A 54,072-nucleotide genomic window follows, 5' to 3' on the forward strand; every position below is an offset into this window, starting at 1 on the left:
CAGCAGGACTTCTGAGGGGAGACGGCAGTTGAGAGAGGGTGGGAAGACAGTGAGTCTGGGACTGACTCTCAGGCAGGTTTTCATGGTCCTTTCCAATGGTCATCCCGGTGCTAGCTAAGTAGAGCTGCTTTGGTGTGAAGCTTGGCTGCTTACAGCTAGTGGGCTGTGTCTCCCTTATCTGAGGCATGATGCCTGCCATTCTGGCCACTTCCTTGCGGTTCGCTCCTGACACTCTTAGGCACACATTATTTATCGATTTGTACATTCTGATTAAGTCACAGGGCTAGTAGTTAGTTTTTGCTAAAGTTCACGGAATGGAGGATATAATCATTACTGCTGTGATTTCTTCAAATCCATATGCATACTAACAACAACCAGATTCCCCTTTGTACACAGGCACTTCTAGAAGTTCAGGGACAGACATTGCAGCACAGTGGGTTTAGCCACAGCTTGGGACACACATCCCATTTTGGAGTTCCAGTTCAAGTCCTGGCTCCCCTGCCTTTTTTTTTTTTTTTTTTTTTTAATTTATTTATTTGAAAGGCAGAGAGTTACAGAGAGGCAGGGAGAGAGAGATAGAGAGAGAGATCTTCCATCCACTGGGTCACTGTCCAAATGGCCACAACAGCTGGAGCTGGGCTGATCAGAAGCCAGGAGCCAGGAGTTTTGGAGTGCAAGGGCTCAAGCACTTGGGCCATCTTTTGCTGCTTTTTCCAGGCCATTAACAGGGAGCTGGTCCCCACCCAAACAGCATCTTAAGACTGTTGTGTGAAACATCTGCCCTGACTCATCAACTTAAACCAGGTTTCCCCACTTTTCTGTCTCATAGCGTCTTGTAATTTTCCTTCAGTTACCACAATTGGCAAATTACTTGCGTGATTTTTTTTTTTTTTTTTTTGACAGGCAGAGTGGACAGTGAGAGAGAGAGACAGAGAGAGAAAGGTCTTCCTTTTGCCGTTGGTTCACCCTCCAATGGCCGCCGCTGCAGCCGGCGCACCGCGCTGATCCTGGCAGGAGCCAGGAGCCAGGTGCTTTTCCTGGTCTCCCATGGGGTGCAGGGCCCAAGCACCTGGGCCATCCTCCACTGCACTCCCTGGCCATAGCAGAGAGCTGGCCTGGAAGAGGGGCAACCGGGACAGAATCCGGCGCCCCAACCGGGACTAGAACCCGGTGTGCCGGCGCCGCAAGGTGGAGGATTAGCCTATTGAGCCACGGCGCCGGCTACTTGCGTGATTTTTTAAAAAAATATTTACTCTCCGTTTCCTAGAATATAAACTCCATGAAGGTAGAGCCAAGGTCAGTCTTGTAATTTGTTCTCGCTCACCCCGACCCACCCTCTTAGAGTGAGTGCTCTGTGAATATTTATTGAATGAAATGAGTACAAGTACTAAATGACTGACAACTCTGCCCGGTCTATTAGGAACAGCTGTGGATCTTTAAAATATGGGTAAGTGCTATTTAAGTCGGACAGGCAGGTAGGTGCCTCAGGCACCTAAGCACACAGGCACAGGTGGCCGCCATCTTCAGCCTTACCTGTTACTCCGCACCCTGTAGTGCGCAGTTCTCATATAAATAATCTCCGCTCCTGACAGCATCCCCAGCCATGACAGACTAAATAAAGAGGATTATGACACTGACTCTAAACGCGGCCACGTTTGCGTCCCCAGGCTGGAATATGACGCCGGCGGCTCATTAGCTCCAATCAGGTACGCGAAGTGCGGCTCACTATCTGGCCGCCGGCCTCCGCTCGGTCTTTCCGTACAGCATGGCAGCCCCCAGAGCGGCGGCCTCCGACAGGGCCTTCCGTACAACAGGGCCACCTCCGGAACGCGAGCCGCGCCCCTTCCCTCCCAGCTACCGGAAGTTGCCCTTTGAAACCGAGGCGGCGGGCTCAGCCGGCGGCGCGGCGGTTGCTGCTGAGCGTCTTTTGAACCAGAGCAACAAGGACTGCGGGCGGGAGCGGCGGGCGCCTGGGTTCGACTTTTCCGGGACGAGGGAGAGGGCTGGATGTGAGGGCGGGCGGGCAGGGCTGCGAGTGGAGGGTTTGCTCTTCCCCGACGCCGGGCCCGCGACCATTCGGTCGCCGTGGCCGAGCGCTGGGTAACGTTCGTCTTGCTCCTTCCAGGGCCCAGCCGTGCAGCCTGCTTACGATGACCAGCGTGGTTAAGACGGTGTACAGCCTGCAGCCCCCCTTGCTGAGCGGCGGCTTGCCCGCAGGTGGGTGTCGCCCTGCGGACCCGCCGTGGGTGTGGCGGGGAACGAGATGCGGGCATCCCGTGGGCTCTGAAGACCTGCTGGGCCCCCTAGAACCAGGCTGTCCAGGTTTTTGATGGCAGTTAGGATTTTTTAGTCCTGGCCGGAACCCTTCCTGTCTGCACCACGCCGACCGTTCCGTTCTCGCTGTGGGTTGTATAATACGATGACCGTTAAGCTAGGGACCCCTTTTTAGACGGTGGTCCGTTTTATTTCCAGACTCGGCTACCTGGCGGAACCTTGTGGTCAGGCAGGAATGTAGGGGCAGTGAGATGCTGGGGAGGGGAGTCGTGGGATTGCTGGTTCACCTTGTGTCTGCACAGGGGCTCTCTCATAAGCACGATCAATAACCTTTGAGTGAAGGCGGGGGTGTGTGTGTCAAGCCTAGCCAGAGGGTTTGAGACCTGGGAGGAGAGAGAATGGCTGTTAGCTGCTTTGCCATCTTGCTTTGCTTGTGCTTGGAAGTCATCTCCGGGGGTTAGCGGTCCTGGGACAGCCTCATGGGGAGATGATGGCATGGAGTTAGCTCTCGACAGGAGAAAACTGTCGTGTGCGTGCCGTTATGGCGCATCTGTTTATGGCCCCTTCCAAGAATTCTCTGCAGCTGGCTGATGTGCTAGGGGACAGTTAATCTTCAAGGTAAATAGGCTTTTCTCTGGAGGCTGAAAGGGTTTTTTTGTGTGTGTTACCTCAGAACACCTGAGGAGTGGCATTCTTGGCATTGGCAGGGACTGGGCGTGGCGGGAGGAACTGGCCCCAGGTCTCCACAGCGCCTCTGTTCCCTGCAGGTGCAGTGCCCCTGGCTCAGCACCAGTGACTGCCTCTCCCTGCCTCCTTGCAAGCTTTCTGCAACTGCGGTAGATGAACAGTTTTAGGCTGTCACTAGGTTTTCTGTCTTGACTTAGAGCATAAGTTGGTTGTTTTTTAAGGTGGTTTTTTTTTTTTTTTTTTTTTTTTTGACAGGCAGAGTTAGAGAGAGACAGAGAAAGGTCTTCCTTTTTCCGTTGGTTCACCCCCCAAATGGCTGCTACAGCCAGCGCACTGCGCCCATCCGAAGCCAGAAGCCAGGTGCTTCCTCCTGGTCTCCCATGCGGGTGCAGGGCCCAAGCACTTGGGCCATCCCCCACTGCCTTCCCGGGCCACAGCAGAGAGCTGGACTGGAAGAGGAACAACCAGGACAGAATCCGGCGCCCCAGCCGGAACTAGAACCCGGGGTGCTGGCGCCGCAGGCAGAGGATTAGCCTAGTGAGCCGCGGCTCCGGCCCAGTTTTTATGAATGATTTATTTATTTATTTGAAAGGCAGAGTAGCAGAGAGGCAGAGAGAGAGAAATCTTCCATCTGCTGGTTTGCTGGCCAGTCCGAAGCCAAGAGCCAGGAGCTTCTTCCAGGTCTCCCACACGAATGCAGGGTCCCAAGGACTTGGGGCATCTTCTACTACTTTCCCAGGCCATAGCAGAGAGCTGGGTTGGAAGTGGAGCAGTGGAGTCTCAAACCAGTGCCCATATGGGATGCCAGCACTACAGGCAGTGGCCACAGCGCCGGCCCCTGCTTTTTAAGTTTTTTTTAATAGGTAGTATATGCATATTAAAAAAAAAAAGTTAGGAAATGATAGTGAAAAGCAAGTTTCCTTCCCTCAATTGACAAGAGCTGGTTTTCCTCCCTGTCTCCCCTTTTAAGAGACAGTGTTTGTTACATCCTACCACATTGTTCCTACAAAGCAAACCATGGTTTCTGACAAATGTGGGTTAATAGAATCAATTCCAGTCAATGAAGTGTGAATTTTTATCAGTTTACCATTAACTCTGTTTTACATGAGGTCTATTTGTTATTATATATACCTTGATACTTATGGTAGAAGAAGATAAATATATTACCCCAGAGTTTCCTTTTACTTCAGACACCTTAAAAAAAAACATGTAATATTTGCTTTTGTTAAGAGTAATGAAAATAGAGAGGACAGGTGTCCAGTAAATGTACCTATAAAAGAAAATTGGCCTGAGGCGCCAGTGTTACAGCATAGCAGGTTAAGCTGCCACCTGCGTTGCCAGCGTCCCATATAGGTGCCAGTTCCTGTCCGGGCTGTTCCACTTCGGGTCCACCTCCCTGCTAATGTCCTGAGAAAGCAATAGAAGATGACCCAAGTGCTTGAGCCCCTGCACTCTGGAAGAAGCTCCTGGCTTCAGCCTGGCCCCATGTTGGCTCTTGTGGCCATCTGTGGGGGTAAACCAGCAGATGGAAGATCTCATTCTCAGTCTTTCAAAATAAATAAATAAATCTTATAAAAAAAAAAATGTTGGCCTCATTTATTTCAAGCTTGTACAGCTTGTTACCCAATTAAGATTTTATCAAGTCCGGTTATGAAATTTTCTAATCTCACAGTCGTATTTTTTGCTTTTCTTGTTAAGATTTGTTTGAAAGGCAGAGATACAGAGCGAGAGCGAGACACAGGCAGAGATCTTCCAGCCTCTGTTCACTCCTCAAATGGCCACAATGGTCAGGGCTAGGTCAGGCCAAGGCAAGGAGCCTAGAACTCCATCCAGGTCTCCCACGTGGGTGGTTGTGGCTTAACCCGCTGCACCACAATGCCAGCCCGTGTACCTAGTTTTTTCAGCTTGATAAGCCTCTGAAGTTGAGCTCAAAGGACCATTTTACATTTGTGTGAGTGTTGTGTGAGTGTGAAGCTTAACTCCAGAATCAGTCGCTTGGATTTGCTGTTACCGTGCCTGGTGGTCATAGCATGTGTAGTTGTAACGTGAGGCAAGGAGGTGCGGTCCTTGGCAAGGCCATTTCTCTGATCATCCAGCAAGGCCCAGAGAGCAGACCAGAAGGGTTGCCAAATAAAGGCCCTCCAGACTTAGTGAAGGATAAACACGCTGCAGGGGCCCGTGGGGGAGGCAGCCAGCCTGGAAGAGGGGACGAGGAGGGGTCCGACCCGAAGGTCAGTGGACCTCTACGCAGGCACCGGGGACACAGAGATGTCTCTGAGAGGGGTTGGGGAGACATTCTGGTGTAAAGGACTTGGCAGCCACCAAAAGCAAAACTCAGAGCAGCTTGGGCACTGCCTTAGGGAACTGCTAAGTGGCACGATTCCTCTGGTGCCTGAGTGAGCAGTGTTTGCTTTGCTCTGCTAACTTCCACGGTCGTGTTCGGGAAGTGCGTGGCTCAGATCAGCCTCTGCTCACAGCTCTATCTCTGTCCTCTCATTTGATGTGTCATCAGGCACACTGCTGTGACGGTCAGGTATTTTAATCTCTATTGCCATTTAGTGTAGAAGGCTTATTCTTTAGAGTTGACCTGAGCAGACTGAGCGTGGCTGGTGTGAAAATGCAGCGTTTGTTACAGGGTTGCACCTGTCTGGTCTTGATGCCTGAGGTTTCACCTGCCTGTTTTCCTTTGCAGACACACAAGCTCGAGCCACTTCTAAGAGTCTTTTACCTGTTAAGTCCAAAGACGTGGATGTTTCCAGACACGTTCATTCAGGAGGCTCAGAGAACGAAATCACGAAAATCACCAAACCGAGGCGAGAGAATGGGTGAGAGTCACCTGTTGGCATCCAGTGGGAACTTCTTGCTAGAAACTGTGCAGTACTGAGAATTAGGAAATAGGGCTCTGGGTGCACAGGGCTCCTGAACGACTGGCATAGTGTTGAGCTGTTTGTCAGGGCCTGTGCGTTGGCCCCTTCTGGAGAGACAGCAAGGGCTCAGGTGAGAGGTGTTCTCTCCTCTCGCCACCTGCTTTAAGCATACAAAGGGCAGTGCCATGGTCACATAGCAGCCCTGAGTGGTGGTCATGGGGGGCGAGACTTAGTTGTTAGCCGAGGTTGCCAGTCAGAGCAGACTCCACCTGCAGTGGAGCACGTGTGTGCCCCCTGCTCAGGTCTCGGTTCCCTGGTGAGCGAGGCTGACATGCTGACTTGGGCAGGGCCAGGAGCAGATTGTTGGTCCCGAGAGCCCTCTCCCTGACCATGAGCCTTTTGCGTAGTCCATGCTGAAGCAGTGTTGCTGGGGCCCCCAGAGCAGGCGAGCCGGTGCTGTTTGCCTCGCGTGTCATCTCTGTTCTGCCTTGTTCGCAGCACAGCACAGTGGTTCCACGGCTCTCTAATTAGCTGATCTGTGCTTGCTCCTCTAGGCAGCTGAGAGCTGCGGACACTGCCATCAGGAGGAATGTCAAGAAGAGGTGAGCACCCAGAAAAATGGGCCCGGCTGCCGTTTTGCAGTAGTGGATCTCAATCCTGGTTGAGATCACTCATGGGATTTGTGATCATCAAGCTCTGTGTACCACCCCAGAAACCTGAGTGGGTGTTTCAGCAGTGAGGCCCGGCCAGTTGTAATCACTGTTGAGGTGTAAAATCACTGGTGCTGCCATCTTTTGGGGCTTCCTGTCGAGACCGTTGCTAATCAGAATCAAGCCCAGCACAGACTATGCCACAGCAGTAGGATTGTGAAGCCTTCACGGGAGGAGGGCCGAGGGGAGCTGCTGATCTCAGCATGAATATTGTGGTGGTGGTGGAGGTGGAATTGGAATTCTGTAGAATGATCCATCTCTCCCTGTCAAAGCTGGCTTGGAAGTTTTACAGTCCTGAATTTTAAAATAATAAATTAAAAGTTCACAAAGATACGTTCTAATTCCAGATTTGTGTTTAACAAGTTTGGAGGGCCGGCATCTGGGGTGGTAGTTGAGACACTGCTCAGGAACCCGCACGCCATTGTGGGTCGCCTGGTTCAAGTCCCAGCTCTGCCTTCACTTCCGCCTTCTTGCTGATGCGCACCCTGGGAGGCAGCAGTGACGGCTTCAGTGTTTGGGTCTCTTCCAACCACACGGGAAACCTAAATTGAGTTCCAGCCTCCTGGTTTCAGCCTGGCCCAGCCCTGGCTGTTACTGGCATTTGGGGAGTTGACCCATGGATGGAAGGTCTCCTTAATGTTTTGAAGACAAAATTGTAGTGGGAAAGATTGAGGCACCATCCATATCTCCGCTTGAGAGGGACATGGGTGTCGAGCACAACTGTCCTGGCTTCCAGCGCTTGATGAAACCTGAGATCAGGGCCTCTGGCCAAACCTCTGCAGCTTGTGTCCTTGGAGTGTTCATTGTCTCCCTGCGGGCGGAGGTGCAGCTCTCTGTAAGTTTGCTGTGGCTGAACCAAGAAAGAAGGCATGTGCAGATGTTTACGGGAACTATGATCCTATGACAGCTGTTGAGATGCAGAAAGCTAGTATCCTGCATGGTGCAGAGAGATTTAGTGATGGAAAGAGTTCCTTTCTTTCTTTTTATTTTTTTAATTGACAGAGTTAGACAGTGAGAGAGACAAAGAGAAATGTCTTCCTTCCGTTGGTTCACCCCCCAAATGGCCACTATGGCCGACGCTGCGCCAATCTGAAGCCAGGAGCCAGGTGCTTCCTCCCGGTCTCCCATGCGGGTCCAGGGGCCCAAACACTTGGGCCATCCTTCACTGCCTTCCTGGGCCACAGCAGAGAGCTGGACTGGAAGAGGAGCAACTGGGACTAGAACCCGGTGCCCATATGGGATGCTGGCGCCACAGGCGGAGGATTAATCAAGTGAGCCATGGTGCCGGCCCTGGAAAGAGTTTAAGTTCTGTAGAAGTTTGTCACTGACCTGTGTTCCTGAACAGTGAAACATGATATTACATGCCTGAGGAATAGTTTCTTTTGATAAATAATTGACAAATATGGAGGGGGAAGGGAGACTGAGAATTTCAAAAAGAAGTTTTGAATATTGATGATGGTAATGGCTACTTATGAAATATTCATTGTGGACCAGTAGGCAGGTTCTGGATCATTCATGTTATCTCCCTTATTTTTTAAAGATTTATTTATTTGATAGTCAGAGTTACACAGAAGGAGAAGCAGAGAGAGAAAGAGAGGTCTTCCATCCGCTGGTTCACTCCCCAAATGACCACAACGGCAGGAGCTGGGCCGATCCGAAGCCAGGAGCTTCTTCCAGGTCTCCCACATGGGTGCAGGGGCCCAAGGACTTGGGCCGTCTTCCACTGCTTTCCCAGGCCATAGCAGAGAGCTGGATTGGAAGTGGAGCAGCCCAGACTCAAAAACATCACCCATATGGGATGCCGGCACTGCAGGTGGCAGTTTTACCCACTATGCCACAGCGCCAGTCCCTCTTATAATAATATGAACTGCGAATATTATCCTATTTTAGAAATGGGGAAACAGAGCCTTAGGGAGGTTGGGCAGCTCACTGTAGATCATCCACTATGATGTGGGGAACCCTGTTTGTGTAACTCCATAGCGTACATTCAGTCCCCCTCCATGTAAATACACCTGTTGCAGTTATAAACCACTGGGTAAGCAGAAATCAGAGGAAGAGCTCAAAGACAAGAACCAGCTCTTAGAGGCCGTCAACAAGCAGTTGCACCAGAAGTTGACAGAAACTCAGGTGAGAAGCCCACCACACCTCTGTCACTAGCTGCCACTGGGCACTGCGTGTGCGGTCTTGAGGGATGGCGCTCTGGGGAGGAGCAGGCTTGCAGTGCCTGACTGCCTGACCGCACAGAGAGAAGCAGCCAGGCTCGTGCTGGCGCTGTCCAGGAGCAAGGGGGAGGAAGGCTGTCTACTCGTGGAGTCTGGGAGGGTTCCCGACTGACTGTGCGCCACCACCACAGGGAGAGCTGAAGGACCTGACCCAGAAGGTAGAGCTTCTAGAGAAGTTTCAGGACAACTGTTTGGCAATTTTGGAGAGCAAGGGCCTTAACCCAGGTAAGAGAACACACACAGCTGCCTTCAAAGAGAACAGCACAGGTCCACCTTCCTGAGCTGACTAGCAGTGTGGCATCAGCTGGTCCAGGCAGGGCAAAGGTTGCATGACAAAGCACTAAAGTGCTTTGAGAGCTTCTGTTTGTTTCCATACAGTGTTCATTTGGCCTGCCCGACAGAATTTCAAATGACTGAAGACAGAAACATCTTTCTTTCTCTTCTTTCTTTTCTTTATTTGAAAGGCAGAGTTACGGGGGTTGGCGGGGGGGGGGGGGGGGGCGGGTTGGAGAGTCAGAGAGATAAGGTCTTCCATCTGCCAGTTCATTCCCCAAATGGCCACAATGGCTAGAGCTGACCATGAAGAAGCCAGGAGTTTCTTCCAGGTCTCCCACGTGGGTGCAGGGGCCCAAGGACTTGGGTCTTCTTCTACTACTGTCTCAGGCACATCATCAAGAAGCTGGATTGGAAGTGGACCAGCCAGGATTGAACCTGCACCCATATGGAATAGGTGCTGTGCCAAGTGCTGGCCCCTATCTCTTTCTTATCTAAACTCTTTATGCCATTCATTTGGTGCCAACAGGTTTAAAGTTGCAAACAGACCAGAAATATTTTGCTCCTTTCATGGGAGATAACAGCATGCTGGTGACTCCTTGATGGCAAGAGGTAAAGGAGAATACTTTTGCAAGGGGTCCTGAACCTAGCTAGTCACAGAATCCAGCAGATTCTGTGGTTGACATGGGACTCAAGTTCTGACCCTGTCCCTGGACAGCAGAGTTTAGCAAAGAAGAGACCGGAAAAAGGAGTTGCCCAAAGAGTGCAAGAGGAGCCACAGAATGGCCAGAAAAGGGCTGAGGCCTCGTGGAATTGAAGAATGCCAAGTCTGAGGCGAATGTTGAGCCCAACAGTTAAGATGCCTGCTGTAGGCCGGCGCCGCGGCTCACTAGGCTAATCCTCCGCCTAGCGGCGCCGGCACACCGGGTTCTAGTCCCGGTCGGGGAGCCGGATTCTGTCCCGGTTGCCCCTCTTCCAGGCCAGCCCTCTGCTGTGGCCAGGGAGTGCAGTGGAGGATGGCCCAGGTGCTTGGGCCCTGCACCCCATGGGAGACCAGGAAAAGCACCTGGATCCTGGCTCCTGCCATCGGATCAGCGCGGTGCGCCGGCCGCAGCGCGCCGGCCGCGGCGGCCATTGGAGGGTGAACCAACGGCAAAAGGAAGACCTTTCTCTCTGTCTCTCTCTCTCTCACTGTCCACTCTGCCTGTCAAAAAAAAAAAAAAAAAAAAAAAAAAAAAAAAAAAAAGAAAAAAAAGATGCCTGCTGTGGCCCAGGCTTCTGACTCCAGCTTCCTGCTAATGCAGACCCTGGGAAACAACAGTGATGGCTCATGTAGTTGGGTTCCTGTCACCTCATGGGAGACATGGAATGATTAGACCAATGATGGGAGCTCTGTCTGTCTCACTCTTTCTGCTTCTCAAATAAATGTATTTTTTTAATTTATAATAAAAAATGCTGACTGTGATTAACCTGTGGGTTACAGGTTTAGGATATTCTTTGCAGTAACTGTAAACATTTTGATGATTTAAGTTAACTGTGTGCACACACTGTTAACGAAAAACAACAATTTTTTAAGGCTTGAAAGGCTTTTAAAAACAGTTTTGTAGGGTAAGGGTTTAGCCCAGCAGTTAAGACACCTGTATCCCACATCGGAATGCCCAGGTTTGCTTAAGTAATTGGGTTCTTGCCAGTCACATGGGAGACCTGGATTGCTCCGGCCCAGCCCAGCCCATCTCTAGCCATCGCGGGCATTTCTGGAGCTCTGTCTGTGTGTTTCTCTGTCTCATTGCAAATAAATAGATCATAATATTTTTTAAAGGTAGTTTTTATACTGTAAACAAAAAACTACATTTTCTTTGTACAGATTTTCAGCTGGGATAAGGAGAGTAGAGTGATTTTTTTGGCATACTGAAATCTAGAGACACGGGGGAAGTGCAGCAGCTGTGAATGGCGTGGGTGACCCTACCAGGGTGAGAACGCGGGAGAGAACGTCTAGGACTGGACACTTAATTTCCCTCATGAATAAAAGCCCTTCTGTCCCTGGTGGGGCCTCTGCTTTCTTTTGTTTAAAGTAAGTGTGCTAAATGAGGCTGACTGTCATACCCATTGGTTTTAGGCGGTGAGACCCTGGTGCCACAGCAGACCCCCGCCACGGATCACACAGACTCTATGGTGAGGGTTGGGTGTGAATGGGTCAGGCCGAGGGATTCTGGGCCTCTGGGAGTCTCAAAGTCTCCCCCATGTGCACAGCAATCCTCAGAAGTAATCTTTGATTGTCCCCGATAGGAGAGAACGACCAGACATGTACTCAATATAGCATATTTTACTTTAGAGGTAGCTTTGTGCTTACCAGTGTGAGTGAGTCTAAACTGAAAATGTGCTACTGTGAAACCTAACAGGGTGGACCTGTATGGAGAGCTCTCTGGTTTGTCCGTTCTGCACTTTGCCACATCTCTTCCCTTATTCCCTTGCCAAGAACTATGTGATGCCAAGGTCAAGGTCAAACCTGTTAAGTTTTAATTCTGAGCTTCTTTTTGTAAGAAGTAAGAAGGTAATTGTTTGGGCTTCAAGTCTCTCAAACTCCTGTGATCTTTCTCAGAGATATTTATCACCTTAGAGATCGCAGAACACTAAGCAGGTCACCTCTTCTGTGACTGCTACGTTCTGTTCATAAAGTCTGAGGAGCACAGAGCGTGCTGTGGTGGGGTCATGACCGAGTTCCTCCCTGCGGGGAGCTCAGCAGGGAGCCCCGTAGGTGCCTCGATGCTCAGTGGGTGGCTGGATGAGCAGAAGGGCCTTCAGCGGTCATGACTGCTTTACATGGAGGTTTGTTTACTACATTGTACTTTCCTCTTAGTTGCTGTTAGAAACTTTGCAAGATGAACTGAAGCTTTTTAATGAAACAGCCAAAAAGCAGATGGAGGAATTACAGGTGAGAGGCTGGCATCACCCAGAATGGTTACCGTTGCCTACCACGATAAATGGGTTCAGGGAGGAGTCTGTGTTTCCTATTTTTCTGTTTATTTTTATGAACTATTTTGAAAGAATTTTAGATTTATAGAAATGCTGAAAAGGTAATAAAGCAAATGCAGTTTCCTTAATATTAACTTCTTACATTGTCTTCGTGCCAAGACTTCCTTTGGATTTCACTAGTGTTTCCTACTGAGTGTCTTTTTCTGTTCCTGAAGACTCTTAGAAATGTTCCGTCTCCAGGACATGAGGCAGAACAGTAGCTTGCTGCACACTGGGAGTTAAGACTTGTGTGGTCCATTATGTGGAAACTTGACATGGCCAGGAGACTTACTGAGAAGCCCAGGCTCTTGGGCTTGGATGGAATATTGCACTGACCAGACAGGATTTCATTGCTCCAGTTTAGGTATGAGAGTGTAGTGTAGAGGGATAGCTCCTCAGACCAGCCCAGATAAGCAAGCCCTAAGGAAACGTGATGTCTGCTGGTCTGTTGGGATGCCAGTGGACCTCTTTGGTGGATAGAAGCATGACGTTCTGTGAGGAGATTTTCTTTCCTCTGACTCGGGAGTTTCCTGTGTGCGTGTTTTTCTCTGGAATGTCTTTCCATGCAGGCCTTAAAGGTAAAGTTGAAGATGAAAGAAGAAGAAAGGGCTCGATTCTTGGAACAGCAAACCTTATGTAACAGTCAAGTAAATGATTTTACAGCAACCCTTGAGGAAATGGAGAAGCTACTAGAAATGTAATAGAAAGCAAGCGGTCAGGTGGCTTCCTCTTGGGGGTAAACTGAGAGGAAGCCTCCTCGGACATCTTCCTGGCCGTGATCTTCTAGGACTCACCATCCCCAGAGAGAAAACAGTTTCTGCAGTAGGACTAAGGACACTTGATGCTGGAGTGGCGGCTCCTCGAAGCTAGTTCTGCCAACTCTCAGACTGGACGGCTCTCCTGAGCCTTGTGGGTAAAGAATGGAGGCCACAAGAGGGGACCTGGAAGCGTGGATCGGTGTCCTAGGCAACAAAGCAGCCCACCATTGCAATCGGGAGATGAAACCAGCCACAGCCAGAAGATCTAAAAGGTCACGTGCAGATTTGCAGGGGGAAAATTTGAATCTCAGTGGAGCGCAGGTACTCCACGGAGACATCCGACAGGAGCCGAGCTGTCACCTGCTGATCTGGAACACATTCTGTCCCCTACCTCCTTGTAAATTTACAAACTTGAAGTTGCCTGAAGCTTTTTGGCTTAGTAAATGGGGTGAAAGGGTATAGATAGTAATAACGCCTACCTGAAACAATACACCTTGGAGCTTTTAATCTAAATTGCATTTGTTTTGTTTTGTTTTTTTAAGTGCTACTTTTGAAATAAATATTTCCCTAAGTGTTCTGACTATAACATTAAGGAATGAAAACAGCCTTTAACCTAAGTGTGTCAACTGGATGTGGTTGAACTAGGCTGGTTCCCAGGCACATGGTATTCTCATGTACCCAGAGTTGCCTGTCTTCCTGGAGCCTTGGGTGCTCCCCTGGGGGTGTTCTTGTTTGAGGCGGGAGGTGTCGTGCTGCATTCGCTGGCTGTGTGGCCGCTTACTGCCTCTGTTCTTCCTGTACTCTTACACGTGGTCCATACCTGCTGTTTGCTCTGCACAGCCAGTCCTGGGCCTGGTGCCCTAGGTAACTCCAGTCCCATGGCCTAAAGTCCAAGGTAGGTCTCCCCTCTGGCTTACGAAAGGCACAGTCAAGTTTTCCTTCTTAGTTTTGGTAATCTCCCATTCTTTCTACACCTTCCCCCATTCTTCACCAAACCTTCCCGCTCTACCCTTCAGCATCACTGGCTGCCCAGAGCCACCCAGTGAAGCCACATAGCACCCCATCCTCGTGTAAAGGCTGAAATGACGTGTCCCCTCACGCATTGTTAGCTGTGTCTCAATTTTTTAGACGTTATCTTTTAATTCCACTTTTCCATGATTTTTTTAAACTATTTATTTGAAAGGCAGAGTGACAGATACAGAGATCTTCCACTGGTTTACTCCTCAAATGGCTGCAATGGCCTGGGCTGGGCCAGGCTGAAGCCAGGAGCCTAGAACAGCATCTGAGTCTCCCACATGGGTGCGGGGGCCCACGTACCTGGAGCGTCTTCTGCTGCTTTCCCAGCTGGGTTAGCAGCAAGCTGGAGTGGAAATGGGGCAGCTGGGACTGGAGCAGGCACTCTGATACAGTGTAACAGGCAGCGGCTTAACCCACTGCGCCACAACCCTGGCCTGAAGTCTCAGATAGGAGGGTAATTAATTCTCACCGATAAGAGGGCTAAATATTCTACTCACTTTCAGAATGTTTACACTGTAAAGGGTTTGTTTACTTAAATTTGAAAGTGGCATTTTTAGTCCCCAAAAATGAACATTTCCTTCTTGGAAAGAAAGTGGAGACTTGATTATGGGAATCGCATCTCCTTGCCAGACCTGGAATTCACTGCTGCAACTGTGACTACCTGAATGCCTGTGGTTCCTAATTTCCCCCAGTGGGGAGACCCTGCCCGCTCCTGGCTGTCTTCCAGAGGATCTTGACCCCAGAGTTCTGAGCACTGCCAGCCAGCATTTTTTTTTTAACTTTAATGAATATAAATTTCCAAAGTACAGTTTATGGATTAAAATGGCTTCCTCCCCCCATAACTTCCCTCCCACCTCCCATAACAACCCTCCCATCTCCCACTCCAATTCCATTAGCATCAAGATTCATTTTCAATTATCTTTATATACAGAAGATCAATTTAGCATATATTAAGTAAATATTTCAACAGTTTGCACCCACACCGAAACAAAGTGTAAAATACTGTTTGAGTACTAGTTATAGCATTAATTCACATTGTACAACACATTGACAGATATCCTACATGAGGACTAAGTGCACAGTGACTCCTGTTGTTGACTTAACAAATTGACACTCTTGTTTATGGCGTCAGTAATCACCCTAGGCTCTTGTCATGATTTCCCAAGGCTATGGAAGCCTTTTGAGTTCACCAACTCCGATCTTATTTAGACAAGATCATAGTCAAAGTAGAAGTTCTCTCTTCAGAGAAAGGTACCTCCTTCTTTGATGGCCCTGTTCTTTCCACTGGGATCTCACAGTGATCTTTCATTTAGGTTTTGTGTGTGTGTTTGCTTGGTTGGTTTGGTTTTGGTTTTGGTTTTGCCAGAGTGTCTTGGCTTTCCATGCCTAAAATAGTCTCATGGGCTCTTCAGCCAGATCCGAATGCCTTAATGGCTAATTCTGAGGCCAGAGTGCTGTTTAGGACATCTGCCATTCTGTGAGTCTGCTGTGTATCCTGCTTCCCATGTTGGATCGTTCTCTCCTTCTAAATTCTATCAGATAGTATTAGCAGACACTAGTCTTGTTTATGTGATCTCTTTGACTCTTAGACTTATCGTTATGATCAATTGTGAACTGAAATTGATCACTTGGACTAGTGAGATGGCAATGGTACATGCCACCTTGATGGGATTGAATTGGAATCCCCCAGCCAGCATTTTTTATACTCTTGCCTTTCCTCACTCCCTCTTTGATCGGTGCTACTCCGTGTGTCTTTCTGTGCACAGGGAGGTGTTCTGGGTACTCAGTCAGGTCTGGAGTTCAGCTATAGGAACTACAGATGCTACAGGAAGCTGGAGCATCCCGGGAGATTCCCAGCCTCAGAGGCTAAGAGTCGGGAAGCCAATGGGGCAGGCGCTAGGGAGCAGCACTTTATTGACCGCTGCTTGTGTGGTGCACTGGAGTCTTCTAGTACTAAAGTGTGGCTAGTTCGTTGTTGAAGGACGTGAATGGGGCTTGAAGGCAGAGTAACTCGGAGGCTCCCTGGAAAGTGGGGTGGGGGTGGGGCTCCAGGGAGTGTCAGGGCTCCAGGCTTGTTCTGAGGGTTCCAGAGGAGTGAGGATGAGCGTCTCCTGAACTGAGAACTTGAAATGGGCCACCCATGCTCCGGTCACCCCTCTTCCTGTGCTGCCTGTAACCCTCTGCCATGCGCAGCAAGTATGACTAACCCTTTCACAGCTGGCACGCAGTCTTGGAGAGAACTGCAGACAGTTGAACAACCAGCAGGTATCATGTGGGATGCCGGTACTGCAGAAGAGGATCTGAACTCGGAAATGGAATGGAAGGTAAGTGATTCTAACAGAAGTTTTGAAGAATGTTGAAAGTCATGTTGAGAAGTGGGGGGTTTTTAACCTTCTAAGGCCAGAGAGAAGCTTCCAAACTTTCTTAATTCATGCTTCCTTCAGTGTCTGTGATTTCAGGGACACACCAAAGGAAATAACTAACAGACCTATTTTATTAAGTGAAAAAGTCCAAACAACAAATACTTGTATCCTAACAACTTAGGGGTTTAGAACAATAATACACATAAATCTAAATTATATTTTTCATTGTTTTCAAAGATGTGTTTGTTTATTTGAGAGGCAGGGTTACAGAAAGAGGAGGAAAGAGAAAAAGATCTTCCATCAGGAGTCAGGACCTTCATCCAGGTCCTGGGTGGCAGGTGCCCAAGCACTTGGGCCACCCTCTGCTATTTTCCCAGGTATGTTAGTTGGGGAGCTGGATCAGAGTGGAGCAGCCGGGACTTGAACCATTGCCCATAAGGGATGCTGGTGTCACAGGCGATGGTTTAACCTGCTGTGCCACAATGACAGCTGCTATATTTTTCATTTTTAAAAAACTATCTACTGATGGGATGTTGGGTACTGCTCAAGTTCTCAAACCTTGGCATCAAATTAGACACTGCCACCTTTCCTGTTTCATGCTGAAAGGAATATAACTCGCTGTGGTGTTGACATGGTCCTGCTTTGAGCTGTAGTGCATGTGGTATTGGGTATACCTTTGATTCCCTCAAAAGTTTAAAATATCCCATAGGGGGCTGGCGCTGTGGCTTAGGAGGTTAAGCCTCTACCTGTAGTTCTGACATCCCACATGGGTGCAGGTTCAAGACCCGGCTGCTCCACTTCCGTTCCAGCTCCCTGCTAATGCACCTGGGAAAGCAGTGGAAGATGGCCCAAGCCCTTAGAACCCTGAACCCACATGGGAGACCTGGACAAAACCCCTGGCTCCTGGCTTTGGTCTGTCCCAGCCCTGGCCATTGCAGCCATTTGGGGAGTAAACCAGTGGATGGAAGATCCCTCCCCCTCCCCCTCTCCCTCCTCTCCCTCTCCTTCTTTCAAACAAATAAATAAATCTTTAAAAATAATAAATATCCCACAGCATCCTTGTGAGCTTTCTGCAGTGTTCCATGATACCTTGTCTCATAGTCTGGAAACTGCAAGTCTATGCAGTAAGCATCACTAACAGATTTTTATATTTTTATGTATTTTTATTTTATTTGAAACACAGATCTTCCACATGCTGACCCATTCCCCAAATGCCCACAGCAGCCAGGACTGGGCCAGCCCAAAGCTGGGAGCGCAGAACTCAATCTGGGTCTCCCACATGGGTGTCAGGGACCCAACTACTTGAACCATCACCTGCAGCTGCCCTGGGTGTGCGTTGGCAGAAAGCGGGAGGTTGAATACACACTAATGTGGGATGCGGGCATCTTGGCCACCATGCTAGTGCCCACCCCCCAGGGACAGATTCTGAGCGGGCACCCAGCATGAGTGTTTGAGAAAAACCAATCTGGCAAGGGAGGGATGGGAAGAGGGTCAGGGGTACTAGGTTCTAGTTAGATAAGAGACATAAGTTCTGCTGTTCTGCTGCACCGTAGTGACTATACCTAACCATGGTGTACTGTGTGTTTCAAGATAGCTAGAGGGAAGGATTTTAAATATTCTCACCACAAAGAAGTGGTCAAGGTTTGAGGAGGTAGATGTGCTTACCCTGGTTTGAGCAGTGTATGATGAATACATGTATCAGAACATCACATCATACCCCTTAAAAACAGATGGTGTTCACGTGTGGTTAAAAAATAATCAGGTGGGGGCTGGGGCTGTGGCATAGAAGGTTAAGCCTCCACCTGCACTGCCGGCATCCCACGTGGGTGCTAGTTCAAGCCTAGCTGCTCTACTTCCAATCCAACTTCCTGCTAATATGTGTGGGAAAGCAGTAGAAGATGGTCCAAGTGCTTGGGCCCTTGCATCCATGTAGGAGACCTGGAAGAAGCTCCTGGCTTGGGCCTGGCCCAGCATTGGCCGTTGTGGCCATTTGGGGAATAAACCAGTGGATGGAGACTTCTCTCTCTCCTTCTCTCTCTGTACTTAAATAAATAAAATTTAAAAATCAGGCATGGATTCCTCAGCAGCTGAACCCCTAGGATGGTGAAGGTATTGTTAAAGCTCAGAAGCTGCCTTTACAAAGGATTCCCTTCTTAAATCTCTCTCTTTTTACAGATTTATTTAGTTATTTATTTGAGAGTCAGAGTTAACACAGAGAGAGGAGAGGCAGAGACAGAGAGTTCTTCTCTCCGATGGTTCACTCTTCAATTGGCCCCCAACAGCCGGAGCTGTGCTGACCTGAAGCCAGGAGCCAGGAGCTTCCTCTAGGTCTCCCACGCGGGTGCAGGGGCCCAAGGACTTGGGCCATCTACTGTTTTCCCAGGCCATAGCAGAGAGCTGGATCAAAAGTGGAGCAGCCAGGTCTCATGCCGGCGCTTTAGGCCAGGGCATTAACCCGCTGTACCACAGCGCCGGCCCCCTTCTTAAATCTCACTCCTAACTTCAGCTACAGCAACTCCTCTCCTCTCTACCCACACCAAAGCATACTGCCCTGAAGACTCAAATTACTATCAATTTAAAACTAAGCCAAAAAAGAAAAGGAAAACCCTCATCCCCTCTGACTACCACCTGTCCTGTCTCTAAAGTTGTGTTTGCTCCCTTGCTCTTCCTACATGGTTGAAAAATCCTGAGATGAGGTAGCAGGAGGAGGCACATTCATCCAGAGGTCAGCTGCCCTGAGAGAGGAGGTTATCAGGTACCAAGTTTCTATTTGGGATGGTGGTGACAGTTGCGTAATATTGTGTATGTGCTTAATGTCACCGAATTGTACACTAAATGGCCAAGATGACAGATCCTAGGTACTGTCTATCACGTTTTACAAAGGGAACAGACTGACGCTTACCGAAGCACAGTAGCCTCAGATGCGCAGGTGGGTGATCGCTGCCCCTGCTCTAGGGGCAAGCACTACTGCAACAGAAACCCTCCCTCCCTCAGTGCTGCCTCGGACAAATGGGCTTGCACATGGGGACTCTCGCATCAGGTGTCCGTTAGCTAAACATGATGTCTCTGTCACTCATCTGTGTTGTTGAATGGATCAGTAGTTACCTGTCCTCCAGCTGATGGGCATTTGTTGCCTGGACCATCTTCCGCTGCTTTCCCAGATGCATTAGCAGAGAGCTGGATTGGAAGCAGAGGAGCACTCTCTGATATGGAATGCCAGCCTCACAGGCTGCGGCCCCAGCTTTGTTTTTTCACTTCTTTGCCTCTGATATTTTGGATACCTGCTTGATTTGTCAGTGAGTTCATGCTGTGTGGTGCCTGTTGGGGTGAGAGATACTGGGCTTGCCCAAGGCTTTTGCATGGGTTCTGTCTATGAGTTTGTGGCTTTGGTTTTTAATTTGGATTGTGGAGCCTGGGCTGGTGGCTGTGGTGAGATCTGGCAATGTGCAAGTTTCCAAGTGCCTGAGCCACCATTCCTGAGGCCAGGACAGACCCAGTGTGGTCCATGTGTCTTCTGCCCGGCTCTGTGTCCTGACCTTGCTGGGAAGGGCTTAATACTTGAGGCACTGTCTCCACAGCTGTCTATTCTCTGTCCTGGACTGCATCTGGTGTGTCAGTCAAGGACCCAGACAAACCCTGCCCTTCATAGCCATCCTGTGTGCCAAGGACCCAGGAAAATGGTGTGGGATGGAGGGAGAACTGGAAACGGTACCTGTGTGCCTTAGAACAAGGCTGAGTGTTGCTGTTTTAGCTTGCTGGGTTTTCGCTGCCGAAAGAGACTTCAGTTAAGATGATGGCTAGCTTTGTTTCCCACCAGTTATTAAAAATTGTTAAAATTAGTAAAGGGGGTGGATGCTTACCCTAGTGGTTTAGACACCTGCATCCGAATTCTGGCTTCCAGCTAAGGCCGACTCTGGGAGGCAGAAGTGATGGTGTTACCCAAGATCGGCTGCTCAGGGGTTCCTTTCCTCATACAAGAAAGAATTCAGACATGAGACAGAGAGTAGAGGGAGTGAGGCTTAGTAAAGAGAAATAATGAAGAAAAGTACTCCTGATGGCTCAGGTGGGTGTCTTGGGAGACACTGAGGACCCAGCTTCGTCTGATAGGCCAGGAGGGCATCTTAGGAGAGTGCTGAGGGCACAGTCGGTATTCAGACTGGGGCCTGTACAGGAGGGGGTCCAGTTCTTTCCACCTTTCCCCCTCCCCCACCTCTTCTCCTGGACGAAGTTTTGCTGGGTGGGAAGCAGGTAAAACTCCTCCCCACGTTGTACTGCGCAGTGGCTGTGAGGAGCCAGCTTGGTTCCTCCAAAAGTTGACCTTCAGGTCAAAGCGCTGAATCTGGGGACCACCCTCCACAAAGAGGAGGAGGAAGGGCTAGAGGGAAGGAGGGAGGGAGGAAAAAAAGCGCTGAACCCCACTGCTGTTTTCCCTAAAAGCTGCCTTCAGCAAAGCAGACGTGCCTGCCCCACTCCTTGGGAGCTTCCAACCTGTGAGAACAGCGAAGGAGCGGCCATTCCATCCTGCTGCGCTCACAGTTTTACCGTGAAAACAAGTTCTCTATCCCACCCTCTAGAAGGCATTTTTTTTTATCACGAGCAAGCCAGACAGGGCAAATCAGATTACAAATCAGGTCTCTTGAGGGGTTTTGTCCTCCCCCCTCCCCTGCGTTGTAATTGATTGACAAGTTTTTTTTTTTCTTTCTTTCTTCCCCAAAATTGTGCTTAAGAACCCAACTACCAGCAGCCCCTCAGGTCTTCCTCTCACGGAACCCTCCTCCCAGCCACTTCAGCAGGAGGTTTCCAACTTAAATAAATCCTGCTTTTCTCTCTCTGCCTCGTCTGAGCGATAATTCCCCTTTCGCCTGAGACAGAGAACTGAGGCCGCTTCTGCTTCACCTGTAACATTTTGGTTTCTTGACTAGGGTCCCCTTGTGGGTCCCCGCGGCATCGGATCATCTCGGCAGGCGGGTGAGCAAGCGGACCGCTTCTCTTCTGTTTTTCGGGGAGTTTCACTCTCCTCCGTATCAACTCTCTCTCTCTCTCAAAAACACTGGGTCCCTGCGTTTAGCGGGTAAGACTCAAGGGCTAGGAGTGCTGATGAGGCCTGAGCAATCCCCTGGAGCTGAGACTCTGTTCTAGCCCCTCTCTCGGGTGTGGATCCGCCCTTCGCTGGGAAAAGGCCTTTAGGTGACTGAAGCACTCTGGCGGGGTACTTCCCGGTGTGTTCTGAAAATCTCTTGGCCGGCTGCCAGTCCCTGACAAGCCGCCTCCCCCTTGTGTGGGACCCGGAGAAGGCCTTGGGATAACCGACGGATCCCGACTGGGGCTACTCTCCGGTGCTTCCAAAGATCTCTCGGCCAGACACCAGGCCCTGACAGCCAGATGGTGTTGGCGGGAGCCACGCTTTCCTGCCCAGAGTCGGCTCCCTGTACTTTTGGAGTCCTCACAAGCTGTAAAGCCGGAGGCCCCACCCATCATACTTCTCAGCTCAGCTGTGGGAGTGTTGGTCTGCTCCAACTCAGTTCCTTTTGGCGGGGATCAGCGCAAGACTGGGAGAAGAAGCTCTTGGCGTAACTTTGAAATTCAGGCCAGGGCCACTCACTCTCTGACGTTTGTCAAGGACTCCTCGACCAGATGCTAGACTCCGACAGCCTGTTAGGCTGTCGGGCCGAGAACGGCATTCTGCTCTTCCTTTCTCGGAGATGAATTTGTCAATGAGACAGGGAGCAGTTTTGAGCGAAGCCATGGGCTCCGGGCTCCATGCCTCAGTGAATCCTTCCTTTACCCCAGATCCTGACAAGAGCTCCATCCCTCTGCTCCTCTAAATGCCTTCTGTAAGGAAAAGCGTGCAGAACAGAGAGGAGACAGAATACGAACTCACAGCCAGAACAAATTTATTCAAAGAAAATAAATCCTCAGAGGTGGATGACCAACTGGCAGCATGCACACAGACTGAACACGTCATACAGGTTAAGTTTGGCCCACGGGCTTCCAAGCTGGGGAAAGAATGCAGGGGGTGGGGGCAGGAACAATAGTTCGTGAGACTGAATTGGGATTCAGGGACAAGGGATAAATTCCAGTTTTATCTATCTTTTGGGTAATGAGCAGAATGACGGAGACTAGGTCTTTGTTCCATCATCTTCCTTACCTCGCCAGATCTCAGTTCCTGTAAACTTGAATCCCTGGTCCCTTAGAGGGTATTTCCTGGATATTTCATTCATTAGTTCTGGGTCAGAGTTCAATTCTCCCTTTCACAGACAGACAGCTTTTCAATCTGAACTCCCATTAAGTGTAGATCCCAGCATGACCCAAACTTATGTAGACAAGCCCCAGCACGTCTCTGGTATCCCCTACCTTCCTTCTCAAGTCCCTGTTTTGGGTCCCCTCTGTCAGGTCCTCTGTATGTAGTACCCAGCTCAGAGGAAGTTTACTGGGGAGAACTTTATTCCCCAACTATGCTTTTTCACCACTTCACCTGCCTAGTCACCAACCTAAGTGACTGGTACCCTCTTTCCAAATTCTAGCTTGAAACACCTTTGTTTGCTAAGGCTCTTGCCGTGAAGGCTTATTATTGAAATCAGGCCCATCAGGTAAGGTTGAAAAAATGTTGTCTTAATTTAGAGATTTTTAAAGGATTATTTCAATGTAAATCAAGGAAACTGGTGACTCTTGTCAATTTTCTAGCCAGCTCCAATGAGCTCTCTTCTATTCGCTAGTTCTGACTCTGTTAAAATTGTTCCAAGTTATGGGATGATTCTATGTACTAACTTTTATATTCAAGGTTTTTCACTGCTCATTTTGGTGACAGACCAAAGAGACATTGATTTTGTATCTTACGGAGGTAATTTTTGCATTCACTGTTATTCCTTAAGTTCTGGTTGTTTAAAAACAGCTGAGGTGGTTTTTTTTTCCATTAAAATAATTATGGTTTGTTTGAATATATATTCATTCTAAAGCATCTGAGTGATTATTTTATTTTATTTTATTTTTGACAGAGTGGACAGTGAGAGAGAGAGACAGAGAGAAAGGTCTTCCTTTTCCATTGGTTCACCCCTCAATGGCCGCCACAGCCAGCGCACCACGCTGATCCAAAGGCAGGAGCCAGGTGCTTCTCCTGGTCTCCCATGGGGTGCAGGGCCCAAGCACCTGGGCCATCCTCCACTGCACTCCCTGGCCACAGCAGAGAGCTGGACTGGAAGAGGAGAAACTGGGACAGAATCCGGCGTCCCGACCAGGACTAGAACCCAGTGTGCCGGCGCCGCAGGCGGAGGATTAGCCTATTGAGCCGTGGCGCCAGCCAGTAAATGTCCTTTTAAAGATGCCACCTGTCTTCTATTCAGACCAGCTAGGTGATGGAAGTCAACAGGGTGCCTTCCCTAAGGAGGCTCTCACCTCCCTTATGATGGCTTTTTCAGTACCCCATTTGAAGAGACAGATAGGCCTGGACCTCACATATACCTGGCCAGGTCTTAGTGGCCATCTGATTATTATGGAGCCCCTCCTGTCAGTTTCTATTTGCCTCTCAATGGGAAAACTTCCTAGTGGTTTAGACAGCACCTTTCTTAGGTCCCCTAATAATGACTCTGTTCTTTGTTTTAGACTCTGTTTATTTAATCTGCTTGTTAGATTCGTTTTCTCCAGACTTGAAATAGTGAAATTCTTGATGGCCATGCATATGAAACCTGGGATAGAAGCAGTTTCTGGGACCTACTCTGCGACTTTTCCCAAGTCATTAACAGGGAGCTGGATTGGTAGTGGAACAGCTGGAACTTGAACCAGCACCCATCTGGGAAGCCAGCATTGCAGGCAGGAGCTTTACCTGCTAAGCCACAATGCTGATCCTAATCTGCCTGTTCTTAATGACTGAGTGATTACCATAACTTTTGATTAGATCTGGTCCACAGCTTTGATTAAAATAGAATAAATGGAATATTACTCTTTTTTTTTTTTTTTTTTTTTGACAGGCAGAGTGGACAGTGAGAGAGAGAGACAGAGAGAAAGGTCTTCCTTTTGCTGCTGGTTCACCCTCCAATGGCCGCCGCGGCCAGCGCACTGTGGCCGGCACACCGTGCTGATCCGATGGCAGGAGCCAGGTGCTTTTCCTGGTCTCCCATGGGGTGCAGGGCCCAAGCACCTGGGCCATCCTCCACTGCACTCCCTGGCCACAGCAGAGGGCTGGCCTGGAAGAGGGGCAACCGGGACAGAATCCGGCGCCCCAACCGGGACTAGAACCCAGTGTGCCGGCGCCGCTAGGCGGAGGATTAGCCTAGTGAGCCGCGGCGCCGGCCTGGAATATTACTCTTTCAACAGTCTAAGATCAGGGGATGGAAGATCTCTTGTAAGTAGATGAAAATAAACACTTTTTAAAAATCATACAATCTTGTTAATTGGGAATTTATCAATATGAAAATTATAAATGCAATATGAAAATACATTTACCCTTGGACCCAGCAATTCTGCTTCTGGCAATTAGTCCTACAGGTACTACAAGGTCATTGGCTGCAGCATTGTTGATAGTTCAAGTGTCCCTATAATGAAGATGCTCAAATAAAGTATATTATATTCATACAATAGAATGATCTTTTTAAAAAGAGTGAATGATATGCAAAAGATCTCCAAGATGTTTTGTTAAGTGTAAGAATTAGGAAAGTAAAAAAATTATGTATTCATAATTGCTTCAATCCACATAAAACACAAGAAAATAATAAATGATGAAGAGAGACAGGGCATTTATGTGAGTTCTTATATCTGTTTTGTTTTTATAAACATTTATTTTCATCCACTTGAAAGGCAGAGAGAGAAATCACTCTTCCATCTCCTTGATCATGCCCCAAAAGCCCACAGCAGCTAGTGCCTGGCCAGACTGAAGCCAGAAGCCTAAACTCAAACTGGATCTCCCTTGTGGGTGGTAGGGACCCAGGCACTTGTATCTGCATCATCTGTTACCTCCCAGGATGCCTTAGCAGGAAGCTAGATCAGAAGTAGTAGAGTTGGGGCCATCGCTGTGGCGCAGCAGGTTAACGCCCTGGCCTGAAGCACCAACATCCCATATGGGTGCCGGTTCGAGTCCCAGCTGCTCCACTTCCAATCCAGCTCTACTATGGCCTAGGAAAGCAGTAGAAGATGGCCCAAGTCCTTGGGCCCTTGCACCCATGTGGGAGACCCAGAAGAAGCTCCTGACTCCTGGCTTTGGAACAGTACAGCTCTGGCCATTGTGGCCAATTGGGGAGTGAACCAATGGATGGAAGATATTCTCTCTCTCTCTCTCTCTCTCTCTCTCTCTCTCTCTAACTCTGACTTTCAAATAAATCACAAAGAAAGTAGTAGAGCTAGACTTTAACTGCACCCCCATATGGGATGCAGGTCAGCCTCGAAATCCGCAGCTTAACCTGCTGCAGCACAACACCTGCCCCTGTATTGTTAAGTTTTAAATGGGTTGGGGGTGTGGGAGGTAGAAAACTTGGATATTGTTCTGGATCTTCCTCTGCTATTAGCAGCACTCATTCATCTTTGAGCTTCTCAACCCTGTTTTCCAGAACGTGACATAACATTGTGCAATGGTCAGTGGCAAAATCTGTCTGTTCATTTTTGCAGGGGGAAGTCTTTGGGAAAAGTGCCAAAACTCTCAGTTAACATGGTCATAGCTTTTATACAGAATCCCCTGAGCGCCCAAAACATCAAGAGAATCTTCAAACATCTAAAAGATTGATTTCAAAGGGATTTGACTCGGTAGAAAATTCCAGAATGTATGACTCTCAAAGTGCTGAGAAAGGTGGAGTAGAAGCTGGGGAAGGGGTTCTGAAAAGTCATGTGAGGTTGGAATGGGCTAAAAGGGAGAATGCTGTGCCAAAGGTTGTCCGAAGGGAGGGGCGCACCCCCTTTATTCTCCACAATCACCTCCCAGTGGGTGGTACTGTTCTCATTTCCCAGACGGAAAAATAGTCTGTGATGGTCCCGAAGGGGGATGGCGAGGGGCACCGGGGGGCACGAGGATAGAGCCTGATCTCCCTCGGTTCTCCTTTCCACCTCAAACACCAATGGAAGGAAGAAAGTTTCCTGCACCCATGCAACAAGTTCTGCGTGCTCGTTTGGAAGACAGCCTCTGCTTAAAACACAAGTCAAAACAAACCCTGTTATATAAGAATAAGCCGTATTTTACGGCTGTGTGCACACTAAGAGCGAGCACGCTTCTTTCCCAATCTCGGCTATCCCAGATTTGACACTCGCAAATTCTGGGCATCTGGTCACCTTGCTGTTGTTAACATTTTGCTTTCCTACGGATATAGATTTCCGCAGTTAGGGGCTGCTATTTCAACACAACAAGATACTGTATTAACGACTCAAAGGAAAAAACACTTTCCTTGCTCTTTTGTTCAAAAACACCAAGCTAGGCAGAACAAGCCCAGACTCCCCGCACGCACACCGACCCGCTGCAGGGGCGCTCCCGGTGTTGGAGGGCGATCTCAGCTGATTGGCTCACGAGGCGGCCAAGGGCGGTGCGGGCTCCGGGACTGCCGAGGGTGATTGGTTACTGGAAACCCACCCCCGCCCGCTATTGGGTGGGGAGGTGAGGCTAGGATTGGTGGGACCGGAAGAACTGGCTAAATTGCCGCTCTGGCTCCTTGCCCTAGGCAGAGATGGCGACTGCAGCTTGTCTTCTGGGGCGGCGTGTGGCTAGCTGGAGGCTGCGGCCGCCGCTCGCCGGTTTCCTTTCGCAGCGAGCGTATTCATTATTGCCCGTAGACGATGCGATCAACGGGCTAAGCGAGGAGCAGAAGCAGGTAAGCTACTGACCCCCCTGCCCGGCCCCCTAGGTCCAGCTCCGTGGTCGTCCCGGGGCCTCTCGCCCGTCCCCCACCTAGCCGCGGCTTGTGCCCTCCGGGGCATGGGAGCACCAGCTTGAGGGCGGGCCGGGCCGCTGGTCCAGCTGCCTTTGGGCACGGACCTCTGACTTCATTGTCGAGTCTTGGGGGGACGATTTAAGAGAGCAAGGCCTGGCAGCTGGAGGTAGATGAGAGGAGTCGAGGGAAAGCTCCTGGAAAACTTGGCTGGTGGAGCATTGGATGGGGCTCCCGCGTGGGGCAGAGGGCCCTCCGTCTGTGTGTAGTCCTCCCATCCTCGAACTATGGCAGGTTGGCTCCTGGAACGCGGTTCTCAGACCTGGCTGGTCTTCACACTTACAGTGAGTCTTCCGAGTAGACACTAGGGGATTTTGAAACGCGTTGTGTGGCTTACTGTCCTCCTTCATCCTGTTGGGTCCAATCTGGAGCACAAAGTTGAACAAGAGCTTGGTTTTTGTGTTTGCTTAGTTTTTATGTTTTTTTTTTCTTTCGGGTTTTTTTTTTTTTTTTTTTCTGTTTAATTTTTTATTTGGGAGCAGATTGGCCCAGAAAGAGTAATCTTCCATCTGCTGTTTCACTCCACAAATATTGGCAACAGCTGGGGCTGGACCAGGCCCAGAACTCCATCCTGTTCTCCCACTTGGGTGTCTGGGCCCGAGTACTGGGACCATCATCTGTGACCTTCCCAGGTGTCTTGGCAGGAAGAAGGGTCAGAAGCAGAGCAGCTGGGACTCGAACCTGGAGCTCCAGTTTTGGGATGCCAGTGTCACAAGCAGCAGCTTAGCCTGTGGTGCCAGTGTGGGCCCCTGGACACAAGAACTTGAAAGAGTTGATTTCAGCTGTAGCTGAACCAGAACCCTTGCAGGAGGAATGAGGTTGTGTTGAGTTGGAAGTTGGATCCCGTGCCAGGAATGTAGTCCTGTGGCGCTAAGCATGTTGGTGAGCTGCAGAGCTTGTCTGAATCGCTCCAGGCTTCGGCCATAGATCCTGGGATTCAGTCCTAGTTATCAGGCTTTCCTGCCAAGAGGAGTTTCTAATTCCCTTGAGTAATCTCTTGTAAGCAAAGATTTAGGGTCAGAAAAGAGCCAGCCACGTGCCTGGAACTGAGGGGGTGTGGCTGGAGCACAGTGAGTGGGGAAAGCCGGCATTCCGGCAGAGTCAGCTTGTGGGCCCGAGGAAGGAGCTGGTGTGTTATTCGAAGCACAGGGGGAGACTGTGGAATGATTTTATGTAGGGGAATGACATCTTACAGCTCAGTCTGGACTGAGGACCTTGGGAAAGAGGGGTGAAGTGCCTCTAAGGCAGCTTAAACTGGGGGACTCTGCCTCTGCTCCCAGTGCAGGCCGATGCTGCTTGGTGAGGTTCCTTGGCCTGTTTTCCTATATATACCCCTGGTCTCAGCAAAATCTGTCCACTTTGTCCTAGCTTCGGCAGACCATGGCTAAGTTCCTGCAGGAGCACCTGGCTCCCAAGGCCCAGGAGATTGACCAGAGCAACGAGTTCAAGAACCTGCGAGTGAGTTTGAGACCCAAGCAGAGGGGCAGCCTGAGAGCTGGGCTCAGACAGTCCACAGGCCCCCCTGCAAGTGTGGCTCCTCCCCCGATCTGTGGGGGGGTCTCATTGCTGCAGCCGCATGTGACTGGCTCTCTACTCACAACTCACTCCACTCCATTCCATTGGCAGGAATTTTGGAAGCAGCTGGGGAGCCTGGGAGTCCTGGGCATCACAGCCCCTGGTGAGTGCAGTTTCTTTCCCTACAGAGAACTTTTCTCGTGTGCCCTTTGACACAGTTCCCAAAAGAAGCAGGAAGAGAGGGAGAAATCATGCTCAGAAGGCCCAGAACTTACTCCCCCTTGAACCTGAGGCAGTGGCCACTGGCTGTAGCCCAGACAAGAGGACACACGTCTGTTTTTGAGACAATCGTGTGGAGGAGGCAAAGGGATTAGGCCAGGATCACTCGGACCCTTGGACACGCCATACTTGATAGGCTACCCCAAGTGATCTGGGAAGTTTAGAAGACTGCATCGGAGGCTGTGGTAGGTCCTCGCCCCTACTGGCTCCCCTCATTCCTCAGCTGTGTCCTGCCAGCAGCTCCTAGGCAGGGGCGGTCAGGGCAGGTGTGTCCCTGGAGGGGCTGCCTTTGTCCTCTGCCTGAGGCGTGGCCCTGGAGCTCCTTTGGGAACAGGTGGAGTGAGAAGCATGCTCTCACTGCAAGCCTTAGTGGGCTCTCCAGGAAGAAGCTGGGCTCTCCTGGACTGCTTGTGTCCAGGCGGAGAGGGCAGTGAGCTGTAAGCCCTGGTTTGGTTGCTGGCCTCTGAAGACGAGGCCCAGCCTGGCTTCCAGTGAAGAGCTGAGCCTTTACCTTTCCCAGCCAAGGCCAAGACAGCCCACCCTGCGAGGGCCTATGCCTCCCTCTCGGCCTGAGAGTAGGGGTAGAACAGGATTCAGCCAACTGAAGAGCAAAGATAGTTCGGGTTGGTGGGGGAGTGCATCCATAGTTGAACGTGTTCAGACATTTTTTTCCTGTCATTATTCCCTAGCCAATACAGTAGAACAACTTTTAACCTAGCGTTTTCCTTGTGTTGTGTAGTATGAGTAATCTAGAGATGACTTAAAGTATATGGGAGAATTGCATAGAGCTGATGCATATACTATACCATTCTACATAAGGGACGTGGGTAGCCAGATTTGGGTGTCCTGGGGCCAGGGCCCAGGGATATTGAGGAACAATCGTATATATACTTTTCTTTATGCCCTTCCCCTCGCCACTCGGAGGATGGTCCCTGGGATCTGAGCTGAGCGCAGAAAGTCACATCATAAATAGCAATAAAATGAAACCACTTACAAGTTAGTTTGGGCCTCCTTAATGTCAAATGGTTGGGGAAGACTGCCGGGAGCTCCTGAGCAAGACTGTCTGTGCCGTGGTGTCTCGGGCTTCTGAGACCCGCACCGAGCAGGTGGTTCTGAGTCGGACGGTATTCCCGGGAAGAAAGGCAGCCTGGGTTCCCATGAGGCAGCAGCTGTTGGCCGCTGCCTGATCCGCCTGCCCGCTCCTTCCTTGTGGTATGTTCAGTAAATCCAGCCCTACTCAAAAAAGGGTTAAACAAGAAGAAAGGTGAGAACACTTTTAAGGGAGAACTTTGCAAAGAAGGCCAATTCCAGGCTCTGGTTTCTGCCTGCTGCCCTGGGGGTTACCTTTAGGCTCGCCCCTTTCCAGCCTGACTTCCTGGTCAGAGTGAACCTGTGTGGACGCCTCGCCAGGCTCCACCGACAACCACCCAGGCCAGGCCTGGTATCAGATGACTCAGCCACTTTGGGTCGGCACCTGCCATCAAGGAAAACCTCTTGATGTGGGCTCCTAGGCAGGGGCCTAGGAGCCGCTGGCAGGACACAGCTGAGGAATGAGGGGAGCCAGTAGGGGCGAGGACCTACCACAGCCTCTGATGCAGGGTCTTCTAAACTTCCCAGATCACTTGGGGTAGCCTATCAAGTATGGCGTGTCCAAGGGTCCGAGTGATCCTGGCCTAATCCCTTTGCCTCCTCCACACGATTGTCTCAACATGTGTGGACGCCTTGCCAGGCTCCACCCAGACAACCACCCAGGCCAGGCCTGGTATCAGATGACTCAGCCACTTTGGTTTGGCACCTGCCATCAAGGAAACACCTCTTGATGTGGGGAGTTGGGGATTCCCCGCGAGCACCTTTCCTGACCTCTGCCGTACGGTGCGCCTCCAGGCTGTCCCGCAGGCCTGGCTCCCCCATCCCAACACCCCTGCTGCTGCTTTGCATCCATACCTAGGCTGTGAAATCTCATTAGGTGCTGTGCACATGCACCCTTGGCTTTGAATCTGCTCTTGGTGCTCGGGACGCCTCCCACCCCTCCGCCTTGTGTTTATCTGTTAAACCCTGGGCACTCTCTCTCCACTTATTCCCCAGCCTCTGCACTTCTGTAACTTTCTGACCAGTGAGTGCTCAGGTTGCTTGTCTTCATTTAAGAGGACTGTCTGGGTAAAACAGGAATTGCAGTGGTGATTTTCTGAACCACACCTGAGCTGGCCAGCAGCAGCAGGCAAAACTAGGTCTGTGATCTTGTGAGCAGAGTTCAAGACCTGAGCCTCGTGGCCTCGCTGAGGGGGACTTAGAATAGATGCCACCCATGTTATTTCTCTTCTGTCAATGCCAGGTTTAATCTGAGCTGCTTTTCCCACTCCTCTCCATACCCTCTCCCCACTCCCACCCCCGGCCCCTGTAATCCCAGTTCAGTATGGCGGCTCTGGCCTAGGCTACTTGGAGCACGTGCTGGTGATGGAGGAGATATCTCGAGCTTCTGGAGCTGTGGGGCTCAGCTATGGTGCCCACTCCAACCTCTGCATCAACCAGATTGTACGCAATGGCAATGAGGCCCAGAAGGAGAAGTACCTCCCCAAGGTGAGGCACCTGGGAAAGCAGTAGAAGATGGCCCAAATAAATACTTGGGCCCCTACACCCATGTGGGAAACCTGGAAGAAACCGGCTCCTGGCTCTGGATCAGTGCAGCTCTGGCCATTGCGGCCATTTGGGGGGTGAACCAGTGGATGGAAGACCTCTCCCTCTGCTTCTCTGTAACTCTGCTTCTCAAATAAATAATGTTTTTAAAAAAGGGAGGGAGGGCCGAGGTTGTGGCACAGTGGAACAGTTATGCTGCTGTTGCGACACCTGGCATCCCATATCAGAGCAGCGGTTCAAGTCCCAGCTGCTCTGCTTCTGATCCAGCTCCTTGCTAATGCACCTGGAAAGGCAGCAGAAAGTGGCCCCCAAGTGCCTGGGACCCTGCCACCCATGTGGGAGTCCTGGATGGAGTTTTTGGCTCCTGGCTTCAGCTTGTTGCGGCCACCTGGGGAGTGAAGCAATGAATGGAAGATCTCTCTCCCTTTTTCTCTGGTGCTTTGCCTTTCAATAAATTTTATATATATATATATATATAAAAATTGGGCCAGAGCTCCGGAGCTGGACCACAACTGGACACTGGGGCCTGCTGCGCTTGCAGAGAAAATGGGCATAGGAGGGGCATTCAGACCCTGTGGTTGCTGGCCTTCTTTTGAAGGACTTCCCAGTTCGCTGGTCTGAGAGAGAAGTGTGCAGGCGCCTGGGTCTTGAACTTGGGGTCCCTTGGCAGTGCTCACTGGGGTTTTCCTTGCAGCTGATCAGTGGCGAGTACATCGGCGCCCTGGCCATGAGTGAGCCCAACGCTGGCTCTGATGTGGTCTCCATGAAGCTCAAAGCAGAAAAGAAAGGTGAGGCGACGCTCAACGTGGGATACTGAGCCGGACAGCCCTTATCAGGGGGCAGGGCAACAGTGTGTTTGTGTGTGGGGGGGTGTTCCCGAACTGTTTCTCCACTGGGCAGCTTCTTGTGCGGCGGCAGGTCTGTGCACTCAGTGGCTGAGACAGGCCGAGGCAGTTTGAATCAGAAGCCACCATCCTGCTTTTAGGAGATCACTATGTCCTGAACGGCAACAAGTTCTGGATCACCAATGGCCCCGATGCTGACGTCCTTATTGTCTACGCCAAGACGGACATGGCTGCTGTTCCAGCCTCCCGGGGCATCACGGCCTTCCTTGTGGAGAAGGTGAGTGTTGGGTGGCCAACCACACTTCTTCCCCCCAGCTATGCTGATGCCCCCAGGGGCAGCTCCTTCGACTGATCACGCAAACCATTGGCGTCATCTGCTGTGCAGGGCTCTCAGCCAGGAGGGCTAGGCCAACAGGAGACTGCCAGAGACAGAGCAGGGGGGTCAAGTGTGAGAGGGCGGAGCCAGGCCACGCAGCCAGGGGCAGACAGAGGAGGCCTGGGAGAGGCCCTGCCGTGCATCCAGGGCAAGCACAGGGGTGGCAGACTGCAGACTCACCTTCCGCCATCCGCACGATGAAAGCGAGAGGGCGATAAGGCAAAGGAGCTAGAATGGAACCTTGGGGTCTGGGTTTGTTTCAAGAACGAAGGAGAGCTACGCAAAGCTTTGGGTGAAGCTAAAGGAAAATGGGAGGAGAAACTGAGCTGTCTGGGAAGGAGGGAGCAAAGCACAATGGTGATTTGGAGCAGAGGAGGAGAGGTGGTGAATCCGCCTGATGACCATGAGCAGGGGTCAGGTGCCTGTGAGGGCGGGGCTCCCAAGGGAGCGGGGTTGTACAGGGCCTCAGCACCTTCTGTGGGGAGGGCTGGGGAGCTGGCCAGCATGGAGTGGGAAGGGCCTGGCTGGGCTGGGCAGCCTCCAGGTTGTGTAACAGCACCCTCCCCAGCCAGAGGGGCGGGGCGGTGACAAGTGCCACGCTCCGCTCCCGGGGCCCCTGCCAGCACATCTGCTCTGAGTAATCTGGGTCAAAGCAGAAAGGTGGCTGAATTCGCTGTGGGGGCGGGGCTCCATGGGGAAGCTTTCAGGGCAGGAGGTGACTGGGCTGCTGAGACCCTCAGGGGGATCCATCCCCAGGGGCAGGAAGCACGGCCAGGGGGCGCCAGGAGGACTTGAGGCCTGGGCACTTCTTTGAGAAAGAACTGATCCCGTGAGAAGGGGGGAGAAGCAGGAACGGAGAGGCTGCATGGCGGGGAAGGCAGGCATGGATAGGAAGCTGGCGTGCTCCCTGCTCTGCAGGAAGAGGGGCGCACACTTCCCGGGGCTCCGTTGAACGTGGCCCCTTGGGGCTGGTCTGCAGCAAGAGCCTCCTTTTGTCCCCTGTAAAGAACATGCCTGGCTTCAGTACCTCCAAGAAGCTGGACAAGCTGGGTATGCGGGGCTCCAACACCTGTGAGCTCATCTTTGAAGACTGCAAGGTACCTGGTGAGTGTCACTGAGAATGGGGGAGCCCAGGGCCTGTGGGCGGTGAATGACAGACGGCTGCCCTGGGGCCTGGGGCGGGGCATTCTGTCCTTCCTGACAGCTGGAGCCTGACTGGCTGAGCAGGAGGCTGGTCTCTCCTGGACGGGGAACACTGCCCAGGATTGGTCTTCCAGCAGCCAGCAGAGGTAAAATGTGTCCCAGCCCACAGATGCCCTGCAGGCTCTCTGCGTTGCCTGTGGAGCCTCTGTGCCTTGTTCAGGAGCCTGAGGTGCAACTGAAGATGTGACACAATGTAGCATGGTGGGAGGTGCAGGTGCAAAGGAGGCCAGTAGGCAGACTGGATCAACAGTTGATCAGCTGTCCCAGGAGCAGGCACCATAGTTAAGAGGAACAGCTAAGGAAAGGGATCCATGCAGATCCCAATTCAGCCTGCACTAAAGGCAGGTTTCTGATACCAACTTTTAGTACTCGAGTGGTTTCCCACCCACGCTTCCCATGCCATCCTGGTCCTGGCTTAGGCGGAGGGCGCTTCGCAGCCTCTGTCCCTGGCACCGCACAGCCCGTCTCCTGGACATAGACGCTGTCTCAGAGCACCCTGGGAGGAGGTGACCTTGGCCCAGAGCAGACTCAGCTGGGGGAAGAGTAATTCTCTTCTTCCTGAGTGGGCGGTCGAGTGGAAAGACCCAGGAGGGAGGAGTGGCTGCTCGAGCAAGCAGTCATGGCGTCTCCTGCTCCATCCCAGGGAGACCAGCGAAGGAAGCGAAGTCTTGGGGAAACTGTAGGGGAATGGAAGCTCCCCTTCCCACGGGAAGTGGTACACTCGGTCCTTTTCTCTCCTACCTGGAGCTCCGGTTGAAGACCATGTGACATGCTTTAGTGCCTTGTGCAAGAGCCACGTTGCCAAAGCTTGTACCTTTTAGATCACTTGGCCATCCTGACACCCCTAAAGCTTGTACCTTTTATAAAAGGGAAGAGGCTATGGCCAGCCCCCTCCTTCTGACCAGCACTTGTCCCGGCAGCTGCCAACGTCCTGGGCCACGTGGGTAAGGGTGTCTACGTGCTGATGAGTGGGCTGGACCTGGAGCGGCTTGTGCTGGCTGGAGGGCCCCTCGGGTAAGTGCAGGGCTGCAGGGGGCGCTGGGCAGATGGTGCTGTCCCAAGCAGCAGCTTTCCCCACCTCCCAGCTGCTACACGCTGCCCTGGAAAGAGAGTGTCCTCCTCCCATGTTTCGTTTCTGCACATGGAAGGGAGATAGCACTAGGTGACGCCCAGAAGGCCTGAGGAGCAACGTTGCATAGCCGACGAGAATGTGCAGCGGGGGCGCAGCCTCTGAGGCCTGTCCACTGCAGGGGTCCCGCGCTCCCGCCTCTGTACAGCTGAGAAGAGGCAACGGGTGGCCATGGTGTCTTCCTCCTCTCCGCAGGCTCATGCAGGCCGTCCTCGACCACACCATCCCCTACCTGCACATGCGGGAGGCCTTCGGCCAGAAGATCGGCCACTTCCAGGTAGCGGTGGGACGTGCACCACGGCTGTCCTCCTCCAGCCACAGGGGCTGAGCTCCTAGAGGGCAGGCTGCTCCTCACCTTGTCACCTCCACTCTGTTTTAGCTTTTTTTTTTTTTTTTTTTTTTTTTTTTTAGATTTTATTTATTTATTTGAGAGGTAGTTACAGAGTGAGAGGGAGAGGCAGAGAGAAGTTTTCCATCTGCTGGCTCACTCCCCAGATGTCTGCAATGGCTGGAGCTGGGCTGATCTGAAGCCAGGAGCTTCTTCCTGGTCTCCCAAGTGGGTACCAGAGCCCAAGGACTTGGGCCATCTACTGCTTTCCCAGGCCATAGCAGAGAGCTGGATCAGAAGAGGAGCAGCTGGGACTAGAACCAGCACCCATAAGGGATGCTGGCACAGCAGTCAGAGGCTCAGCCTACTGTGCCACAGCGCTGGCCTCTCCGCTCCTGTTTTAGATGCTGGAGGGGCAGCATGCAGGTTGCGAGGGGCGTAGGGCAAGGGAGTGGCATTTCAGTCAGGCACGGTCTGAAGGAGACACAGGAAGTCTGTGGCAGCTGTGGTCCGGGGCGCACTGGGAATGGCGCCTCAGAGGTAACAAGGGCAGTTTCCGGCTGCAGCGTGCACAGAGGAATGGCAGCTCCCTGGCCTTAACTCCAGAGCTGCTCCCACCTCTGTCCTCTGAGACAAGTCCTCTCTGCTCCCCTGCTCGTGGCTGCGTGTCGACCTGTGACCTCCCTTTGTGCCCAGCTGATGCAGGGGAAGATGGCCGACATGTACACACGCCTCATGGCGTGTCGGCAGTACGTCTACAACGTCGCCAAGGCCTGCGATGAGGGCCACTGCACCGCCAAGGTGAGGGCCAGCCCCTCGGAGGGCGCAGCCACATGGTGGCAGGGCCCCGCTCACCGTGCCTCCTCCCGCAGGACTGTGCGGGTGTGATCCTGTACTCCGCCGAGTGTGCCACGCAGGTCGCCCTGGACGGCATTCAGTGTTTGGGTGAGCGGCCCCATGCCCCACTCTCCACCCTGTCTAAGCCACAGCTGAGCTGGCGCCATTCCCCAGTGAGGGGGAGGAAACGGAAGCACAGATGGGGAGACAGTAGGCCCCCTCATCCTTGCCACTGCTCAGGCCTGTTGCAAAGCTGCCCAGCGCCTGACAGCCTGTCTGAATGTCTGTTCTGCCATGCCAGTGTCATCCTGTCCCTTTGGCCCCATGTCTGCCCGCGGTCTCTGCTTACTGTGCTTGCTGGCCCCAGCACCACAGGTGGCCTTCGCACGCTAGCCCCTCGCTTGCCCCGGCTCCGCTGGCTGTCCTCGTGTGCCCACCCCCTATCATCTCTCCCATTGTCCTTTCTCATCTGCCCGTGTGTGCGCACTACAGGTGGCAATGGCTACATCAATGACTTTCCCATGGGCCGCTTCCTCCGCGACGCCAAGCTGTACGAGATCGGGGCGGGGACCAGCGAGGTGCGGCGGCTGGTCATCGGCAGAGCCTTCAACGCAGATTTCCACTAGCCCCGGCCCTGGCAAGAGAAAAGTGGTGGCTCCTGCTCCCCGCCCAAGGCAGGCCCTGCCACTCGGCCGTCCTGTCTGCATCAGCCCCGCTGCCACACTCCTGGGGCCTCACAGCTAAGCCCACCAGCCAGGGAGCCTCTTGGGGGCCGAGAGTGGGCTCTGCAGGAGTCCGAGTGGCTTCTCTGGGGATTGCTGAGCAGGACTCTGTCCTTGGAGCCTGAGGCTCCCTTCCTGGGGTGGGCACCCCCTTTCTTGGGTGAGCCTCTGGCAGGGAGCCTTCCCTGTTCTGGTACCACGAAGCATTGCCCCTCTGTATTTACTGAACTTGGTGGTCTCTCTTCTGGGACCAGAAACAGTGAAAAAGCAGTCTTGTCTCTGCCAGTCCCTAGAGGCAAACGCTGCAGGCAGCCTGGGAGCACCTGAGCCGCAGTTTGGCTGAGGACAGTGTGCTTGTGCAGGATTGGCTCACGCTGGCCTCCTTGGCAGCTCGTCTGAGCCCTTCTGTGCCACAGGCACTGTCCGGTCCTGACCACGTGACCATCCGCAGCTGGCTGGGCGGCCCACACAGGCCCTGCCGGGGCAGGCCTGGGTGGCTGGCTGTGCTCCAGCTGAGACTGCCTGCAGGCATAGCTCGAGATGCCCTATGGCTAATTTTGTTATGATTGCAATGTAGCTGCTGCCATTTTGTATTAAACGTATTGTGAAGCCAACCCATCTGCTTCTAAACCCGTGTGTATGGGGAGAAGCCTTCTACCTGCTGCCACCTCCCATGTGGATCCAGGCACCATCCCTGGCCCTGGCTCCCTCCATGCTGCTCTTTGGTTAAGGGGGACACAAGAGTCACATCAGCCCTTAGGACAGAGGTGTCAGCCTCCATTTCCCAGCTCTCTTAGTGATTTATTTATTTATTTAGGATTTACTTATTGGAAAGAGTTGCACAGAGAGGGAGAGACACAGGGAAAGAGATCTTCCATCTGCTGATTCATCCCTCAAATGGCCACAGTGACCCAAATGAGCCAGGCAGAAGCCAGGAGCTTGGAACTCCATCCTGGTCTCCCACATGGGTGGCAGGGGCCCAAGCACTTGGGTCATCTGCTGCTGCTTTCCCAGGCCATTAGCAGAGAGCTGGATGGGAAGTGGAGCAGCCGGAACTCAAATTGGTGCCCATATGGGATGCCTGTGTTTCAGACAGCAGCTTAACCTGCTATGCCACAGCGCTGGCCCCCTCTGGCAGTTTTTAAAGCAGGGCACCTGGAGTGACAGTAGAGTTTTGGAGTTAGAAGGAGGCTTATGCATTTCTGGAAGCCATCCCTACATTTTCTAAAATACTAAGACAGTTTTGGATTCCTCGAGATCACAGCTGGAGCTGGAATCCAGATGTGCTAGAGGCAGAAGTGCGGCGCCCGCTGCGCGGCAGCCTGGCCGGGCGGGGCACAGGCTGGGGCAGAACCAGCTCTGCCTGTCTCCATGCTCTCGGAGTTCTGAAAGGAGGGAACTGGTTTCCTTGGCCCCCAGCCTGGCAGTGCCTGTTGCTGGCTTTTGGTCCTGGCCAGTGGCCAAGGGTTGTTCCAGGCCGGAGGCCTGAGACAGGTGGGGCTGGCTCCTTGCCAGGCCCAGGCCGTCCTGAGAAGACGGTGGGCAGATTGGGCTCCTCCTCTCCACCTCCGTGTGTCTCCTGCTACGAGGGTGCTTTGGGAAGGTCACGGATAAACGGGATAAGAGGTCCTGGGAACTTTCCATGAACTTTTAGAAGTTAGGTCGGACATGAAGCGGCTGCCGCTGTGGCCCTGGCAGCATTCCGAATGTCACAGGGGCGGCGTCAGCCCGCGCCCCTGCCACCGGGACCCCGCCCACCTGCGGAGTGCTGCGGTTTGAATGTGCTCCCCAAAAATTCGCTTGTTGCCCCCAAGTCAAGTGTCAGTGGTGTTTGGAGGCGAGGCCTGTGGGAGGTAATTGGGATTAGGTGGGGCCACAGGGCAGCATCAGAGGCTTCGTAACAAGAGAGACTCAAGCTAGCAGGCTCACTGTGTCTCACCGAGGGACATGGCGAGGAGGCCCCTGCCAGGTGCCTCCGGAAACATGAGCTGAACCAACCTCTGATCTAAGTCTGCCCATGATTCTGTCAAACAACAGAAAATGGATGAAGACAGGGAGATGTGATTGTCCTGATGCTACGTGTTACGTAGAAGAGGAATTTTTTTTTTAGGATTCAATTATTTATTTGAAAAGCACTTACACAGAGATTTTTCCATTCGCTGGTTCACTCCCCAAATGGCCATGATGGCCAGGGCCGGGTCAAACTGAAGCCAGGAACCAGGAGCTCCAGCTGGGTCTCCCACGTGGGTTTAGGGGCACAAGCACTTAGGCCATCCTCTGCCGCCTTCCCAGGCACTTTAGCTGGGAGGAGGATGGGAAGCAGAACTGTTACTCCATTTGGAATGCTGGTCTTAAAGACGGTGGCTTAACCTGCTGTGCCACAGCGCCAGCCCGAGGAATGTTTAAAAGTAAAACAATGACAAAAAATTATAGCCCGAGACCTAATACATTGGTTCTGGTGGGAGAGGTCCAGTGTCTTCATGAATGTGCAGCCTTTTGGGACTAACCCCATTGCTAATGGAATGTTCCTTTAGGCGTGGTGGTCCAGGCACATCTCTTGGCAGAATCTGGCAACCTATAAAATATGCAGATTCCTGGATCCTGCCCCAGGCCTCCAACAACAGATCTAGTGCCCATGCCTGCTGCCACTTCAGCCGCTTTTATCTAGTGATAGCAGTCCCTTGCCTACCTAACCCTCTCAAGCCTCCTCTGACATAGCGGCTCTTAGCACCGGGGGCGGGGCAAGGTTACCCAGGGCCCCCTTCCTGAGTCTGGAAGGGGGAGTCGCCCAGGGGGTCTGGGAACCAGGGACGCAAGCGAGCCGGCCACGCCCCGACTCTGGGTGGAGCCAGAGCTGGTGCAAACCTCGAGTGCGGGGTGGGGAAGGACGCCCAGCCCACGGTCAACCTGGCAGGACCTGAGACTCAGGTGGCCGTCAGTCAGGATTCCCCAGCCTGGGTCAGGTCTAGGGGCCTCCCTCTGTCCCCTGCCTCCCTGGAGGCCCCGTGCGCGCGGCTGAACGCAGCGCTGGGTCGCTTGACTCGGCTGGCGCTACGTAGAACTCGCCTGACCCCTGCCGGCCGTCCTCGGGGTTGCAGGTGCACGGGGGTTTAAAGGACTCTCAGGGTTCGTGGACCACGTTTTATTTTGCCAAATGAGGACCTCAGAGGGGATAAAAGGTAATTATCACGATCACGTCATCCAAGAAAGGCCGATTTTAGCTATTAAAAGCTAGAAAGGATATAAACAAAAGCCACTTGTCTTTCGTATTTTAATTTTTTTTTATTTTTTATTATTTATGTTTTTGGGTTTTTAAAAATACTGTTTTTCTTGAGAGCTTGTTTAAAAAAAAAAAAAGACAACGCTGCCCTCTTTTCCTCTGAATCCCATTCCTACTCCTAGGACCAAGCCTCTTTTGAGACTTTGAGAGATTTCTTTCGGTAATTCACGCCTTCGAGCGATGTGCTTCCTTCCTGGTTTGGTTGTCGACAGGACACTCTAAGGGTGGTTCTTTAAAGCACTTGCATTTGAGTGACGAGAAGTTCATCACGTGCCAGTGTGTGTTTTCCCCTTTAGACCAACCCTGTCCACAGGCCAGCTCTCAGATCAGGCGATGCAGAGCCCCATCTGCATTCCTGCCCTGCCCCGCCCCAGCTCTCCTCCGCCTGAGCTCCACCTGGTGGAGAACCATGCCGGAAATTGGCCTCCCCTGCACCCACCACCCCGCCACTGTCAGACGAAGGCCGGCTTGGTATCTCCCAAGTTCTTCAACACAACAACCTGCCAACTAGCCTTCCTTCTCCCGGTCCGTGCTCCCAGCCCTTCCCCCGTACGGAGCCAGAGCAGTGTACCAAGCTTCTCCTGGTCCCCCGAATCCTTCGGCACCTCTGGGCTGCTTTGGCCTTCCTGTCCCTCTGCTGAGAACTGTGCTCTTGTAAGTCGTCCAATCCATCGCGTCTCCTACCCCATTCCTCTATCCCGGCTGGCCCTTTGCCAGTAGGTCCTTTGCCCTCCCCTTGCGTCCCTGGCACCTGGCACACGGCTTGCCTCCCTCAGGAAGAGCTCCCCTCCCCAGCTTTCTCTGTTCCTCTTGGGGACAGGTCTCCTTCCTCCTCCTCCTCCTCCTCTTCCTCCCTGGGCAAATCTGCACGTGCCCCAGGACTGATTTTTTTTTTTTTTTAATTTATTCATTTGAAAGGCAGAGTGACAGAGAAAGGGGAGACACAGATCTTCCAATCACTAGTTCTCTACCCAGATGGCCACAATGGCTTAGGCTCGTCCAGGCCAGAGACAGAAGCTGGAACTCCATCCTGGTCTCCCACAAGGGTGGAAAGGAATCCAAGTTCTTGGCCCGCCTTCTGCCGCCTTCCCAGGCACACCAGTAAGAAGCTGGGTAGGTGGCAGAGCAGGTGGGTCTGGAACCAGCGCCCGCCCCAGGACCGTGATTTAACTGCCTTTATGTGGTCACCATCCAGCACAGCCCCTGGCACCTAGAAGGTGCTCAACACGTGTTGACTGAGAGAGTAGCTGAGTGGGCACACGACACCAGGCTGGCATTCGGCTCGTACCATAGTTGCTTGTGTCTGTGGCCACCTGTAAGTGTACCAGAAAACCTTTGAGGGAAAAGACCAGCTCCCACTCATGGGACCTCTCCCAGTGGCACGCGGGGCTCACAGCAAGTGCTCTGTGGCTATGCTCACGCCCTGTGACTGAAAGGACAGGTGGGCCGGAGCCCTGGCCTAATCCCAGTGTTGGCAGAAACAGCAGAAGCAGCCGGCTTCGGCCGGCCTGGCTGTGCCCCGGCCTCTCCACCCTGGAGCAGCCAGCACCCAGCTGCAGGAAGGAGGCCCTCGCCCCTTCTCCCCCTCACCCCCACGCTCCTCGCCCCGCTGAGAAGCACAGGAAAGGGGCTGTGATGGCGGCGTGTGGCAATGGAGGCTGAGCACAGGGCAGAGCAGGGCCACCCCTGCTTGCTTGTGTGAGACACATGGCCTCTGTGGAAGGCTACGGGGCTAGGCCTGTATGCTGTGTGCAAGTAACGGACCCCTGTGCCGCCCGCAGCCAGCTCAGGGGCTGTGGCAGCCCAACCCCCAGCGCCAACATGTCCTCCCCAGGAAATAGCCATCCCAGTCCCTCACCTTTCTTTTTTTTTTTTTTTTTTTTTAAGGAAGATTTATTTTTTATTTAGTTGAAAGGCAGAGTTAGAGAAAAAGGAGAGACAGAAATCTTCCATCTGCTGGTTCACTCTCCACATGGCTGCAATGGCCAGGCCGAAGTCAGGAGCCAGGAGCTTCCTCAGGGTCTCCCACATGGGTGCAGGGGCCCAAGCACTTGGGCTGCCTTCTGCTGCTTTCTCTCTCTGCCTCTCAATAAAAATGAGTTGACCTTTCTAGAGGTGGACTCCTATGTATCTGTACTCCCAAGCATTGCTGCTTTGGGTAGTTTTTAAAGCTTTGTTGATGTTAATGAGCAGAACTGAAATTGGTGCCATTTTTCCCTTGCATGTGGAAATACTGCAGTTTAATAGCGTATTGCGCTGTGGGCGGGCCTTTGGGGTGTCCGCAGCTTGAGGCTACTTACTCTGAAGCATCCCCATGGGAACAGAGTTCCCGAGCAGTGCTGCACGCACTTGGTCACCTTTACTGCGGGAAGCAAAGCTGTTTCCCAAATTAGCTGCGCACCTGGATGCTTTACAGTGAGGCCGCCAGAGGTGACTCAAGGCACAGGTGGCCGTGTAACCCCATGGCTGACTCCATAGACTTCTTTTGAGCAAGAGCTGGAAGGGGAGAAGCCAGCTGGTGGAAGAGTGTACCTCCCAGTCCCTACAGCACACGCTCAGCAAACCATTTAGCAAAGCTGTGAAGAGCCCTGCAGTGGGCCCAGGGCTGGGCAGGCAGCAATGGCGTGGTGGGAGCAGCCACAGAGGGACAGTCACTTTGCTAGACGGTCCAATGCCCTGGCTTTGCCCTGGAATACACAGGGGAAGAAGTGCTGGATGGGTAAGCAGGAATTTTCTCGAAGAGAGGAAAGCTACTCCAGGCCGAGCAAAACCTCAGTGCGGGCAGTGTCTCTCTCCAGGAAGGTGGGCGAGGCCTCAGTGGAGTACAGGGGGCTGCCTTTGTGGGCCGTAGGGACACAGCACGGAGGCAGAAGAGAGGACCAGAGCCAGGTCTGTGCCAGCAGAGGGCCAAGTCACCAGATCCATCCAAACACCCCTGCATGCTTTGTGCCCTTCCAGGAGCAGGCACAGGTGAGCTGCACCCATGGAGAGAGGCTGTCAGACTCGACGGGGGGTGAGGGAAGGTTCGGGAACAGGGCTGCCATGGTGGAGGCTGTGGGGCGGGGCAGGGGGAGTGGGGGTGTGTGTGTGTGTGTAGATAAGTCCTCCCTGCAGCCACCTGCCTGGAGAGTCCCCTCGTGCCATGGCCTGGGCTCCCAAGAGGTGGCCTCTGCAAAGCCCCATGTTTTTGGGACAACCTGGGCACCCCAGCCCCCAGAACCTGTTCTCCTTATGGGACTGCAGTAGCAAAGTTCCTTAGTCTACACTTGAGCCCTGCCTGATCCTGCCAGGCTGGGCGGGATGGGTTCACAGCAGGCCCCTTTCCGTGCTCAAGTAAAATTGCTGAATGAAATTTACTACAAAGTGAATTAAAATTTAAAGTGGGGGCAGGGTGCAGCACGTTAAGCCTCCACCTGCAATACCAGCATTCCATATGAATGCCAACTACTCCACTTCTTATTTTTTTAAAAAAGATTTATTTATTTATTTGAAAGGCAGAGTTACAGAGAGGCAGAGAGGGAGAGAGAGGTCTTCCATGTGCTGGTTCACTCCCCAAATGGCCACAACAGCAGTAGCTGTGCCTATCTGAAGCCAGGAGCCAGGAGCTTCTTCTAGGTCTCTGACGTGGGTACAGGAGTCCAAGGACTTGAACCATCTTCTACTGCTTTCCCAGGCCAGAGCAGAGAGCTGGATCAGAAGAGGAACTTGAACCAGCACCCATATGGGATGCTGGCACTGCAGCCGGCGGCTTTATCTGCTATGCCACAGCACTGGCCCCTATTCCACTTCTGATCTGGCTCCCTGCTAATGCACCTAGGCAAAATAGTAGATGATGGCCCAAGGCTTGGACCCCTGCACCCACGTGGGAGACCCGATGAAGCTCCTGGCTCCAGCCTGGCCTGGTCACAGGCCGTTGCAGCCATTTGGGGAGTGAACCAGCACATGGAAGATCCTGTCCTTTGTTTCTCTCCCTTTCTCTCTCTAAGTCTGACGTTCAAATAACTAAATCTTTAAAAAGTCAGCACACAAACACAAAATCAAAGGCTTTTTTGTTTTGTAATTTTAAATGGAGAAATCTGAAGGGAGAGGCCGGCCAGGGGAGATGTGATGTCTTTCACCACTGGCCTCAGCCTGCCCAGCCCCTGTCTTCTTTCTGGCTCAGAGTTGAAGGGTGGGGGTCAGGGCCATCGCAAGGCTGTTGATTGAGACTGACCTACAGTCACGTGTTGCTTAATAAGGGGATGAACTTGGGGAGCCACATTGCTGGGCGATGCCTCACTGTGCAAACAGCATGGTGTACTTACACAAACTGTGGCGGTTACATCTGTACCGGGGATGCTGTGGGACCACCGGCGCTCCTGTGGTCTGGATGCAGGATGCAACTACGTGGCGATTTCATGACAGTGTCGTGGTGAGCCGGGGTCTGCTCCCCGGGCCCGGAGCCCGCCATGGTTTAGGCTAAGGCAGCATCTCCTCTGTATTCTCTCTTCTCTCCCTGTTTCCACCTCCCAGGTGCCCTGGTGTGCTCCCTTGAGGCTGGGGAAGGGCATGGGGACAGGAAGCAGGCTGGCCTCTGGGGTCTGTGTCTCCCCCGTCCCCTCCTTCCACACTGGGCTGCCTGGCTTGCACCAAGGGAGGTGAAGGCCCCGGGGAGGGGGGGGAGCAGGTGGGGCATTCATCTCCTTCTGTGGCTGCGGGGTCCAGGTGCTTGGAATCCTACCTCGCACACCCCTACTGCCCACTTCCCTTGCCCGTGGGGCTGTTGAAGTCTTGGCTCTGCCCTTTCTCTGCCTCCCCATCAGGCGGCCCAGACCTCCAAGGGACTTGTGTCTCCTCTGGGAAGGTGGGCAGGAGCCACGGGGTGCCTCACAGTGGGGCCCATTGCCAGTGGGCTCGGGACACTGTCTGCAGCGTTCTGCTCTCTCACCAATGTTGCCCCTGCCCCTCCTGTATGCCCAGGAAAACTTCCCCCTTCCCCTCTGCGCCAAGGCTGGAAGCCCAGCATCTTCCTGATGAGCCTGCTCTCCACCTCGTCCCTGCTGCCTCCCTGGAATGTCACCTCTCTGTGCCACAGAGACTGCCACGGCTCCACATGGCCCAGCACACTTTCCCCCTGCCCTGGCATGGGTGCCAAGCTTCGCCAGTCTCCTCACTCAGGCAGCCTGCCCCATGCTCCCCCAAGCACGCTGGCCAGGCTGGTGTTTGGCATAGCAGTTAGGACTCACTTGGGACCCCATACCTGGGATTGAGCCTCAGCTCCACTTCCAATTCCAGCTTGAGGAACATTTGCAGAGTGGCCACTGCCGGTCAGGGTCAGGGGAGTTCACCAGGAGCTACACAGGGAGACAGACACAGAAACAGATGTTTCAATGACTCCAGTCAATTTCGCTGTTTCAATGTTTCCATTCTTTAAGACCCAGCTTGAGCAGCCTTCACCTGAACACCCCCACACCTCTGCTTTGCTGTTGCATCCCCTCCTCCTTGCACCTGGCTTAGGGAGGCACCCACCCTCAAAATATTTGCATACTGCGTGGCTGCCCTGGGGGTGGGGTGCAGGAGGGGATCACCCTCTTCCCGCCCTCCACCAAGCTTATCTAAATGAAATCAGATTGAACTGAAACATCAAGGGCAGCCTTGGAGGGAGGAAGGGTAGGAGAAGGCTGGAAACACTCAAGGCTGAGCCTTGAACTAAATTCTCTGATCTTTCTAGTAGCAGCTAAAAGAACCGGGTTCTGGGGCCAGAGCCCCTAGCTTCTTGGGGAGCCCATCTGGCCTGCTAAAGCAGAACCATAACCTCGAGCTTGCCTTGTCAAAGCTACCACCATTGCATTCCAGGTGGTGGATGAATCAAGCAGTAGATTTCATAACACAAATCTGCACAAATCACCAACATACAAACGCTGAAGAGTCAGAGGCCAAGGTCATGTCACCGTTACCCAGTCAGACTGGGTCAGGAGCGAGTGGAGGGGCAGCCGGGCAGACCTGACACACAGTGTGGCTGCAGGTAGCAGTTACCAGGCAGCAGCAAGGGGCACCGAAGCTTGGTGTCTCTGCAGGTCATGCATCGCTGAGCAGTTTACCAAGAACCTGCGCTGTCCAGGGCCCCTGCAGGCCACGGGGAAGCACTAAGAGCCAGCACAGATATGGTCCTCGCCCTAGCCCAGGAGGGGAACAGCTGGAAGATGGAGCATCCCAGCTGTAGAAGTGGACCCGTGCCCAGGGGATGAGATCAGAGGAACTCCTGGCTTGGGAGATGGAGAAGGGAGGAGAGGAGGCACAGTGGTCAGTTCCAGATTTGGGTCTTTATCCTGAGGGGGAGCAGGAGCCACCCAAGGGCTTAAGCAGTAGAGTGAGATGTTACAATCCGCAGGGACTGGAACAGAGGGGCTAAGGTGGGCCAGGACTGCGACTGGTCCAGGGGTGGGGAGGAGGAGCTGGGAGGCAGCATGAAGGCACCTGACACACAGTCTGGGTGGTGGAGCAGATAGAGGTGGAGAGGCTGGGTAGGGAGAGGGAGGTGCCAAGGATGCCTGGAAGGCTCTTGGCTTTCAAAACTAGGGGAGAGGGGGTGATGCATTGTTTGGGGAAGTTCACTTTGTAACAAGTGATGGAGGAATGATAACAAGCGACCAGGCTGAGTGCTAAACCCTGGCCCCAGCACTTATTTGCTTTATTCACACGATTCAGTTTCCTAATCAGTAAAATGGGAATAGTAAGAGGACCTCTTTCAGGAGACTGGCTGGAGACTGGAAGAGTGTAAAGAACAGATTTAAGCCTCGTCTGTGGGCTCTCTCCAGGATCCTCACCTATCACTACAGAATACACCCTGAAAGACAAAAATTAAAAAGGAAGGGAGGGAGGGGGGAGGGAGGGAGGGAGGAAGGGAGGAAGGAAAGAAGGAAGGAAGGAAGGAAGGAAGGAAGGAAGGAAGGAAGGAAGGAAGGAAGGAAGGAAGGAAAACCACTGCTGATCCCCCATAATACTCTCCTATGAAGAAGCTGTATTGCCCAGATAACTGATTTTCACAAAGCCCCTTGTAAGATCTTTAAGGGACAGAGTAAAATTCACAAATCGGGAACAAGCCGGGTCGACCCTCGTGTCTAGGTCTTGGTGTCACCTGCTATGGACTGGCACTGTCTTGCCTGGCTCAGGTCCTCTCTACGGACTCCAGTTTCAGAGGGTCTCTGTTCTACGGTGTGGAGCGGTGGCTTTCCAAGGTCAGATGAAAGGTTCTCTGCACAGCCCCCCAGGTCCTCCTAGAGCCTGAGCGGGGCTGAGCAGAAGTGGTGCTGTGGTTGGTGGGCACCGTACTTGGAGCCCCAGCTGGGAAGTCTGGTCCTGGCTCTTGTAGGTTCGCTGAGGTTGACAGAAGATGGTCAAAGAGCCCCAGGTGATTCTCTGGTCATCACCAGGCTTCAGAAGACTATAGAGGTCAGTGGCTGTGGCTTCCAGCCACAGCAGATGGGGAGAGAGACCAGGGATGCCTTTCCAAACACAGAGGAGCCAGCTGTTGGGAGGGTGGGTTGGGGAGGCCAGGGGGAGAGAAGCTGAGCGGCCAGCACACAGCCACAAGCACCACGAAGTCTGGGGTCCAGAGAGGAAGCAGGGTGTGAAGAGGGGTTGCAGGACTGGATTCCGGTGTAGAAGCCAGCGGACGGCAGGCAAGGCTGGATGGGGTGTGATGAAGGGCTGACACTCAGGGCACTTGGCTGTGGGTCAGGCACCGTTCCGAGTCCTTTCCGTGTTTTAGGAAGCTGTAGAGCAGACTTCCACCCAGGAAGTCTGGCTTCAGAGCTTGCATTCTTAACCACTACGCTATACAAAATGCAGATGGAATTGAAGTTTTAGACCTACAAAGGGTTCGACCTCTGTTGAACTTTCGTGCTAAAGGCCATATTAAAAGAGAAAGAGAAAGAAAGAGCAAAGGTTTTGGAACCATGCCAAGCTTATGTGACCATGGGCACTTTCACTCTCCAGGTCTCAGTTTCCCCGTTTGCTTGTAAATTTGAGAATACTATTTGCCTGGTGGGGTTGTGGAGGATTAAAGAAAGGGACGCATGCTGAGGGCCTGTCTGCAGGGCCCCAGGCTCAGAGGCTGTCTGGACCTGGATTTCCTCATCATCCCAGGGCTCTGCGGCTCTGCATTCAAGGAGCCACAGGGGAGGCACCCCTGAGGGGTTCCTCGGAGAAGTCCCAGGAAAGGTTCTTGAGTTGGGCACTGGAGCAGAGAAGGAGCGGATCCTTAGCAGCTCACACCAAGGTCATCACACAAGTTTCCCGCTCCTCGCAAGGGCCTTCCCCTGGCTGGGAATGTATTCGTTCCACTGCTATTTACCAATCATTTACTATTCAGCTCACCAAACATTATTAGGCATCTACTATTTGCCAGGATTTATGCCACGTTCTCAGAAGCGGCCACTTAGAAGAGCGCACAAAATTCTGGACCACGTTTAATTGTCCTTCTCATCTCTAGCTCCGTCACATCTGCTGGGGGGCAATACTGGAGGTGCTACGGGGGGGGGGGGTGAGAAAGCAAAGCTCTGTCAGCAGGTCCAAGAGAGGTGGGTGCTCCAAAGACCTGGACCCCAGGATATCCACCCACGACTCTGGCCACCCTGGAGGGCATGGATCGCAAACCTTGGAACCGAGGCTCATGCAGGTCTCATAAATATCCCAAGTAGGCAAGGTGGACCAGAGCAAACTGTGGCGTGCCTGCCTCATAGTCACCACAGTAAGCCACAATGTAGGCCACCGCGGGCGGCTCTTCTGACTTCTCAGGAGAACCCGAAACTCTTGGATTTTTATTTTAAACCTCCCAAAATGCCAGTATCGGCTCCTAATTTTTTTTTAAAGCTTCGTGAGAGCCAACTAGAACTTGTCTGCCTGGTAAATTCTGCTCGGAGGCTGCCGGTTTGGGACCCCCCCCAAGGGGTGTGTGGGAGGGGAGAGGTAGAGGGTCGTGTGTGGCCAGGTACTGAGGGACACAGAATGTTCTCCTTCCTTGGGGCCAGGACTGTGCCAGGCTGCACCCAGGAAGCCAAGCGGCTGCCCTCCAAATGTTCAGGGCCATTCCAGAGGCCCACAGAGGGTCAGGCAGTGTGGAGTCCCCAGCGTTCAGGCCAGCAGGAAGCAGGGGGACTGAGCATGCAGAGCCCTTTCCCAGACTCAGTCCTGAGGGTCTGAGGATGAGGATTCCAGAGGCTGGGAGCCCAGAGCTGCAGACCCCAAAGAAAAGCTCTGGGGAGCGCTTCCACGTGCATGGGAAAGGGCTCCCCAGAAAGGGCAGGGCTATCAGTGTGTGTGGCTGGGCTGACCTCCCACCTCGGAGTGTGCACGCAGTGGCACTCCCAGGCTTAGGCTGGACTGGAAGACCAGAAGACCAGGACTTGATCTCCAGCACTGTCAGCCTTGGTGAGTGAGAGGCAGCTCCCGCTGGGGGGATCCAGGTTTGACTGGGAGTCAGGCAGGCTGGGGTCTAAGTCCCTCCTGCCTGACTTGGGAGAAGTATTCACAGCACTAACCCTCAGTTTCCTGGTCTGTGACACAGCAACAGTAATTGTGTGCGTTAAGTGGATATGGGGTGAGAAGGAACCCAGCTTCTGAAGTCGGATGCCTCTGTTTCTATAGGATTTTTACTGGCAATTCCCTCCCACCTTTCGAGCCTGTGGGGAGAAAGCACCTGGGGCACAAAGCTGGCCCTCCTATGCAGCCCGGCTGTCCTCCTCGTCCCTGCTCCATTCTGAGAGGACAGGGCTGCCTGACTCAGCCTCAGCGGCCAGGGAAGAAGCTGGGGGGTACTGGGTCCCCCATCTCTTCCCCAAGGAGAGAGAAGGTAAGCTTGGTGGCCTGCAGGTGTGGCTGACTTAGGCGCAGAGCCAAGGACTCTTCCTCCCAGCATGGGCCCTTCTCGGCCACGCCCACCAGGGAGGGAGCGCAGAGCCCCTAGTTAAACACTCCTGGGGTGAGTGGGCGATGGGCGGAAACTGAGTGGCCCGCACCCCCATACACGCGCACCTTTGCAAGGGCTTCTCAACCTCAAAATCCTTCCGTGTCCCCCAACACCTTCGGGACCGAGCCCCTTGGCTGGTCTCACAAAGCCTGGGTGGTTCCAGCCCCCTAGCCAGCCCCACCCCCTATTTCAGAGCTCCATGCCTTGGCTGAAGCCGGCTCCCTGGATGATCCGGGGTGGGGGTCCTCGTCTTTCCCCCACCTGAAAAACGTTTGCCTGGGCCCAGTCCTTTCACGGACGGTCCCGACCTCACCCGAGCCCCACACCGGAGCCCGACCTTGGGAGCCGCCCCCGTCCCCAGCAGCCGTCACGTGTCGCTGTCATTAAGTTATCACACTGTTTTCCGTCTGCTGGTCCCCCCGCCCCCAGCCATCCCAACCCCGGACTGGAAGCTTCTTGAAAGCAGGAGAGCCGTCTGGGTCGCCGTGGTAAGCCCACGCTGACCCAATGCCCGGGGCGCTCTGGCCACCCCGGCGGGGAGGCGCGCGGGCGGCCGCGGGTGTGGGGCGCGAGGCGGGGTGGGGGTGGGGTGAGCGCAGTACCTCGCCCCCGTCGCAGGCGCCCGCCCTCTCAGCCCTCCCGGCCGGCTCCCGCGCCCGCGGGCTGTGCCCACCGGGCCAGGTGATCTCGAACCTTCTCCGTCTCACACCCCAACAACAAACAACCTTCCGCTCTCTCCCTCCGGAGAAAGGAGGTGGAGCCTGACCTCAGCCCGAGGCTGCGGCAGCTGCCCCGGGGTGGGGGGGGGCTCGCGCTCCAGTCCTTGGGGGAGTCTCTCCTCCCGGGAGTGGCAGGGGTGGGGGCCCAGGCGGGCTCTGGGCGCCTGGGAAGCCCTCCCCGGTGGCCTCGGCCCGCCGCCGGCGAAGGGAGGAGGGGCAGGCGTGGTGGCTTCAGTGAGTGCCGGCTTCAGTGAGTGCCCGCTTCCGACTGCGTCCCTCTCTCAGGCCGGAGTGCCCTTGGACGACTCCCCCCACTCACGCCCACTCCTCCTCGAACCCCGCACTCCCAAGCGCAGGATGAGACAGGGTGCCTAGGAAGCTAGGGGGGAGGATGCCGCCTCGCTGGGCTCCTGGGAGTGGAGGTGCGCCCCTCCCCCACCCCCTTGACGGGCGGTGGGGGGGCTGGGCCGGTGAGACGGACCCCAGGGACTCGCTGGCTAGTGCCGGAAGGAGCCTGAGATGGGGTGTAGCCTGCAGTTGTTGGGGATGCGGTAGAGGCCACTTGGGTGAGGGGCAGAGTGTGCACCCCAAGGAGAAGGCCTGGGGCCCCACAAAGGGCAGCAGTTGGATGTCGGAGGGAGGGAAGGAAGACGCAGAAACAGCCTCGCTGGTAGAGGCTGCTGCAGAGACTTCGCCCGGCCGGCAGTCGAGGCTAGCGCTGAACAGATGCGGGTCTGGACATGCGACCCCTAAAACCTGAGTGCACGCAGTCCCCCTTGTTTCTTCTCTGGGCTGAGACTGGTCCCACACAGGCCCCTGCCTCACCTTGACTCCTCCCCCCAGGCTGTGGCAGTGGATGATTTGGGGGAGATAGAGGTCTTGCTCTGGGCTGGGCACTCAATGGCTGGCGCTCTGGTGGCAGGGGGGAGCCTTGCCTCACAGGGGGAGCACTTCTGCTTCCTCCCTCCTTAGGGAACGGGGTCCAAGCAGGTAGGTGAAGACGTAATAGACTTCTGCACTTGGATTTGCCTGGGGAGGCAAATAATTTCTGGAGATCCCTTTAAGGAGGGGTGTTCCAATCCCTTTAAGAGGGAGTGGGTCACAGCCAAAGGACTATAAAAGTCCAGCTTGCTTTATTCCCCCACCCCTAGGGGCTTCCTATGATGGGGAGGGGGGCAAGTGCTTCAGGCACGATTAATTGATACCCTGGTGTTCCTCCCCTAGAGCGCTGTGCCCTTCAGTTTGCCCAGGGGCTTTCAGGGGCCAGGTGGCTCAGTAAGTGTTGCTGGGACCTCGAATTCAGGTGCCCTGAGGGGGCGGGGGAGGAGCTGCCCACTCCCAGAAAAGGAGGCGGGACCTGGATCTGGAATGGGGGGAGGAGAAATTGGTCACGTCCACCTCCGCGGGGACTTCGCTGTCCGCTGGGGTGCCCTGCCTGGTGCCAGGTGGCTGGCGGTCCGCAGGGACTGCGGCGGGCAGTGGGGGGAGGTGCTGGCGGCTGGACTGGGGATGACGGAGCAGCCGGTCTGTCCCGGCTGTCCGTCTGGTTGTGCGCGTTGGGGGAGGGGTGTGCGGCGTGTTCTCTCTGGCCCTGGATGTTTTCCTCTCGGCATCTCCTCTCTGCTCTTCTGCTCCCAGGCGGTTAACCCTTCCTGATGGGGCTGGAGGTGCCTGGCGCAAGGAGGGGGCGGCCTTGGAGACTGGTGAGAGCCGTTCCTCTTTCCAGATCCAGTGTCAGATCCTGTTCAGTGGGGGACATGCCAGGGAGAAGGAAGGTGACAGCCCCCTCCACCCCCGACGTTGGCGTGACTGCCCAGCGGCATGGGGTGGGGGCGGCACTCGCTCGGAAAAGGCTGGAGGAGCTGAGGGAAGGAGGAAGGGGTGGAGCCTTTTCAGGTGTGGAAGAGCTCAGGACTGGGGAGGAAGTCCCTAGAAGTACCCTAGGGAAGGCGGGAGAGGCCAAGAGGTGGCCTCGAGGGTCGGGGGGTGGGTTTGCCCAGCCTCCTCTGGCTGGCTTGTTGACCAGCTGAAACAACCGACAAGGGGGAGGGGACAGGGACAGTCCTGGGACTGGCAGAGGAAGAACACCAAGTGCCTTCAGCCTCCTGGGGACAGGGACACAGGCACACCCCCCCCCCCCAACGGGGCAAGCTCTGACGGTGGAGCTGCTTCAGCTGCAGGACAGACTGGGCAGCTGGGGTGGGTTCGCAAGGCCCCCCTCCCTCAGCCCGTCTCCTCTCCAGTCTGGATTCCCTCTTTCCCCTCTCACCAGGGCCCCAAATGAGACAACTGCTGTCTCCTGACCCTAGGACCACTTGATCTTCACCCCATGCCAGGAGAAAGTCCAGTCCTCCGGCCCCACCCTGCCTGGGCTGAGCGTGGCCCTCCTGCTGCCTGTCTTTCCTCCCCTTGCCCAGGTTTGCTTCTCTTGCGACCCTCTCTGCCCCAGTCCCTGCCCATTAGCCAGCACACAGCAGCTGCCAAGGTCAGCCCTGTCCCCTCCTGTGCCGTTGGCCTGTGGCCTGGCTCGGATCTAGTGGGCACCAGTGCTGTTCTGTGAACTGCAGTCTGCCTGAGCGACGGGGCCAGGGTCGGGTTCAGCAGCCCCCGGGACAGACTGAGTCAGGGAGAGGGAGAGCCGGGGAGTATGGCTGCTTTGCTGTGTGTGTGCCAGGGGAGGGGCTGCAGGGAATCTTTGTCCCCCCACAACTCCAAGTCTCAGGGAGGGAGGAAATCCTTTAGTGCCCTACTTTTATGGGTTTGTAGATTTTGTTTTCCCAAAAGGTGGAAAGTGAGAGAAGTAGGGGCAAATGTCCTAGAAGAACCTGGTGCTCAGAGGAGCTCCCCGGGCCCAGAGTCTTAGCTTCCTGCTGGGTGGGCTCCTTCTTTAAACATGTCCCCCTCAAACGGCCCAGGCACCGTGGCCCCCTGGGAGGCTCTGGAGGCAGATGGGGAACCGATGTTTTGAGCTTTATTCCCCAGCCATGGTGGCTAGCAGTCCTGACTGAAGGCTTCCCAGGTGGGTGCTTGAGTCCCAAGAGCAGGCTGAGCACTGTGTGGAGGGGCAGGAGAAGCTCCCCAGCCGCACGCCCAGGCTGGTCTTTGCTGGCTTACCCAGGCAGCCTCAGCACGTAGGGCACTGACCCTGGGCCCAGCCCCTCCCCAGGCACTGGGA

At 53.4% G+C, this 54,072-nt stretch overlaps 2 protein-coding genes across 4 annotated transcripts; both read left to right on the forward strand.

The window, feature by feature from the left end:
- Positions 1 to 1,355: 1,355 nt before the first annotated feature.
- On the forward strand, positions 1,356 to 13,316 carry KNSTRN (kinetochore localized astrin (SPAG5) binding protein). 3 transcript variants are annotated; one of them, XR_007910449.2, is made up of 9 exons: positions 1,356 to 1,974; positions 2,126 to 2,217; positions 5,654 to 5,786; positions 6,383 to 6,430; positions 8,560 to 8,665; positions 8,892 to 8,985; positions 10,898 to 11,003; positions 11,150 to 11,205; positions 11,891 to 11,946. XR_007910449.2 is itself a non-coding variant. In XM_051822510.2 (9 exons), exons 1-9 carry the CDS (start codon positions 1,766 to 1,768, stop codon positions 12,744 to 12,746), a joined length of 945 nt encoding a protein of 314 aa, XP_051678470.1. In that variant the 5' UTR covers positions 1,356 to 1,765; the 3' UTR covers positions 12,747 to 13,316. The 3 variants fall into 3 exon arrangements, 2 of the variants coding, with proteins under 2 accessions (XP_051678470.1, XP_051678471.2); XM_051822510.2 differs by lacking the exon at positions 10,898 to 11,003 and adding an exon at positions 12,615 to 13,316 and having other exon boundaries at positions 11,891 to 11,965; XM_051822511.2 differs by lacking the exons at positions 10,898 to 11,003; positions 11,150 to 11,205; positions 11,891 to 11,946 and adding an exon at positions 9,563 to 9,698.
- Positions 13,317 to 26,772: 13,456 nt separating this feature from the next.
- Positions 26,773 to 37,563, forward strand: IVD (isovaleryl-CoA dehydrogenase). The gene is made up of 12 exons (XM_002717982.5): positions 26,773 to 26,964; positions 28,450 to 28,539; positions 28,708 to 28,759; positions 31,283 to 31,452; positions 32,204 to 32,297; positions 32,495 to 32,631; positions 33,738 to 33,834; positions 34,854 to 34,947; positions 35,258 to 35,339; positions 36,087 to 36,191; positions 36,263 to 36,335; positions 36,720 to 37,563. Exons 1-12 carry the CDS (start codon positions 26,821 to 26,823, stop codon positions 36,851 to 36,853), a joined length of 1,272 nt encoding a protein of 423 aa, XP_002718028.2. The 5' UTR covers positions 26,773 to 26,820; the 3' UTR covers positions 36,854 to 37,563.
- The last annotated feature ends 16,509 nt before the right edge of the window (positions 37,564 to 54,072 follow it).

This window comes from Oryctolagus cuniculus, chromosome 12 (assembly GCF_964237555.1).
Source record: "Oryctolagus cuniculus chromosome 12, mOryCun1.1, whole genome shotgun sequence".
In the NCBI taxonomy this organism is placed as follows: domain Eukaryota; kingdom Metazoa; phylum Chordata; class Mammalia; order Lagomorpha; family Leporidae; genus Oryctolagus; species Oryctolagus cuniculus.

Coding starts and splice junctions, on each gene's coding strand:
- KNSTRN (XM_051822510.2), top strand. CDS start 1,766: ATGGCAGCCCCCAGAGCGGCGGCCTCCGACAGGGCCTTCCGTACAACA. Junction 8,986..11,149: donor GAGCAAGGGCCTTAACCCAG/GTAAGAGAACAC, acceptor CATTGGTTTTAG/GCGGTGAGACCCTGGTGCCA. Junction 11,206..11,890: donor CGGATCACACAGACTCTATG/GTGAGGGTTGGG, acceptor CTTTCCTCTTAG/TTGCTGTTAGAAACTTTGCA.
- IVD (XM_002717982.5), top strand. CDS start 26,821: ATGGCGACTGCAGCTTGTCTTCTGGGGCGGCGTGTGGCTAGCTGGAGG. Junction 28,760..31,282: donor CCTGGGCATCACAGCCCCTG/GTGAGTGCAGTT, acceptor CTGTAATCCCAG/TTCAGTATGGCGGCTCTGGC. Junction 36,336..36,719: donor GGACGGCATTCAGTGTTTGG/GTGAGCGGCCCC, acceptor TGCGCACTACAG/GTGGCAATGGCTACATCAAT.